The sequence below is a fragment of the Lygodium microphyllum genome, chromosome 27 (genome assembly GCF_053477565.2).
Source record: "Lygodium microphyllum isolate KBCC chromosome 27, Lygodium_microphyllum_v1.1.10, whole genome shotgun sequence".
Classification (NCBI taxonomy): domain Eukaryota; kingdom Viridiplantae; phylum Streptophyta; class Polypodiopsida; order Schizaeales; family Lygodiaceae; genus Lygodium; species Lygodium microphyllum.
In genome coordinates this window covers 26,319,491-26,391,579 of record NC_141161.1, presented here as the reverse complement: position 1 = coordinate 26,391,579, position 72,089 = coordinate 26,319,491, and the positions used below count along the sequence as shown (strand labels likewise).

At 40.2% G+C, this 72,089-nt stretch overlaps 1 protein-coding gene and 1 long non-coding RNA gene across 2 annotated transcripts; both read right to left on the bottom strand.

Moving 5' to 3' along the window:
• Positions 1-29,787: 29,787 nt before the first annotated feature.
• On the bottom strand, positions 29,788-39,082 carry LOC148012155 (uncharacterized). Its single transcript, XR_015689078.1, has 3 exons — positions 37,197-39,082; positions 31,325-31,515; positions 29,788-31,030 (listed from the first exon to the last, which is right to left on the bottom strand). It is a non-coding gene; the product is annotated as an uncharacterized LOC148012155 (long non-coding RNA).
• A 143-nt stretch (positions 39,083-39,225) lies between these two features.
• On the bottom strand, positions 39,226-41,605 carry LOC148012154 (cytochrome P450 71AU50-like). Its single transcript, XM_087669364.1, has 2 exons — positions 40,464-41,605; positions 39,226-40,129 (listed from the first exon to the last, which is right to left on the bottom strand). The coding sequence occupies exons 1-2, from the start codon at positions 41,445-41,447 to the stop codon at positions 39,494-39,496; spliced, it is 1,620 nt and encodes a 539-aa protein (XP_087525490.1). The 5' UTR covers positions 41,448-41,605; the 3' UTR covers positions 39,226-39,493.
• Between the last annotated feature and the right edge of the window lie 30,484 nt (positions 41,606-72,089).

Sequence of the window (72,089 nt, the reverse complement as noted above, 5' to 3'; positions counted from 1 at the left end):
CTTAGAGCCATGGGACTTACTTTGAGACTATCCATGTGTCCTAGAAAGAGACCTATTAGAGTCTCTACCATGGCCATTTCCATCTTGCCAACCTCTCACTCTCAATGCATGCAATGTACAAAAAGCATCCACATTATTTCTATTCACCTCTTTTATCAAGAGGGCACTCTCAACATCCTATAATTTTAGCCCATCCTTAGTACAGAGAGCCATACAGGAATTGTCCCATGACACCAAGCAGAAAAAAAGGATGCAAAGTATCCTTGAACTCAATCTCCTAAGAAACTAAATGCCCGATGATGGGGTAAAACTCATTCAAGTGTGTAGACAGAGAAGTACCTTCCTTCACGTGAAGGTCCATCAACTCTTTCATTGAATATATTTAAGATGTAGGACTACTTGTTATAAAGATTCTTAATCTGTGTCCAAAGCTCACATGCAATTTGATTTCTAGTAGCAAAATTGTAGTGAACTTGCTTAGAGAGTGACAAAATGATTGTGGACTTGCATAGGTCATCCAATTCTTCCCAATCCTTAGTTGCATTGTTTTTGGATTTGGAACCCCCATTTTTGAGTGGTCTAACCTACAATTTCTACACTAAAACTTGCCATATCTGGGTCTTCCAATAGTTGTAATTGGTCCCTTCCAAGTTCTCAATATTTAAGATAGCGGTATCGTGAGAACCAATAGCCACAATGAGACCAAGAAAGTACATAGAAGGGCAAGATGGGTAGCTATAATACCCTACAAATCAGCCCCAAAACCACTGCTAAATGAAGAAGGAGATAGAAGATATTGCCAAGGTAATGAGCTATCCACAACCTGTGAGTAAAATATTGTCAAGTCTAGTTGATTGTCCTCAAATAGAAAGCATAGAACTGAAATGATAGGTTGCTATAATAAATTGCAGCAATATTCCAATAAACAACTGTGAGAAACCAAGAAGGAAGAAGCCATGAACAATCGGTGCATTGAAGATTGTCACAACTACAATGTGTAAGAAACCATATATGCAATAGGCATAGACATAATGCATAGGGTAGGTCTCAAAGGTAAATGACAGACATAAGTACCAAGTCCAAGCCAAGAGATCAAATCAGCCCATGATAGGGTAATTTCATCCAATAAATATAAAGAGATCATGTACATATCATAGTGAGTGCCACTATCTCATTGTACTAAGCTCAAGCTCAACTACATAAACCAAATGCTATATAGTACATCCCAATGCCAATGTGACTCAGTACATAAAGATGAGTATCTCCCATTGAAGTAAAAGTCAAATTCCAAATGTGCAAGCAAAGCTCAAACCATCATGTGAATGACATCCAAGTATCCAAGATCCATAGATAATACATCTAGAAGCATTGAGTCCTAGTAGTCTACAAGACTCTAACTATCACATTCAAGTAGTATCCAAGGATAGGAATGATAGCCAATGTCAAAGCATCCAAGTTCCAATCTTAGCTTAGGAACATGCCATAAATATATCCATAGCAACCAAAGTATTGGTACATCCAATATGTGGTACCCTAGTAGCTTCAAAGCATAATGAGCATAAACTTTATTAGACAACTCCTTGTTTTCCACTATGAACATCAGGGATATGATAGTCAAAACTAAGTGAATTCAAGCTCAATAAAATCCCAAAACCATTCTAAGATCTCTGTCAAGTATCCCTGAGTGTGAAGTAAACATTCAAGCATCAATACCAAGCCTCGGAAGCATCAAGTGACAAGAGACATATGGTTTTTCCAGATAAATGACATTCAGCCCTATTATTGTAGCAAAGAAATATCGGAGAAAACTGAGCCAAATGTGTGCTTGAATCATCCCAAAAACATAACCACATCATCTTGGCACCAAAATAGCATCCTCAAAGTAAAACATGCATTATGGAATTTATTCTTTACTGTCCAAATTAAAAAAGTGTTGTTTTGTGTGAAATAGACAATAGGAATTGCACAGAATCAATTTTATCACTACTCAAATTTCTAGATCTCATCGCGCTCTTCATTTCTAGCTACACAATGCCTACCATATACAAAAGTTACAACCAAAATACAATAGTGTTGTCAAGCTTCAATAGTCATCCAGGACTTCTACAACATGCTTTGCATCCACTCAAAAATGGATAAAATGACTAATCCTCAGGTCAATAAGCACTCAAAAAGGCTCATTTAGCCTTGGGAAGCTCCTCAACAGGTGTCGAGCAAGCTAGAACAAGCTAGAAGAAGGAAATACTCAATGCATACCTCAAGAGAAAGAAACAATGGCTACCATGAGACCTTGAGTTGAAGCTTTCAATCCAAGCTAAAGCAAAGGATGAAGAAGCTCCTCAAATAGTTGGATCTAATATGAGTTGAAGGGAGTGAGTTAGAAGTGAAAGTACACGAGTGGAAACAAGAGCTATGGTGGAGGGAGCAAGAGAAAAAGAGAGACACACATAAGATATGAAAACTCCAATAACCACAATGTGTGAGTGGCCTTTATTCAAATTTCATTGAAATAATAAAGAATGAAGATAGTGATGGATGCCCACCACTTGTAGTGTACATGTGTGCGGGTACTATCAATATAGTAATACATGAGTCACTAGGCTAAGGTGCCTTTACCTCGAGCACTCTATATGGAGGACCTTAGGCTAGGAGGTGACAAGGGTGCCAAGGGAACTCTTGCCATAAATCCATTGGGTTGGTCTTGACCGACGATGGACTTCTTGGAAGGCATTGATGCTAGATAAGTGAAGATTGGTGGACCATGTGCTTGCGATTGGAAACGAGTTCTGAATTAGGGGATAGAATACCAGATTTCCATTGCTCCTTGGACAAGGTTCGAGACAAGTACATAGTTTTATAACTACTTTCAAAACATTGCTTTGATATTGTCTTTGTGTTAGTGATATGATTTATGTGAAGGAACCACTGTTTAATGGCTAATTAAGGAAGTAGTATTTGCATGTCAAATCTAAATGTGTTAGGATAATTAAATAACTAAAATAAATCCCTAAGAAAAGTGGGAGGGCAAGATCCTCGACAAATCCATCCTACAAATGGGTGGTCTCGATGAGCCAAGTGTTTTCCTTCAAGGCATTGTATTTGTGTGGTTGTCTAGTGTATTAAAAGTATTAGACCCTAATCAATGCCATTTTAGAGCATCAGAGATGAGACTATACCCTACAAGTAGAGGGACTGATGCCCATTGCTCCCCCTTGTTTCTCACTCACTATGAACCAACTATGGGATTAATCTACTTTGGTTTGAGCTGACCTGTAAATGCAGTGGCTCAAGGACTAGTTAGACTATTAGGTGACCTTAGTATAGAATTAGGGACTGGGATTCGAGTCAATCCTTATGGGTTACAACCAAAACCTTTCATTGTGGAGTGGACTCAAGAACACTTAGGTGACAAACCTCATGTTATTCTAAGGAGTATTAGGTGGCATTGCTTAGGAAAAGTCTCTCAATGGACCACTAAATCATGCGGATTGATAAGGACTCCTTAATCAAGCATGTTATGGAGAGAGCTTGAGAGATTCAAAGTAAGAGTGAGAGAGAAGTTAGAGAAGCTATTGACCTCTTTTATCTTCTTCTTCTCCATTCTTCTAAATGTATAGAGCATGCACTAGTTCCATCAAGTTATAGAAATAGAGTATCCTAGAGGAGCCGAATTTGAATTATGAGCTATTAGTGCATCTTTGAGCCTTGACTTCATTACACTCATTGTTTTTTGATATTCCATGCTTCTTGAGTTCGCTTACTAAGGAGTAGATTGGCAATGAAGACTGTGCAATAGTTAGGTGAGAGATAACCAATGAAGAGTGTGCAATGGTTAGGAATGATATCACCAACAAATAATTGAGCCACAAAATGTATGACCTTTAGGGAGTGGGAGATCTTTGATAACACCAGCTTCAATATTTTTATTAACCTTTTGTGGCAAGAGATTTGTAATTAGCACAAGAAGCAACAAGAGACGACACCCTTTCCTTATGGAACTTTTCAATTCAAGGTGGATGAAACTTGCCATTTATAAACAAAAAGGCACTCGTATTTTAAAAAACGTTCCAATCATCCCTCAAAAATTTGGTCCAATTCACATGGCTTCAAGAGTGGACAAGATGAATGACCAACTAATTTGATTGTATGTCTTGTATAATTCCACATTTAGCAAAACAAAATTAGCTCCTATTCTCAATGCAAAATCCCAGGATCAAATTAAGAATGGCATCCTAGAACCTCCTCCCAAAAACAAAATTGTATTCTCTTGAGAACATTACTTTAGATAGAAAAAAATTTATCCTTATGGCTAAGAGCTATGCAAGAATTTTACATGCAAACTATAACATAGTGAGTGGATGTTTTGGTAGGAATGAATGAATCATAGCTGTTTACCTTACAAGAAACCATTGAACCATAGAAATCAGTTGCTCATAAGTTGTGAAAAAAGTCAAAAGTCTACAAAAAATTTCATGAACATTCCCTTACAAAATCCATATACTTCTTTCAATAAATAACATATACAATGGAGTGTATGACCTTTGACATCTTTAGAGACTTGTATAGTAGTCTCTCCAAGCAACCATATCTATTTTTCTTTCAAGATTTCTATTGTTCACTTTGGTCATTTCGGAATGTTCTTGAGTTCCTAAAAAGATTTTCTAAAATTTTTTTTGAGCTTTCCAAACTCTCATTTTTCTCTCAATGACTCATCATGGATTCCAAGACTAGCAAGTTTGCTAGAACATCCTTCCATATTTGGCAAGCAAAGATGAAAGGCTATCTTATGAAGAAGAAGCTTTGGCATTCTATTTCCTCATCTCAAAGAAAACAATAAAATGCATCAAATTTTGATGAAGTTACCACAAGGTCTATAGCTTATGCTTAAGAAACTCAACAAAATCCAGAGTAAAAGGAAAAGGATGAGAAAATGTTGGAAATCATTGTATCTAGTCTTGTAGATAAGCTTGCCCATCATGTGGATGAAGCTTAAAACATATTTGAAGCTTGGCATACATTGGAGACTACAATTGGAACCAAAGGTAGACATTGAATTACAAGTCTTAAAATTGGTATTTATGGTTTAAAAAGTGAAGATGGAGAATCTATAGCAACAACAATTAACAAAATGAAGAGCTTCAAGTCCCAACTATCCAATGTTGGAGAACTAATCAAAGATTCATATGCAATCACTTTAATACTAAAAAGTATGCCATATAATTTTGATGAAAGGGTAATGAAAGGAATGAGTACTAAGCCTAGATGTGTGATAAAATCTCTCTTAAAATAGTAGAAAAGCATGGAACTTACATGCCATGGTGGAGAGATGGCCTATGCACTCAAATAAAGAAGATGTAACCATGCAAGCATTGCAAAAGAACATCTCACAAGTTAGAGTTTTGCTACCTAAATAATCCTTGCAAGAATTGTGGAAGAATAGGTTGTGGAACAATGTTATGCAAATTTTAAAAGGATTCTCCGACAAATAATTTGGTTGAGAACAAGGAAAAAGAAAAATTATAAGAAACAATACCATATGCTGCAACTTCTTATGACTATGCTTTTTTATATCTACTTTGTAATGTTAGAGTTAGTTTGTGGTCATCTTCTCAATCTATTTGTATTCATGGACTTGAAGAGGACCATTGATACTTCAAATTCCATGTGTCTCTCCTATTTATTTATATCTATTTAATATATCATGGACTTTGAAGAAAAGTTCTAGATGTTTTGAATCCTTCTACTCCTAGACATGAAGAGAACCATTGAAATTTCAAGGTTCCAAATGATGTGTTTGTCTTAGCTATCTTTGGCGTGAGTCCCACCTAGCCAACTTTGTCCATTTTGGCCTATGATTTGGGCTAGGGAGATTTGTAATTAGCACAAGAAGCAATAAGAGACAACATGATTTCCTTATAAAACTTTTCAATTCAAGGGCATATGGCACTTGCCCATTTATAAACAAGTAGACACTCATGCTAAAAAATAAAGTTCCAATCATCTCTCAAAACTTTGGTCCAAATCCCATTGTTGGGACAAAAAATGGGCCCACCAACAGTGGCTCTATGGCTCTAGCCAGCGGGCCTCCTAAACTCACCAAAATAACCCCATAGCGTTGTGGCGAGGAGCACATGGACACTATGAATTGATTTAACCAAAGAATGCATTTGTAGATACTATTTCTAAAGTGTAGTCCAATGTGTTGCCCTTCCTGACCCGAAGCAATTGGAGTACCCAAACATAATGGTGTCTAGAACCTCATATCACATATATAGGAAGCACCCCCTAGTTGATTGATGTGCTAATTACAAATCTCTTGTTGATCTTTGATAACACGAGCTTCAATCTTTTTATTAACCTTTTGTGGCAAGAGATTTAGAATTAGCACAAGAAGCAACAAGAGACGACACCCTTTCCTTATGGAACTTTTCAATTCAAGGGTGGATGAAACTTGCCATTTATAAACAAAAAGGCACTCGTATTTTTAAAAAAAATTCCAATCATCTCTCAAAAATTTGGTCCAATTCACATGGCTTCAAGAGTGGACAAGATGAATGACCAACTAATTTGATTGTATGTCTTGTATAATTCCACATTTAGCAAAACAAAATTAGCTCCTATTCTCAATGCAAAATCCCAGGATAAGATTAAGAATGGCATCCTAGACCTTCCTCCCAAAAATAAAATTGTATTCTCTTGAATACATGACTTTAGATAGAAAAAACTTTATCCTTATGGCTAAGCGCTATGCAAGAATTTTACATGCAAACTATATCATAGTGAGTGGATGTTTTGGTAGGAACGAATGAATCATAGCCGTTTACCTTACAAGAAACCATTGAACCATAGAAATTGTAACGTATCCACCTGTTGTCTTCAGGACACGTCTTAGCAGTCCATCGAAAAGGATGTCTAGAGAGCTCCACCCGACACTCACATGGAATGTCACGGGGTTTGCGATCTAGGACTTTCCATGTCTGCCACATAGCGGAAGTATTTCGGCCGTTCCCACTTAGGACCGACCTGAATTAGGGTTTTCTTATTTGGTCATCTCCTAACGAAAACTAGCATCGAACCCGAGCGAACTACTTTACGCAGAAACGCCAAGTCAGAAGCGGATTCACACTGCACTTGGTTCAAGGAGAATGGAAAACAAAAGGGATGCGAAGCTCAACCTCTCTGCCATAAAGCATAGTCCCATTCCGTTTCCCTAAAACAATGTAAATCGGGATCATTTATAACTCAAGGTCAACACTCTTGTTGTTCGTGTTCTTTGAACGATCTTCCTGATGTCCATTTTGATTGAGAAAGGTTCCTGGCCAACTGGGACCACCCATCCGTAGGACAGACCTATGGCCACATCCACCACACTTTACTCAGGTTGTTTTAGTTATTTAATTACCTAACACATTTAGTTGGACATGTATCAATCAACTTCCTTAATTAGCCCGTTAGGCACTGGTTCCTTTACGTAATCATAGCACTTGACATAAAAAAGCAATGTCAAACAAGTTCCTTTTTAACAGGTTATCATATTTATCTTTGAAATACATAAAGTCTAGCCCGTAGGCTTATCCACCAAACCGCCCGAAGGCTCTCCAGCAATCCATAGGGATCACTAATCCGAGATTCCACCCGTAGACTAGTATGCGGGCCTTGAGATCCAATCCCGAGTCACATTAGCCTCTTGTGTAGGGCCCGAAAGGCGAGGGATTTACGGCCAGAGCCCCCCTTGGCACCCAAGCATCCTCCTGCTCCAAGTAGCGCTCAAAGGAGAGACCTCTTGCGGCGGGTTCGATCCACCTTCCCGGCGCGGTTAACAACCCCCTTGGTTAGGGTCAGGCAGGCAGTTGGGGGTAACTGAAGCTGCCTCTCCCTTTAGGCCTTCAACCTGAAGCATTAGATATCCATTTATCCTTTAATTCTTTGATCAAACAAAGCAAAACAATGCTCTTAAATATGTAACAAGCACAATCATTTCCATTGGTTATTATTATTGGCGAACTGCTAAGGAGTAAATCCTTCTTTCTGAATGCATCCAGCACTCGATTCGGGATCAATTGCGGCTTGGCAAGATCCCCTATATCATGGGTTAGGGCCATACCCTTTTAACCCGACTTGGTCAATACCTTAAGTTCATACGTTATTCCAATTTATTGGTTGGTCTCTTGCTTTCAAGCAATTATCTTTACCCAAGGAAAATACTATATTAGGACGATTATTCATCCTCTTGCAAGATAACTTGCGTAAGAGTCTGCCAACCTTATTCTGAGGAATTTGGCCATTTCCTAGTGATCAATTCACAAGATTCGTGTGACCCTACTACTTGTCGCACAAGTGTTGCATCAAGTTATGGGACTATTTACCCTTCGAATGGAGTCACGAAACAATCTGTTCATGATTACATTAGGCTGACGTTGTCAGTCCTAGGGTTCCAAGTTCCATCTTTTTTTAGCGAGAGATTCCTAGGGACAAACCCTAGATCACTTCTCAAGTATGTTCCAATGTCCCTACATTCTGTGAATGTGGGCAAGTCTTTAGGGCATAAGAGTTCCAGCCTTGGCAATACAAGTGACTAGGTCATGTGTAAACTCCTAGTTAGTTCTTTGGAATTGAATTAACTCTTCCTAAACGAGTCCCTTCGCGATTTTTAGGTGTTTAGGTTTAATCCAACTTGTTTAATTCTTGAAGATGATTACGCTATCATTTCCATAAACACATGACTCATTGTCTATGCGTAAGTTGATTTTCAACCCTAACTTTTCGGTTTAAGATCAAGCATAGGTTAGGTTATAGCCCAATTCCAATTAATCACCCTATAACTTGGAAACAAGATTCATGGTAAAACATGCAGCCTTTTACTAATAAATATGCAGTTGAAAAATGATATTTATACCAATTTACTAGAGTTATGCAACCTAGGAATCATTTCATGCATTGCAATTTCCTATGGATTATTAGCACTTTCCGATATGTCCTAATAATGAGACATGCAATTTATACTTCCATGCCTAAACGGAGTGCACTATCTTAATTCCGTTTTGTAAATGTGGACATTAATCTAAGTTCAGTTCATTGCAATGCATAAAAGTACTTGCTAGAAATGCATATCAATTTTCTACTCACTTTAATTTGTTCGTTTATTGAAAATACTAATGACCGAACTTTTCTATCTCGTGAGCTAATTCTTTCAGAGTTAACCTAAGTATTTAAGATGAAAAATGCATCCTATCTCCAAAAATTATCCTCGCACGATTGAATTATAATAAGACCAAATTAAAATTAGGAAGGGAAACCTGGACTTGTGGTGAGATGTCCACGTGGATGCTAGGAGATGATCCTCCTGCGGTTGTGCCTTGGGCTTTCTTAGGAGCCATTGCGAATGCAGCCTTTCCGTCTTGGATACGGATTTGCAAACTCCCTTTTGAAATTCCACCGTCCTTTATGAGTTTTCTTTTCCTTCCTTTTGTAGAAGCTCTTTGAAGGGACATTTTTGTGGAGGAGGGGAGAAACCTCACGGAAAGGGTTTAAAACCCGGGAAGGGGGTGTTTAAAAAACCTCCGCGATGAGTAAGGCCCATTAAAGCCACGGGGAAGGGCTTAATGGCTTTCTAAGGACTCACAGGACAGGGGAAGATAAAAGTTGTAAAAGACCCTTACGAGGGTTTTTGTATGGGGGAAGAAGGTGTCAAAAACCCTTAACAGTGGATTTTGTGTGGGGCTTAAAGAGGGGTCTTTTCGTTTTGTGTGGGGGGAAAATAAAGATATAAAAGGGCCTAAGAAGGAAATTTTTTCATGGGGGGGAAAAGGGGCCTAAGGACCACATGAAGCCCCTTCAATGGCAAATCAAGGGGGGGGGTGGGGGGGGGGGGGGGGGGAAGCAAAGGGTATGAAAGGGGGCTTAGGAAGCCCCCTTGGAAGCTTCCAAAAGCTTCAAGAAAAGGGCACATGGGGGGAAAAGTTGACTCCCAGGCGACGTTAAGACGGCCAGGAGCGATTGTGGCGGCATGCCGACGGACAGGCAGACTACAGTGGGGGTGGCGCTGCTGTGGCAGCTGGGACTCTCGCTTCTTCCCTTCACGGCGGCGTTTGTGCAGGGTGGCTCCTCCTTCCTCACCTTCACGACCACACAATAGCCGAGCAGTAATTTCGCAATCCTCACGGCCCTCAGCTCATGACAGCAAATTGGCAGCACTACGGCAGTGTCTCCACTCAGTCTGCACACCCCCTTTCATATCCCATGGCATTGACTTAAATAGGGGAGAGGAGGGGGATCCTCCCTCCCCTGCGTGGCATCTCGCATGCCTCTTTCCCCCTGCAAGCTCCATGGAGGAGCTTGATCATACCTTCTATTCCCCTCCCCCTCCAGCACGACAGTCGGCTGGGGGGATAAGGGGAATTTAAAAAAAAAATTGACATTATACTATTATTTATCCAAATCAAATATTCTTATCCCATGACCTCGAGGGGATTCATGCGACATCTGCGGTTTCGGAGTCCCGATTTTTGTGAAAGGAGATAATGCCACATCGCCTCTAAGTTTGTACTGTCCGGGATCCAATGCCGAGAATTCACATGGCCTCAACAAATATTTTTGGTAGAAATATTACATTCTGTCCCCCTTGGAGGATTCAAGATGTCCTCATCTCGAGATAAACTGGGGATATTGATAGTTGAGAGTGCTTTCATCTATCCAAGTGGCATCTTGTTCGGGATAAACTTTCCACTGGACGAGGCATTCTCTCAAGGTTCTGGATCTTAGTTGTCTCTCCCTAACATCTAAGATCCTGTTAGGCCTTAGTTCAAGGACTCCTTGACTAGGCATTACAACTTGTTGATCATCAAGTACATGGTTAGGATTAGGTACATACTTCTTCAATAGGCTGATATGGAATACATTATGAGCCTTTAGGTTCTCCGGGAGTTGGAGTTTATAAGCATTAGGTCCTAGGCACTTGAGGATCTTGTATGGCTCACAATACCTTGGACTTAGCTTTTTGCAATCTCCTAGGGATAGAGAACTCTTTTTTGGATGTACGCGAATGAAGACTATATCTCCTTCCTCGAAAATTCTATCCTGACGCTTCAAGTCCGCGTATGCCTTTTGTCTATCCTTGGCAGCTTGGATGTCCTGTCTTATTGACTTTATTTGGTCATCCATCTCTTCCAACATCTACCTTGAAGCTTCAACCCTCAAGGTTGGATCTGAGAAGTTTAGGGGACTTCGACAGTCATGACCATACAATGCTTGGAAAAGGGTCATCTGAATGCTTTGTTGGTAAGAAGCATTGTAGGCAAATTCAACCAAAGGTAAGTATTGAATCCACCTTTTTGATTCACGACAGCAGTATGCCCTAAGCATATCCTCGATGACTTGATTGACTCGCTCTGTTTGGCCATCCGTTTAGGGATGGTAAGCTGTGCTAAAATAGAGTTGAGTCCCAATGGCTTCAAAGATGGCTCTCCAAAAGTGTGATGTGAAGAGAGAATCACGATCACTAATGATTCTTCTGGGTAGCCCATGTAGCTTGAATATCTCCTTGATAAACAATCTTGCAATGTCTGAGGCTTTATAGTTTGTCTTTACTGGAATAAGGTGTGCAAATTTAGTAAGCATGTCAACCACGACCATGATGGAGTTGTATCCTCCCTGAACTTGGGGTAGGCCAACAACAAAATCCATACTGATGAATTCCCATTTCATTTGGGGAATGTGAAGCGATTGCAACTTCCCTAGCATTTTGACATGTTCGTCTTTGATACGTTGACAAGACAAACACTTGGTGACATATTTGAGAACGTCACCTTTAAGCCTCTCCCAATGGTAGCTCTTCCTAACTGCATTGAGAGTCTTGGCATAGCCAGGATGTCCTGAGAAAGGGGAACCATGAGCTTCCCACAATATCTTCTGCTTAAGTAACTGACTTGCTGGTATACACAGCCTTGTTCTATAGTAGACAAAGAATTCATGATACTTAGCCTGCAGCTTTTGGTCCTGATCCTTGATAGAGATTTCCCTTAGCATCTTTTGATAGGCTAGATCATGGCATGCTTCCTCTCTAGCTAACTCAAGTATTGGATTGTTTAGCATAGATACCTTTGTAGCTAGAGATCTAGCTGTTGATGGATTTTGCAAGATTAGAGAATTAAGGAATGCCTTGCGGCTAAGTGCATCGAGAACTACATTCTCTTTTACTAGTCGGTACTTGATTTCAAAGTCATACTCCTCCAGCACTTCAATCCACCGACGTTGCCTCATGTTGAGCTCGTTCTGGGTAAAGATCCACTTGAGACTCTTATGGTCTAGTGTAAACTTGTTACCCAACAGGTAGTGTCTCCAAAGCTTTAGAGCATGGATGACAGCTAACAATTCTAGATCATGGGTAGCATAATTCTTCTCATGACTCTTTAGTTTTCTTGAAGAGAAGGCTACAAGATTACCTTCTTGCATGAGCACACATCCTAAGGCAAGTGCGCTAGCATCAGTTTACTACCTCAAACTCCTTACTGAGGTCTGGAAGTTTTAGAATAGGTGCTAATACCAAACTTTGCTTCAGTCTATCAAAGCTGGTTTGTTCGGGAGTTGACCATGCAATGGATGTTTGCTTCTTCAGTAAATCCGTCAGAGGTGCTGCAATCAAAGCATAGTTTTTGATGAAAACCCTATACCATCCTGTCAATCCAAGAAAGCTGCGTATTTCTTTGACAGATGTTGGTATTGGCCATTCTAGCACATCTCTGACCTTGGCTGGGTCCATTGAGATTCCTTCTGCTGATACGATGAATCCCAAATATTCAATCTGACGTTTGAAGAATGCACACTTCTTCATCTTAGCATACAGATTATGTGTCCTCATTGTCTTAAGGACAATCCGAAGCTGGGTCTCATGATCTTCCTTCTGTTTGGAATAGAATAAAGTGTCGTCGAAGAAGACGAGCACGAAGTCATCAAGATATGGCCTAAAGATATCATGCATTAACCTGTTGAAAGTGACGGGCGCATTTGTAAGCCCGAATGACATAATTAGGAACTCAAAGTGCCCATATCTTGTATTGAAGGCCACCTTTGGGATATCTTCTTCCTTGATTCTTATCTGATAGTAACCTGATCTGAGATCAATCTTGGAGAAGATCTTTACACCCTGAAGACGATCAAGAAGCTCATCTATTCTAGGAATAGGGTACTTGTTTTTGGCAGTCGATTGATTCAACCCTCTGTAATCAATACATAGTCGAAGTGTTCCATCTTTCTTTTTCTGGAATAGTACTGGAGCTCCCCATGGTGAACTGCTAGGACGGATGTAGCCATGATCTAGCAGTTGCTTGAGTTGTTCCTTCAGCTCAATTGCTTCCTGTATAGACATCCTATAAGGTCTCTTTGCAATTGGCGCAGCTCCTGGTACTAGTTTAATCTCATGATCCACTTCTCTTTGAGGCGGGAGTTTTGTTAATTCTTCAGGAAATACATCCGCGTATTCCTTTAGCCAAGAAGGTACTTTACTAGATTCCTTCTTCTGATCTAACTTATTGAGCTTAATCAAGTAGACATGTAGTCCTTTTCCGACTCCTTTTATGATTCGAAATGCTTTGGCCAATTGAATTTTTGGATTTCCAACCTCACCTTGAGTTGTAACCAATTCCCTTTCAGAGTTTCGAAAGGAAACTTGGCCCTTTCACTCATGGATACCTAGGCTCATGACTTTGAATTTGACCAAAGTCGTCTTTCCTCCCAGAAAGAATTCCACCTTAGCAATTTGCCTGGTACAAGTAACCTCACGACCATTTGCCAATTCCACAAGCAAGGTAGGTGCTTCTACTGTGGCTATTCCTAATCTTTTTGCACAAGCTGGTGAGATAAAGGAATGTGTATTGCCACAATTAATCAAGGTCTTAAAACTTTTACCTTGATAGTCCGACGGTGTCTGAATCACCGAGAACTAGCAATTCAGCCCTTTCTTGTGAAGAGTGGCATGGATTGTTGCCCTTTCAAACTCTGCTTCCATGGTCGAGTCTTCTTCTTCTTCGCACATTTGTCTATTGGCAACACAAGCGGTTCTTCCTCTGCCTCGGGTAGCAGATCCTTGACCACGGCCTGTTCCTTGAAAAGGTGCTTGGTGATGTCCTTCTCCAAGCTTGGGACATTGCCTCTTGAAATGACCGGGCTCATTGCAGTGGAAACAACGGAGGTTTAGGCCATTGCTTTGAGTAGGGACAAAGTTGTTGACGTTATTAGTCATTGCTTTCTTTCTTTGTCCCTGATTCTGACCTTGAACTCTCTTCATTTGAGGCATGAATGCTCCTCTGTTCGGGTCATTATAAGTTTTGTTACCTCTTGGTCTAGCCTACATCTCCTGAATTATAGGGGCAGCTTGAATGAGTGCATCCTGAAGATCTGATGGGCACATCGATTTGAGACCGGTATTTACTGGTGGATTTAAACCAGCACAAAATTTTGACACCTGCTGTGTCATGTCCATCTATGGCGCATACTTAAGAAGTGAGACAAATTTGGAGTAGTATGCGTCAAGAGTGAGTCCCAGCTGTTTTAGCTCGTAGAACTCATTCATTTTCTACGTTCGATACGCAGATGGTAAGTATCTTCCCTACACGGCCTTCTTCAGCTTCTCCCAGGTAACAGATCCTTCCGCGATCCCTTGATCTCTGCACCATTGCTTCCACCAAAGCCTGGCTGCAGCGGTGAGTTTCAACTTGGCGAGCATAGCCTAATTGGCGGGTGCAGTACCGACTGCTTCGAAGTAATCCTCCATGGATTCAATCCAAATTTCAGCATCTGCTTGGATAGACCTGCCTCTCCCATCAAATTCGGGCGGCTTAATCTGCTTGAGAAGAAACTTCTTCTCCTAGATTACCGCAGTACTTGATGTAGGAGGCGAACTGGGATTCTGTACCTAGGGTTGTGCCTGGATAAAGGTTTCTTAATGTTATTACATGATAATCGTTATGATTTATATTTCATCTCCATTTCTGCTATCAATCAAGCAATCTAACCACTTAACTTTTTATCAATTCTCATGCACAATCAGACATTGATAAGAGGAAGTCTTAATTGTATTTATATGGGCATAGCCCTTTCGGAATACAACATGTCTTGAGATGATAAGCCAATTGTTTACATTTAGTTCGGGGAGAATAATGTTGTATTACATTTATCTATAGGAACTGTATAATAGTATGGTTTCGGGTCATGGATCTTCAGGAATCGGTAAATCATTGAAAGTTCAGGGTATCCTTTTCTTTGGAACCCATTCTTCTCATGGCACCCCAACACTTTAATCCTGTCGGCGGGGATTTCAGGGGTTACTTCCTCATATACATATGAGTTCAATTCAACCCACCAACCTCGAATATGTAAAGTTGAGTTTACGTGAGCTTCCACAAAAATGAACAGCTTCAAGACTTTAGGGTCTTCCAACCACTTAACCCTCTTTAGGTTGGTTTGGAGGTATGCGAACCGGTGGGCAGCTATATAGTAGATTCCTGAGGCACCCATCCATCTTTGTTCCATGTACAAAGGCGATGGATTATAGATTTGCTCTAGGATGTTCATCATCTCAACCCTTTGTCGATAATGCGGGGAATGCATCGCAGTCATAAACATGACTCGAAATACCAAGAACCTGTTCCATGCTTCATAGTTCTGCAACACAGCATTAAAAGTAAGGAAATGTTTGAAACAACAACATTTACTTTACTTCGTCTTATTAAGATTTCATAAAAACAATTCCGTTGTTGGTTGGCTATGATACCAACTGTAATGTGTCCACCTGTTATCTTCAGGACACGTCTTAGTAGTCCATCGAAAAGGATGTCTAGAAAGCTCTGCCCATCACTCCCATGGAATGTCACAGGGTTTGCGATCTAGGACTTTCCATGTCTGCCACGTAGCGGAAGTATTCCGGCCATTCCCACTTAGGACCGACCTGAATTAGGGTTTTCTTATTTGAGCATCTCCTAACGGCAAAAGCGTCGAACCCGAGCGAACTACTTTACGCAAAAACGCCAGGTCAGAAGCGGATTCACGCTGCACTTGGTTAAAGGAGAATGGGAAACGAGAGGGATGCGAAGCTCAACCTCTCTGCCATAAAGCATAGTCCCATTCCGTTCCCCTAAAACAACGTAAATTGGGATCATTATAACTCTAGGTCAATGCTCTTGTTGTTTGTGTTCTTTGAACGATCTTCCTGTTGTCCATCTTGATTGAGAAAAGTTACCGGCCAACCGGGACCACCCATCTGTAGGACGGACCTATGGCCACATCCATCGCACTTTCCTCAGGTTGTTTTAGTTATTTAATTACCTAACACATTTAGTTGGACATGTATCAATCAGCTTCCTTAATTAGCCCATTAGGCACTGGTTCCTTTACGTAATCATAGCACTTGACATAAAAAAGCAATGTCAAACAAGTTCCTTTTTAACAGGTTATCATATTTATCTTTGAAATACATAAAGTCCAGCACGTAGGCTTATCCACAAACCGCCCGAAGGCTATCCAGCAATCCACAGGGATCACTAATCCAAGATTCTGCCCGTAGACTAGTATGGGGGCCTTGAGATCCAATCCCGAGTCACGTTAGCCTCTTGTGCAGGGCTCGGAAGGCGAGGGATTTACGGCCAGAGTCCCCCTGGCACCCAAGCGTCCTCTTGCTCCTAGTAGCGCTCAACGGAGAGACCTCCCGCGGCGAATTCGGTCCACCTTTCCGATGCGGTTAATAACCCCCTTGGTTAGGGTCAGGTAGGCAGTCGGGGGAAACTGAAGCTGCCTCTCCCTTTAGGCCTTCAACCTGAAGCATTAGATATCCATTTATCCTTTAATTCTTTGATCAAACAAAGAAAAACAGTGCTCTTAAATCTGTAACACGCACAATCATTTCCATTGGTCGTTATTGTTGGCCAACTGCTAAGGAGTGAATCCTTCTTTCTGAATGCATCCAGCACTCGATCCGGGATCAATTGCGGCTTGGCAAGATCCCCTATATCTTGGGTTAGTGACATACCCTTTTAACCCAACTTGGTCAATATCTTAAGTTCATATGTTATTCCAATTTATTGGTTGGTCTCTTGCTTTCAAGCAATTATCTTTACCCAAGGAAAATACTATATTAGGACGATTATTCATCCTCTTGCAAGATAACTTGCGTAAGAGTCTGCCAACCTTATTCCGAGGAATTTGGCCATTTTCTGGTGATCAATTCACAAGATTCGTGCGACCCTACTACTTGTCGCACAAGTGCTGCATCAAGCTCTGGGACTATTTACCCTTTGAATGGAGTCATGAAACAATCTATTCATGATTACATTAGGCTGACGTTGTCAGTCCTAGGGTTCCAAGTTCCATATTTTTTTAGCGAGAGAATCCTAGGGACAAACCCTAGATCACTTCTCAAGTATGTTCCAATGTCCCTACATTCTGTGAATGTGGGCAAGTCTTTAGGGCATAGGAGTTCCAGCCTTGGCAATACAAGTGACTAGGTCATGTGTTAACTCCTAGTTAGTTCTTTGGAATTGAATTAACTCTTCCTAAACGAGTCCCTTCGCGGTTTTTAGGTGTTTAGGTTTAAGCCAACTTGTTTAATTCTTGAATATGATTACGCTATCATTTCCATAAACACATGACTCATTGTCTATGCGTAAGTTGATTTTCAACCCTAACTTTTCGGTTTAAGATCAAACATAGGTTAGGTTATAGCCCAATTCCAATTAATCACCCTATAACTTGCGAATAAGATTCATGGTAAAACATGCAGTCTTTTACTAATAAATATGCAGTTGAAAAACAATATTTATACCAATTTACTAGAGTTATGCAACCTAGGAATCATTTCATGCCTTGCAATTTTCTATGGATTATTAGCACTTTCCGATATGTCCTAATAATGAGACATGCAATTTATACTTCCATGCCTCTGTTTTGTAAATGTGGACATTAATCTAAGTTCAGTTCATTGCATTGCGTAAAACTACTTGCTAGAAATGCATATCAATTTTCTGCTCACTTTAATTTTTTCGTTTTATTGAAAATTCTAATGACCGAACTTTTCTGTCTCGTGAGCTAATTCTTTCAGAGTTAACCTAAGTATTTAAGACGAAAAATGCATCCTATCTCCAACGATTATCCTCGCACGATTGAATTATAACAATACCAAATAAAAATTAGGAAGGGAAATCTGGACTTGTGGTGAGATGTCCACGTGGATGCTAGAAGACGATCCTCCTACGGTTGCGCCTTGGGCTTTCTTAAGACCCATCGCGAATGCATCCTTTCTGTCTTGGATGTGGCTTTGCAAACTTCCTTTTGAAATTCCACTGTCCTTTATGAGTTTTCTTTTCCTTCCTTTCGTAGAAGCTCTTTGAAGGGATATTTCTGTGGAGGAGGGGAGAAACCTCACGGAAAGGGTTTAAAACCCGGGAAGGGGGTGTTTTAAAAACCTCCGCGAGTAAGGCCCATTAAAGCCACGAGGAAGGGCTTAATGGTTTTCTAAGGACTCACAAGAAAGGGGCAAATAAAAGTTGTAAAAGACCCTTACGAGGGTTTTTGTATGGGGGAAGAAGGTGTCAAAAACCCTTAACAGTGGATTTTGTGTGGGGCTTAAAGAGGGGTATTTTCGTTTTGTGTGGGGGGAAAATAAAGATATAAAAGGGCCTAAGAAGGAATTTTTTTCATGGGGGGGGGGGGGGGAAGGGGCCTAAGGACCACATGAAGCCCCTTCAATGGAAAATCACGGGGGGGGGGGGGGGGGGGGGGAAGCAAAGGGTATGAAAGGGGGGCTAGGAAGCCCCCTTGGAAGCTTCCAAAAGCTTCAAAAAAAGGGCACGTGGGGGGGAAAGATGACTCCCAGGCGGCATTACAACAGCCAAGAGGGACTGTGGCGGCGTGCCGATGGACAGGTGGACTGTAGTGGGGGTGGCGCTGCTGCGGCAGCTGGGACTCTCACTTCTTTTCTTCATGGCGGCATTTGTGCAGGGTGGCTCCTCCTTCCTCACCTTCACGACCACACAGCGGCCGAGCAATAATTCGGCAATCCTCACGGCCCTCAGCTCATGATAGCGAATTGGCAGCACTACGGCAGTGTCTCCACTCAGTCTGCGCACCCCCTTTCACATCCCATGGCATAGACTTAAATAGGGGAGAGGAGGGGGATCCTCCCTCCCCTGTGTGGCATCTCGCATGCCTCTTTCCCCCTGCAAGCTCCATAGAGGAGCTTGATCATACCTTCTATTCCCCTCCCCCTCCAGCACGACAGTCGGCTGGGGGGATAAGGGGAATAACAAAAAAAAAAATGTCATTATACTATTATTTATCCAAATCAAATATTCTTATCCCCATGACCTCTTCCCAAGAGGGGATTCATGAGACATCTGTGGTTTCGGAGTCCCGGTTTTTGTGAAAGGAGATAATGCCACATTGCCTCTAAGTTCGTACCGTCCGGGATCCAATGCAGAGAATTCACATGGCCTCAACAAATATTTTCGGTAGAAATATTACAGAAATCAGTTGCTCATAAGTTGTGAAAAAAGTCAAAAGTCTACAAAAAAGTTCATGAGCATTCCCTTACAAAATCCATATACTTCTTTCAATAAATAACATATACAATGGAGTGTATGACCTTTGACATCTTTAGAGACTTGTATAGTAGTCTCTCCAAGCAACCATATCTAGTTTTCTTTCAAGATTTCTATTGTTCACTTTGGTCATTTCGGAATGTTCTTAAGCTCCTAAAAAGATTTTCTAAAACTTTGTTTGAGCTTTCCAAACTCTCATTTTTCTCTCAATGACTCATCATGGATTCCAAGACTAGCAAGTTTGCTAGAACATCCTTCCATATTTGGCAAGCAAAGATGAAAGGCTATCTTATGAAGAAGAAGCTTTGGCATTCTATTTCCTCATCTCAAAGAAAACAATAAAATGCATCAAATTTTGATGAAGTTACCACAAGGTCTATAGCTTATGCTTAAGAAACTCAACAAAATCCAGAGTAAAAGGAAAAGGATGAGAAAATGTTGGAAATCATTGTATCTAGTCTTGTAGATAAGCTTGCCCATCATGTGGATGAAGCTTAAAACATATTTGAAGCTTGGCATACATTGGAGACTACAATTGGAACCAAAGGTAGACATTGAATTACAAGTCTTAAAATTGGTATTTATTGTTTAAAAAGTGAAGATGGAGAATCTATAGCAACAACAATTAACAAAATGAAGAGCTTCAAGTCCCAACTATCCAATGTTGGAGAACTAATCAAAGATTCATATGCAATCACTTTAATACTAAAAAGTATGCCATATAATTTTGATGAAAGGGTAATGAAAGGAATGAGTACTAAGCCTAGATGTGTGATAAAATCTCTCTTAAAATAGTTGAAAAGCATGGGACTTACATGCTATGGTGGAGAGATGGCCTATGCACTCAAATAAAGAAGACGTAACCATGCAAGCATTGCAAAAGAACATCTCACAAGTTAGAGTTTTGCTACCTAAATAATCATTGCAAGAATTGTGGAAGAGTAGGTTGTGGAACAATGTTATGCAAATTTTCAAAGGATTCTCCTACAAATAATTTGGTTGAGAACAAGGAAAAAGAAAAATTATAAGAAACAATACCATATGCTGCAACTTCTTATGACTATGCTTTTTTATATCTACTTTGTAATGCTAGAATTAGTTTGTGGTAATCTTCTCAATCTATTTGTATTCATGGACTTGAAGAGGACCATTGATACTTCAACTTCCATGTGTCTCTCCTATTTATTTATATCTATTTAGTATATCATGGACTTTGAAGAAAAGTTCTAGATGTTTTGAATCCTTCTACTCCTAGACATGAAGAGAACCATTGAAATTTCAAGGTTGCAAATGATTTGTTTGTCTTAGCTATCTTTGGCGTGAGTCCCACCTAGCCAACTTTGTCCATTTTGGCCTATGATTTGGGCTAGGGAGATTTGTAATTAGCACAAGAAGCAATAAGAGACAACATGATTTCCTTATAAAACTTTTCAATTCAAGGGCATATGGCACTTGCCCATTTATAAACAAGTAGACACTCATGTTAAAAAATAAAGTTCCAATCATCTCTCAAAACTTTGGTCCAAATCCCATTATTGGGACAAAAAATGGGCCCACCAACAGTGGCTCTATGGCTCTAGCCAGCGGGCCTCCTAAACTCACCAAAATAACCCCACAGCCTTGTGGCGAGGAGCGCATGGACACTATGAATTGATTTAACCAAAGAATGCATTTGTAGATACTATTTCTAAAGTGTAGTCCAATGTGTTGCCCTTCCTGACCCGAAGCAATTAGAGTACCCAAACATAATGGTGTCTAGAACCTCATATCACATATATAGGGAGCACCCCTAGTTGATTGATGTGCTAATTACAAATCTCTTGTTGGTCTTTGATAACATGAGCTTCGATCTTTTTATTAACCTTTTGTGGCAAGAGATTTGTAATGAGCACAAGAAGCAACAATAGATGACACCCTTTCCTTATGGAACTTTTCAATTCAAGGGTGGATGAAACTTGCCATTTATAAACAAAAAGGCACTTGTATTTTAAAAAACGTTCCAATCATCTCTCAAAAATTTGGTCCAATTAACATGGCTTCAAGATTGGATAAGATGAATGACCAACTAATTTGATTGTTCTTGTATAATTCCACATTTAGCAAAACAAAATTAGCTCCTATTCTCAATGCAAAATCCCAGGATCAGATTAAGAATGGCATCCGAGACCTTCCTCCCAAAAATAAAATTGTATTCCCTTGAATACATGACTTTAGATAGAAAAAAGTTTATCCTTATAGCTAAGAGCTATGCAAGAATTTTACATGCAAACTATATCATAGTGAGTGGATGTTTTGGTAGGAATAAATGAATCATAGTCGTTTACCTTACAAGAAACCATTGAACCATAGAAATCACTTGCTCATAAGTTGTGAAAAAATTCAAAAGTCTACAAAAAAGTTCATGAACATTCCCTTACAAAATCCATATACTTCTTTCAATAAATAACATATACAATGGAGTGTATGACCTTTGACATCTTTAGAGACTTGTATAGTAGTCTCTCCAAGCAACCATATCTAGTTTTCTTTCAAGATTTCTATTGTTCACTTTGGTCATTTCGAAATGTTCTTGAGCTCCTAAAAAGATATTCTAAAACTTTGTTTGAGCTTTCCAAACTCTCATTTTTCTCTCAATGTCTCATCATCGATTCCAAGACTAGCAAGTTTGCTAGAACATCCTTCCATATTTGGCAACCAAAGATGAAAGGCTATCTTATGAAGAAGAAGCTTTGGCATTCTATTTCCTCATCTCAAAGCAAACAATAAAATGCGTCAAATTTTGATGAAGTTACCACAAGGTCTATAGCTTATGCTTAAGAAACTCAACAAAATCTAGAGTAAAAGGAAAAGGATGAGAAAATGTTGGAAGTCATTGTATCTAGTCTTGTAGATAAACTTGCCCATCATGTGGATGAAGCTTAAAACATAATTGAAGCTTGGCATACATTGGAGACTACAATTGGAACCAAAGGTAGACATTGAATTACAAGTCTTAAAATTGGTATTTATGGTTTAAAAAGTGAAGATGGAGAATCTATAGCAACAACAATTAACAAAATGAAGAGCTTCAAGTCCCAACTATCCAATGTTGGAGAACTAATCAAAGATTCATATGCAATCACTTTAATACTAAAAAGTATGCCATATAATTTTGATGAAAGGGTAATGAACGGAATGAGTACTAAGCCTAGATGTGTGATAAAATCTCTCTTAAAATAGTAGAAAATCATGGGACTTACATGCTATGGTGGAGAGATGGCCTATGCATTCAAATAAAGAAGATGTAACCATGCAAGCATTGCAAAAGAACATCTCACAAGTTAGAGTTTTGCTATCTAAATAATCCTTGCAAGAATTGTGGAAGAATAGGTTGTGGAACAATGTTATGCAAATTTTCAAAGGATTCTCCTACAAATAATTTGGTTGAGAACAAGGAAAAAGAAAAATTATAAGAAACAATACCATATGCTACAACTTCTTATGACTATGCTTTTTTATATCTACTTTGTAATGTTAGAATTAGTTTGTGGTCATCTTCTCAATCTATTTGTATTCATGGACTTGAAGAGGACCATTGATACTTCAAGTTCCATGTGTCTCTCCTATTTATTTATATCTATTTAGTATATCATGGACTTTGAAGAAAAGTTCTAGATGTTTTGAATCCTTCTACTCCTACACATGAAGAGAACCATTGAAATTTCAAGGTTCCAAATGATTTTTTTGTCTTAGCTATCTTTGGCGTGAGTCGCACCTAGCGAACTTGGTCCATTTTGGCCTATGATTTGGGCTAGGGAGATTTGTAATTAGCATAGGAAGCAACAAGAGACAACATCATTTCCTTATAAAACTTTTCAATTCAAGGGCATATGGAACTTGCCCATTTATAAACAAGTAGACACTCATGTTAAAAAATAAAGTTCCAATCATCTCTCAAAACTTTGGTCCAAATCCCATTATTGGGGCAAAAAATGGGCCCACCAACAATGGCTCTATGGCTCTAGCCAACGGGCCTCCTAAACTCACCAAAATAACCCCACAGCCTTGTGGCGAGGAGCGCATGGACACTATGAATTGATTTAACCAAAGAATGCATTTGTAGATACTATTTCTAAAGTGTAGTCCAATGTGTTGCCCTTCCTGACCCGAAGCAATTGGAGTACCCAAACATAATGGTGTCTAGAACCTCATATCACATATATAGGGAGCACCCCCCAGTTGATTGATGTGGCTCGACTATGGCTCTCCTACACCCTAGGCAGGATTAGTCCTAGGATGTGTTGTTCTAACATAAAGCATATGCAAAACATAGTTCTCTCTTTTGATATTCATTCTAGGAGGTAATTTCAATCCTCACCAAATCAGAACCCAAAGGAAATGAGCATCTAAACCTATGGCTTAGGAAACCTCACACTTAAGGTGGGTCAAATATTCGCAAACAAGTGCTATGCATCTAGGAGAGAATTCTCATAACACCATGTATAAAATGTAGATGCAAAGTGCATGCCTTTAAGTGTTAAAAAAAGTAAACTTATAGATCAAATAAGCGTGGATCGTGTGCAAACAATTCTTTTTATGGCTTTACTCTAACACAATGCATTGTTGCTAATGCAAAATCGAAGTAATTCGTGCTACTATCATTCTTTAAAAACTTAAAATGAATAAATCCTATATATTAAGATATGCATAAAATCAACATTATAATGATATTATTAACTCCCCACAATCCTTTCCCCTTACCGTTTATGGTTTTGCATTCGTTGGTAGGTGTGAAGAGTATTTTTAACGTGTTTCTTGTATATAAAAAGTGATAAATATGCACTTTAACATAAAAAGGGCGGATAAATTGAGGCTAAACCTTATGCCCTAGCTCCACCATACATTCACAAACATATCCATAATTTTTTGTAAATTTTTCATGTGTAAAATCTATTTTTTCTTATTTCTTAATTTTTATTGATTTATCTTATTATTTATTATTTTATTTTCTAAATTTCAAACATGTAGAGCTTTCATGAACAAAGAACTAGCATTACAACTCATATGACCCCATATGAACATCAAAAGAACCATGAAAAATCATAAAACCCTCAATTTCTCCAAAATCTCATAATGTCCGCATTGTGAGTTTTCTTGGTTTTCATTTTAATTTGGTAAAAAGCAAGAACCAATTGAGAATTTTAGTTTTTCATACACTAGAAATCATATTCAATCATTTGAAACCATTTCACAAATTATGTGCAAAAGATTCATCATAAAATAACAAAATCAAACACTTAGGTGGTTAATTAATACGAAACCACACGTGTTTCAAAGTTGGAAAGCCACTGATGCTCTTCCATAGCCACTGACATATCCCAAACCTTTGATTTATGCTCCATAAAGCTTCAACATCATCACACATCCAAAATCTATTACTTCAACATATCCCTCTCTCTTATAGATTAAGCCATGGGAACAAGGTGCAAAGAGGAGAGAGAAATACAGATTTATCAAGTTTTTATTCAATGTATCATTTTTCTTGATTCCTAAAGTGATTGATGGCAAATAAATTATCTTAGTTTTTATTCAATCCCATTTTGCCAAGAATTGAGGGGGTGCAAAGAAAGGCCCCTACCCCTTCCCCCTAGCTCCCACGTTTCATTTTGGGGGCTTTAAACCCTCTTAAATTTCATTATCTTCGCGTTGATGTTTAATATAAGCCAAAAGAACAATAAAAAGCACATTCTTTTCATCATCCAATGAACCTTGGGGTGTTAACAACAAATAAAATGGAAAATTGGAACTTTGTAATAATCCTTATTAGTTGATTGTTGACTAAGTTGTATTATTCAAAATTGGAGAGCCATTTAATTTAGTTAAAATGTGCCTTTTACATGGAGATGCAATAAATGTGACCAAACTATTCAATGACTAGAATGTAGACTTGCTCAAACAAATTCATTTTGATACAAGTTATACGTATATTATCCATAAAACTAAATAATAGACATTTTTTAATGAACTAGAGACTTCATGAGCTTTTCCATTGTGTTCCAAAAGCTTTTCTACTTTGTAACAGAGAAGGATAAGCAAAATAAAATAGCATTTCCTTTAAGAAAAATTTGGAAGTTTTTTCCCTTACATTGTGTAGAGTGGGGACATGTATAAGTGCATGTAACAACATGGGCACTCTATAGAAATGTAGACAACTACTCGGTTATATGTACTACTAAATGCAGACTATGTAGAAATGATCTCACCTACAAGCTTTGTGGTTCTTTATATAATCTAATTAAACTTTAACTATATACATATATATATAAGTTGAAAAGAGATTTTAAGTTCTAATTTTTGTTTCTCAAACTTTAATTGATCTCACATTATATAAGTTGAAAAGAGATTTTAAGTTCTAATTTTTGTTTCTCAAACTTTAATTGATCTCACATTGTTTGTCACTTGTATATGCAAACACACAAAAGAGCAATGAAGTGAGAGGAAAGAAAAATGAGAATAAGCATGAGCGAGACTTCTTCTCATGTAGGAAGTTTGTCCAAAGCTCTTTGTTTGCATGTTATGTAGAGCACTCTATGTAGAGATTCCTAGGCAAAACATTATGTGTAGTAGATATAGTAGCACATAGAGGTGTGTGTTAAAACTATAGGATTTATGCGCTCCTCTTAAGAGGGGGGGGGGGGGGGGGGTTTCACTCATGAATATATGTGTGTATCATGTGGCTTCAAAATAAAAGATTTTCAAATTACTATTTTTAAATACTTTTTACATACAAAAGGGTATCATATAAAAGGGTTATTTATATATTGAATTGAAAAGAATTCTATTTTATTCAAGGAAAATTCATAGATAAGGATATTTACAAATAGAATGCATGTGATATAGAGGATATATAAATATAGTGAGCCCCTTGAGATGCCCTTTTTCAAGCAATGTTAAACACGCATGCCTTTTTATTTGTTTACAATTATTTTGCATTAATATTTTCTAATGTGTATTCTTTCACAATATTTTTAGTTTTAATTTCAAGTATATAGCAACTTTGTTTTTGTGTGTGGATAGGAAAACCCAAGAAATTGAGTTTTTATTTTGTAAAATTTAATGTTTAATTTCACTACATTTAGTGTTTTAAATAAATGGAGATGCATATGCTAGACTACCTCGTGGTGGATACCATACTAATTTCTGGTGTGATTGATTGCACATTTAGTGTTCATTACAAGTGAATGTGGAGGTGTGCAATGAGGAGCAAACCGTTGTGCTCACTCCATCTATGATGTATATATTATCACAAGCCATAACATGTACTTCCAAGGGATCGAGCCTTATATACACCAATGAGGCATGTGTATTGAAATGGGCCAATATGTAGCCAAAACTACAATTAGATCATGCTACAATGATTAAACTCTTTCGTAAGATCCTAATGGTATATTAATGGAATTACATACTTCCCTTTTATAACAACAATTTGATGGTGCTATAATAATCAAAATCCTTCACAAGCTTCTAATGTTATAATAATAAAACTACACACTTCCCATCAATGGGTTGAATCAGCCTACATTTTTCCAAAATTTGAGAATCATAGCATCATGAATGGGTTGAATCACCCTATGATGAATGGCTTGTGTCACTTTTAGAATTGTGAGCCACAATTTGGCCTACAAGACTACACTTCAAAAGATGGGCTATATATGTAGCCACATCTACAATTACATTGCATTACAATTATCAAACTACACACTTTTTGAGCTCCTAATGGTAATTAAACTACACCTCATAAGCTTCTACACCATACATTTAATAGAGAGAGAGAGAGAGAGAGAGAGAGAGAGAGAGAGAGAGAGAGAGAGAGAGAGAGAGAGAGAGAGAGAGAGAGAGAGAGAGAGAGAGAGAGAGAGAGAGAGAGAGAGAGAGAGAGATTCTTCCTCTCACTTTGATCTCAAGATGAGAGAGAGTGAGTGTGTGTGTGACGCACATTCGATAAGGAGTTGATACAAAAATTGAAATCTCTCTCTCTCTCTCTCTCTCTCTCTCTCTCTCTCTCTCTCTCTCTCTCTCTCTCTCTCTCTCTCTCTCTCTCTCTATGGGGTTTCTTGTAGAAGTCAAACTATAGGAGCATTAAGGGGAAAATAAATTGTTGAATACTTTTCGTAATTATACAGTTAGAAACTATCTACAAAATGCCATGTTCAATATTCTAAAGATACCTCAATTTCCAAACACCACCTCATAACTTTTATTCACAAATTGTAAACTTAGAACTTGAACACTATGGTCCTTCTTTGAAGAGCAAGACCAACAACACCTAAACAATTAAAATCTACTTTAGATTTACGTTTATCCCTTTGACCAAACAAGGAGCATGCGGTGCTTGTGTTCGGGTATGGCACAAGTCGAAGTCGGAGTCCCAGTGGTCATTTTTGAAAGTCCTCTAGGTTTTTTCCATTGAAGGGCTAGTGAACAAGTGCCTCTCTTGTGGAAGGGATTTTTCAAAATTTTGACCTTCGATAGACATGTATTCTAAAATTTGCATTTCTAGCTAATAGAATAGTATTTGAGAAAAAAAAACTATGACATTTATATAAATCATCTTGTTGGTTTTTCATGCCCATTAATTTACCAACATCTAATATTGACATGATATGATGATAGAATATTCAAAACTTAGTTTAACATATGAGTACTTATTTAAGCATTAAATTTTTAATAATGCAAACACCAAAAATAAAATTGCAATGCCATGTTGAGGCTAAAGCTCAATCAATTGAGATAGTGTAGAAAGGCAACAAGATAGCTCTACAATCATCCATAGTCTCGAATGAAATAGCAATACAATCAAAGCACACCATTACTTATACTTTCTTATATCAACTTTGTTGCTACCACATTAACATTGCGATGAGCTTTTAATCCATCCCATGTAGCATATATGGCATCCCAATCAACATCTGTCGGATACTTAGCACCATTGTATGAAAGGAACATGAGTTGATTCAAGCTCTCGAGTGACAATCTATTGCGATCATTGGACTTGATATGATTCATTTTGGAAAAACCTCTCTGACAATCAACCATGCTTGCAACAATGACCAAGCATGCATGCCATAACTTTTTCATCTCTGCAAAGACTTGATCAAACTCAATATTATGCCCACATAATTGCCAAGCAGCATGCATACTTTTCCCTGGACATGTTCTTTTTAACTTCACCATGAAGTCTCCATACTCAAGCTTGCATGCATCAACATCAACAAGTGTCCCAAACTTTTCTAATAAGGCATCTATCTATATTGCACCCATTGTAAAGCATCCACGAACATCATATGGATAATCCTTTGGACTAAATATATTTGCAGCCTTAAACAACTTTATATTAGCAAACTGTGCATATAGTGCAAATATAACCTTTTGTACAAATTGCTTGCCAATTTGAATGCAGTTATCCACCAACTACACACAATTATCCTTAGGTCCCAATTGGTTATTATGAAGATGGTTCATTTCCATAGCTCCTACATTGTTGATTGAAAAGTACACATATCCATCTTTGACCTGCTGATAAAACTTTGTGAGATATTGTGTCCCATGACCAAAGTCCCCGAATAAGAAGCATGCCTCAAGGATATCTATAGTTGCCATAAGCTCAGTTTCTATAGAAGTAATGTCTACTTGCTCAACTTGGGATTTTTTATTCAAAAGATTTAAATAGTGTACCACATCTGCTAACAAATGAAGGAAATTTTGAATCTTAAATGAGGTGAAAAGTGTAAATAACTCTACACTTTCCCTCATCCATATGCGCAATAGAATTGGCATAAGTGTTACAAGCCTTTTCACCACTTGTCCTCTAGAGAGCTAGCGAATCTCATGCACCTTCAAAAGCTCATGAACTGGTAGCTCAAATTCAACAGCTAAATCTTTCAATTCTGCATTCCTCTTATAAGAACTATTGAACCATTTGCAAGACTTTCGAGCTGCTGCTTCTACTACCTCAAAGATAAGTAATGTAGATAATGCATCCTTAGAAGCCAAAGCATCTCTATGTGCTATACAATGGACCCCAACTAAGTGTGGCACCTCTCGAGAAAATCGGTTAACTAGACCATTTTCTTTCCCAACCATTGCACTACATCCATCAGTCGAAAATCCTACAAGCTTTAACTTTGGTAAACCAAAACTTTGTAAGAACTCTGAAAGGCCATCATACAATCCTTGTACTGTTCCATTTTGTGTCTTTAACAATGCAACAAATCTATTGCATACATGTAAATCGCCCTTATCACATAAATATGTGATACATATATTCATGTGGTGATCATTAGACACATCTATGCTTTCATCCACCATTAGTGAATAAAAAGGGCTTTCAATAATCTTTGCCTTTACATTTTCATGCAAGTATTTGCAGCATGCCTCCAAAAACATATGAGTTGAACTTGAAGAAAGATATGATTCATAGCTTGCTTGACTAGGAAGATATGGTGCCCCAAAAAACACTAATTCTTCAACATTCTTCTGAAAGTCAGAAAGTGGTTTATTCCTAATAGCAATGAAGTACATGACTTGGAGTAGCACCTTGATCCATGCAACCCTTTTATCCACCTCTGCTTGATCCATGATCTGCATATGTGTATCAAGGGTTAAAATTTTTCCTTGCTCTTTCTTTGCCCATAAGAACTTTGCTTTCAAATGTTCTTTAGAATTTTCATGCACCTCCAATGATGGTCATTGAAGAACTGTGCTACCAACATTACCAAAAACAACTCTCTCATGCGAGCCATCACCCTCCTCCCCTCATCATTCATGTATGATGGCTCCTGACCTATCATCTACAAGGTAGGCATACCCCCCTGGGGTATGCCTAAGATGGGTCCTCTCCCACCTGCGACCACGCTCCTAGGCATATCCAAAAGACCCTTATACATCTGGTGTACCGACCAGGGTAGTATCTATCAGAGTAGCACCCATAGGGATGCCACCTATACGGACGACTAAGAAAAATCTAGAGTGACTAGAGTAGACGTCCCCACAGGTGTGGCAAATCCTGGAGGTGACGCAACTCCAGCAGAACAACGAGACGGAGACACCGCGTTCGTGCCTCCACAGCAACCACTTGAGCCACGCTCTCTAGAATCACCACGAGAGCGAGAAGTAGCACCTGTATCCTGAGCCAACCATGGGCTCACTGTATCCATATCTATGCAGCACCCTCCTGACCCTGAAGCACTCCCTCCGTCTGGCCCAATTTTGGAGCGTCTCGAAACTAAAGCATTTGATTGCGCCGAAGTAGATCTAATAGAGCGGCTCGATGATGTCGAGACAACTCCTCCTGGTCCGCCATGTCTTTGAATCTCTCCATTTGATTTGGAGTGCGTGAAGATATCCTGCAACCCTTCATCGCTCATCCCTCGACTCATCCTGATGATCTAAGTATCCATAAAGGTCATCTGCACAAACAAAAAATGATGTTAGCATAATCAATTTAAATCATACAAAGCATGGTAATATAAATCTTAAAAAAATGATCTTACTTAAAGTGCATATCTTATGTACCCTTATAAGCAATTAGTCAATGAATTGAGTAAGTGGATGCTCCAAGTATGAAGTATCCTATGGTCCCATGTCAATCTCCTGACACAACTCAGCATAAACTGGAAGGTCGATAGACATGTCACCACAAAAGGATGAGTCCACCTTGTTCTCAAAGAATTCTTGGACTCCTGTATTTCCATCATTGTTACCTGATGCTGGCTCCTCTACATTCTCCAAGCTTCCAGTGGCCTCCACCCCTTGCAATATTGACCCCTCTATTTGCATATTGTCCTCATCTATGCTCGAAACATCGCTTTTGATCATATATTCTCATACTTCGAGGAGCTAAAGGTATAACATACCACCATCGAGGTTGTCGGGGGTTTGGATAGAAGATTACCTATTCACAAACACGTATAAGAGAGATTTAACTATTGTGACATATACCATATCGTAATACAATTAGCAAACAAATGAGTTCATGCACCTATTCACAATGGGCCGGCAGCACAAATGTGTCACACAAATCTGTCCTTTTTTTTTTTGAATCTATTTCGAGAAATCTAGATGGACCTCGTTGAACTTTTGCTCAAGCTCCTTCAAGTGCCACTTTGAACCATTGCATATCAAATAGTATCATGGAGAAGCTACGGTAATCCACCGTAACAATACTTTGCAAGTTTCCAAAATACTCCATCTCATCTATAATCGTGTTTGGATCCGTTACTCGTCGTCGGCTCTCTTGCTTGAACCTTGCCATGATGCCACTGTCTGTTGTGGAGCGAATTTTATCAATACGCTCCGCGCGGAAATGCCATCCGCGCGACCACACTGCACTATATATTTTGTAATGTACATTGAAACACTCAATTAGTTGTCGCATATAAAATATAGATACGACAAACCCTAAACACATCATCACCTTTGGACTACATCCCCTTGAGAATTTCCACTCCTCGGTTGAGACCTCCGCCCCTTCGCGAGACACTACCGTCAAAGCTCCATGCAACCATCGTGTTGACATAAACCACAGCATCTCCTCCATGCCCTTGGGATATCGAATCGGTTGATGGCGCATACTACGTCGTAATTCAGATCGCGCTTTCTCTCGATCTTGCCTAGCTTGCTGGTACCTGGTGAGCCACGTCTCCATAGAGGTATGGTGCAACATACAAAAGTGATTCACTTCTCCTCTATTGCATCATCCATTCTTTTTTCTATCCCATTTTCAACCACCACATCTCCAGTCAGTCTATCATCATCCTTCAGCGACCATAGCATACTGTTGTCTAGATCCACCGTTGGTAGCCATTGTGAAATATGCACTAGCATCTCAGACACCAACCACCCTTCAGCCATGCTACCTTCTGGCCAATCTCATTGTCGCACAAAGCCTTTCAAGGTTTTCATGAAGTGCTCCAAGAAGAACATCCATCGCGTATGGATAGGTCCAGCAATCTCCACTTTATCTACAAGATGCACAAGAAGGTGGATTTGTATTGTGAGCATGCTGGTAGGCAGGTATTTCTCAAAGAGACAGACGGTCTCCATTGCTCCCTGCCTTGCGGATTCAATAGAGGACGTCTTAATCTCCTTCTATGAGATTCATTGCACTAAAGTCGACAACCTGTAAATGGCTCTGCATATTTCTGGAGTAAGATATCCTGCAATCACAATTGGTAGTACAAACTGCCAAAAATGAGAAAGCATTATGAACAATGACTACACTCCAAATAGCAAAATGCGCAGACCACTTATAATCCATTCGTAGTACAAACCTGACATATCTTATGCCAATCATGGGATTTTAGCCATGATACTTGGTCGTCTTTAGAAAACGCAGACCTGAGAGAACGCATCATACCTGTCGGAGTGCAAATAGACTTGACTATTTGCTTCACAATGCGCTCTTCTTTAGTGGACAAAACCCAAGGAGCGTGAGATAGCTGCACGCGACCATCAGCACTCGATTGCAGCCAAAGCGCCTCCATCTTGCTTACCTCCTTCAAATCCATTCGTGTCCCTATAGTGTCTCTCTTTCCTGTGATGTGGTCCCATAGCAAGCTGCCCACATTCTTGAAAATATGCATGGGATCCAACAAGTGGTTGATCTGTAAGTGGGTCCAATATGGCAACTCGTAGAAAATTGAGAACCGTCACATTCCATTTGGATGTGATTCCGCGTGGACCATTTTCAGTTCGTACTAGCTTTGGACATTCATACGTGTTGGAGGCTGTCCAAGAAAGCCTTCCTTGAGTTCATGACCCTTTGGCAAGAAAGCGGCGTGTCGTTGATATACCATCTTCTTCATGGTTCGTGACCTTCGAGGGTCTAATTGTGGCCCGCACAATGGATATACATGATAACATGAGGTAACCAGACCTGTCCCAACACCTCTATCTAATGACTACAAACTTGAACGAGCTATGATAGATATTACCAACAAGAACGGGAGTCTATTTACGTGAGCACTCTTCGAATCCCGGAAAGTCATGCATGGTCTACATGAGAATGGCTCGAATATTGGCGGACCATCGATCATCACGCTTGCTCATATCTTACACGGTGAACCTCTCCTCCCATAAAATCTTAAGCTCATCGACTAATGGATGAAAATACACATCCATATTTTTGACTTTGTAGCGGCCGGGGACGAGTAAGCTAAGGATGAGATGTTCTTTCTTCGTAGAAAGCCATGGAGGGATATTGTAGTTAACAAGGACTATAGGCCACACCTTGTAAGAAGATGATCTCGCAGAGACCGAATGGATTCATGCCATCCATTGCAAGACCGAGTCGAAGATTCCTTGGCTCTTGGGCAAAGCTTGGGAAGGTAGAGTCAATGTGGCTCCATGCACGTGAATCTGCTGATATTCGTTAAACTCCATCTGTGGACCTATTTTGCGCATGCCACATTGTCAAGCTCGCCATGTTGGACGCACGAAACATGTGGTTTATGCGAGGGATAAGTGAAAAGTGTCTAAGAACTTTTTGAGGAATGGTTTACCCTTGCAAGTCCTATCGATACCTATGAGAACCAGACTTTGGACATGTCTCCATAGTCTCATATTCTCCTCGAAACAGTATGCAATCGTTGATACATGCATGGATGTTGTTGTAGTCCATGCTAAGCTTTCGTAAAACATGTCGTGTATCGTCATGAGACTCAGGTATGGTATTTGTAAGTGGTAATATATGATACTTCAATAATTTGAAAAAAAATCATAAAACATCTTTAAAAAGCACAAATGTTTTTAATGATAGTGCCGAAAAGAAATCAACGAAGCGTATGTACAAGGTACCTGATTAACTCAATCACACTCGCATCGCTCCACCCGTATTTTGCTTGCACACTTAAGAGTGCAAGCAGTGTCTTTAGGCGAGATACTCGGCACCCATCATATAATGATATGGATGCTTCCTCTCTAAGCGGATCAGAAGTCTCGACATCCATGGGAATCAATGCATCTATCATTGCCTCCATCTCAGGCTCCAAGATTGTAGGTAAGTCTTGAAGGCTATCTGTCTCCTCTGGTATTGACGGTATAGATTGGGTAGTACCTTCCAAGTGGTGGATTGGCTCATGCACTCTATCCATCGCACGCCCATGAACTCTTCTAATTGGCCACAAAGTGTGCACTCCTCCTTGGGACGAGATGTCACCTCCTTGGATAGAAAATTTGCAACCACACCCAAAATTTTCATATATGGCATTCAATTAGCTTGCATCATCAATGAATGATTGATATTAACTTTTCTTACCATTTGCTAAAAATCCAAGATCGCCTGATCAATGATCTCAGATTGAAACTCACCGAAGCGTCGTACTATTCTAAAGACAATCGACTTTTTCGTCTAATTGCCAGTTTACATTGAGAGCAAGGGCACGGGACACGCTGATTAAGATACATCTCGCCATCTTGAACATCAAGACTTTCATCATTTTCCATTTTGTCTATGTTACGACAAACAATTTGTTTTTGTTATCATTCTTTTTTTCTTTCTTAAATTGTTTGAGAAAGGATTTCTCATGATGGACTAGCAAAAATTAACATATGTAAAGTCTTCACCCACCCACCCATAAATTAACATATGGCGGAGTGTTTTCCGTCTCGTGGTGCTGCAATGGGACCTCACCGGATCTCGCCATCACTCTCTCTTTATTTTTTATCCATTCATTATCTCATCTCCTTCCATCTCTCTCTTTTTCTCTTTCTTTACTATGTTGTATGTTTATTCCCTCTCTCTCATTCCTTTTTCCTTTTTCTCGTCCTGTTCCTCTCTCATTTTCTTTAATAAAACATATCTCTATCACTACTACTACTACTACTACTACTACAAACAAGAAAAGAAAAGAAAAACTACTATTACTACCACTACAACAACAACAACAACAAACAAGAAAACTAGACAACAATAAACAAGAAAACAAAAAAAAACTATTACTACTACTACAACAATAATAACAACAAACAAGAAAACCACCACTACTACTACAACCACGATTACAACTACGACCACAACTATAACCACAACTATGACTACGACTACAACTATGATCACGACCATGACTACGACTATGACGACGACGACGACCATGACCACGACCAGGACCACGACTATGACTATGACTATGACGATGACGATGACGACGATGAGGACCACTACCACTACCACTACCACTATAATAAACAAGAAAAGAAGAAAAAACTACTACGACAACAACACCAAATAAGAAAACTAGACAACAATAAACAAGAAAATAAAAAAAACTATTACTGCTACAACAACGACAACAACAATAACAACAAACAAGAAAACCACCACTATTACTACACCCACGACTACGACTACAACCACGACTATGACTACGACCATGACCACGACTATGTCTACGACCACGACTACCACTACCACTACGGCTACCACTACCACTACCATTACCACTATCACTACCACTACCACTATAATAAATAAGAAAAGAAGAAAAAACAACAACAACAACAACAATAACAACAACTACTGCTACTACTACTACAATAATAATAAATAAGAAAAGAAGAAAAAACTACTACTACTACTACTACTACTACAAAAAACAAGAAAATTAAACAACAATAAACAAGAAAAGAAAAAAAACTACTACTACTATTACAACAACAACAAACAAGAAAAGAACAGCCTCTTCCTCCTCTCATTTCCTCTCTCTTCCTCACTCTCTCCCTCTCTTTCTCTCTTTCCCTATTATGTTTAATGTTTTTCCTCTCTTCCTCTCCCTCTCTCTTTCCCTATTATGTTTAATGTTTCCCTCTCTTTCCTCTCCCTCTTCCTCTCCCTCTCTCATTTCCTCTCCCTCTCTTTCTCTCTTTCCCTATTATGTTTAATGTTTTTTCTCTTATCTCCTCTCCCTCTCTCATTTCCTTTTCTCTCTTCCTCTCCCTCTCCCTCCCTCTCCCTTTCCCTCTCTTTCTCTTTTTCCCTATTATGTTTAATGTTTTTTCACACTCTCTCTCTTTCCTCTCCCTCCCTCTCCTTCTTCCTCTCCCTCTCTCACCCTCTCGCTCTCTTTCTCTCTTTTTCTATTATGTTTAATGTTTTTTCTCTCTTTCCCTATTATGTTTAATGTTTCCCTCTCTTTCCTCTCCCTCCCTCTCCCTCTTCCTCTCTCATTTCCTCTCCCTCTCTTTCTCTCTTTTCCTATTATGTTTAATGTTTTTTCTCTCTTCCTCTCCCTCTCTCATTTCCTTTTCTCTCTTCCTCTCCCTTCCTCATTTCCTATTCCTCCCTCTCCCTCTCCCTCTCCCTCTCTTTCTCCCTTTCCCTATTATGTTTAAAGTTTTTTCTATTTTCCTCTCCCTCTCTCATTTCTTTTTCTCTCTTCCTCTCCCTCCCTCTCCCTCTCCCTCTCTTTCTCTCTTTCCCTATTATGTTTAATGTTTCCCTCTCTTATTCTCCCTCTCATTTCCTCTCCCTCCCTCTCCCTCTCTTTCTCTCTCATTTCCTCTCCCTTTCTCAATACACATGAATTTTAACAAAAACAAGTAAAAAAGAAAGAGAAAACACAAAAACAATGCACTCACCGCAAAGGCTCGAAGAAGGGTTCGGTAGCTCCTCTTCGCCCTCGGTACACTTTCTCCTCTTCTTTGTGAACGGCGGCGGCGGTGGTGAGAAGCTTTTCTTCTCCCTCTTTCTCTCTTTCTCTCCCTCTCCTTCTCAAATCAAGATGTTCGCTCTCCCTTTCGCTCTCTCTTTTGTGTATGCGCACAAAATAACGCGTTCGGATTTCGGCCGGCGTTTTTTTCGTCTGAGTACCGTCGCTATTTGCATCGCTATATGTGCCGCTATTAGTGTCGCATTTAATAGCGACACCGCTATTTTGCGTCGCAAAGCCCCGTCGCTATACCTCCATATCCTTGTAATGCTTGAAATACATGCCTTATTTTTCAACTAGCTTTAATCAAATCTACCTTAACCTTGTTTAAATATTTAGCCTTGAATGAATTTGTTGAAGTTTGATGACTCACCATTGAATTCTAAATGACCTAGAATATAGACAACTTTCACCTTGGATCTACAATGGACTAAGTTTGCACTCTTCAACTTCTCCAGCAAACTTCAAGGATGCTCCACTAAACCTTTTCAAACCACATCAAATCCATAGGGATTAGTTAAGAACCATTAACAATGTTAGATTTCTCCATGAATTCATATAAGCATTGCACATACAACCAGAACTTGGGGTTCATCAGAATCCCCTTACACTTGTCTTACTCTTTACTGTGAAACGAAAAACTCATACTGCTAAAGCTGATGATTGATGATTGATAGTTACCAATGAATTGTGACGTTGATGCCGTCCAACTTGTTGGACACCCTCATTATAACGTGGTCTCATGTCCGGACGTACATATTGGGCCCGAAAAACTGCCCATTCATGCTCACCAACTGCTTTGTATGGCATAGTCGAGTTACATTGTCATACTTTATGTGCAATCATATTTTCCATTAGTCAAGAACAAAAGCATGTTTCAGTTGGTTAACTTATGGAAGATAGTGGATTGACGTGCCACTTCATTAACTGGTCAATTAATGATATTATTCCTTGAGGGCTTGATGGTGCAGCTACTCTCTCTGTGTGTATCTTCACGTACTCTTACAGCTAGACATAGAGAAAGGCCATAATCGATCCATTCTCACCTTCAAGTGCAAATAATGTGTCATGGTTCCATGATCCATCCTTGGTTGTTGACAACGGACTTCGTACAAGCATTCAAACCAACTAGTTGATTCTATCATTCAGAACTAATTCATGAAGCTACTATAGTTTATATTCTTTCACTCTTTTTGGACATCTACTAAATCACTAATGCCAATAGATCAAGTGAATACATTTTAAAAGGCAAGCTATTGAGGAGTTGATTACATTCAGGGTAGATAGTCTATCAATTTACAAGGCTAGTGAAAGAAGATCTAGAGGGTGCTATGATCTATCTCAAAACATTGAGTGACTAGGAGAATCGGCATACTGAAGAAGATATCATTAACAATTCAACTTGCTTCTACTTCTTTTGCATTATCATCTTCTTATGAGCAAAATATTAAAGCCCATGTAATGATGGTGTGACCCCTGCAACTCTGGAAGTAGACCAGATCGGTGGATCCGAGCTAGACAAAGGGGAAGATAGGGTAGGTGGCCTATTCTAGACAAGGGAGGAACTTCCGAGGTGTTGTTGTGAGCGTGGTTTATTCCAGATCAACAGTGGCCTATTGCCTCATTGTCTATGTACCCTTACAGGCTTAGGCTCAATATATTAAAAATACATGTTAACCAACACTGCTCCATACCTAGCAAATTGCAATGGATTATAATGGCCCTTGAAGACTCGATAGACCGATCACAACTCATAGCAATAGGAGCTTGGAAGGTGGAGGCACGAGTCACAATGCAATCTGCAAGTCCGAGTCGCCTCAACTTTGAAGCCAGTCTCACTGTCACTGTGAATGTTTTAGAACCCTTTAGGTTTAAAGTTTAGGGCTTTGAAAATTTAGCCTTAGAAGTTAGCGGCCCGCAAGGAAGTATACCCTAGGGCCTAGGGCCTAAGGCCTAAATACATATAAATATATTAATATATTAAATTTTAAGACAAAAAACTACCCTTCTATAGCAAGGCTTGTAAAATCATGCCCTTTTCTAAGAAGGGCAATTTTTTTTCCTTGCCCTTTGATAACAAGGTCTTAAAAATAATTGCCTTCTCTTGAAGGTCAAAATGCCTCTAGAAGGGCTCTGCAACCCTTAAAAAAAACCCTGGGCACGACTAATAAAAGATCGCACCATAACCTTAGAGATATTGATGATTGATTCATGTTCAAGGTATTGCTATATGGAGTGCATTAGAGAGATACGTAGAGTTGGGGTTGCTAGGAGTGAGTGTTTTCGACAAGTGACTATGGATGTTTGTGCGGACATGTCGACATGGCTCTCACCCTGGGGCAGTTGCCAATCAAAACAGTGGACAAGATTTGCGATAGTGAGCTCAAGGGTCGGCAGGGCAAGAGGGACGCCTGGACAGCTCCTCCTTCCCGAACCAAAAGGGATCCATGAGAACTCATCGACATGTTGACTACGCAACTCTTGATGCCCGGCTTGTTTGAGAAACCTCTCTGGCCAAAATCTCTCAGGGTCCTCCCACGTGGCAGGGTCCCTCCCAATCACCCATGCATTCACCAACAGCCTTGTCCCCTTCGGAAGATTGTATCCCATCACTGCGCAAGGCTCCCTGGACATGTGTGGAAGCAGAAGACTCACAGGCGCATGTAGGCGCAAGGTTTCCTTCACAATGGCAGCTACATAAGGTAGCTTCGTCATGTCGGAGTCTTGGACCATCCTCTCCAGTCCCACGAGATTCTCTAGCTCAACTTGTAGCTTCTTTAGGATTAATGGGTGGTTGAAGAGCTCCGCCATGGTCCAGTCCAGTGTTACAGCGGTAGTGTCGATTCCGGCTCCGATTAGGTCCTACAAAAACCAAAAAAAGTTCTCAACTCTCTCCCCCTTCTCCAATGATCACGAAAAACATTTTTCTCAGAAATACAAAAATCTCTAAGTGAAAATTTTGCTTGCAAGGGGTTTTTAATCAAATTATATATTTATTACCATCTTTATAACTAAAAGTTTTCAAAAGTTTGAGGCTTTTAACCTTCTTCTTTCAATTTTGAAAGTTTTTCTTTAAATTTTGCAATTCACTTTACACTAAACCTCGACTTTTGGTAAACACTGCCTCCTCTCTCTCTCTCTCTCTCTCTCTCTCTCTCTCTCTCTCTCTCCATCAATATCATGTGACATTTCGTACCATTATCTGCGCCTTAATGCCCACCCGGCTAAAGGAGGGGTTCAAGAGAAGTTCATCAAGAATATCGTTTGGGAGGTTCTTCTTCCCATGCAGTATATTGAGCTGATGCTGCTTCTCGCGTTCCGTTATCAAGGTTTCCCAAAGGGTGTCGAACCCCGCGTGCAGCTCGTCTATGGTCCTCCTGACACCGCGGTCGAGGAACCCCAGCCACGGTATGAAGTCGCCCAGCACAGGCACCTGGAACAGCGCCCCGGCCCTATGCACCATCTCCCTCAAGGAGCAGCCAGCGCTCGCCTCGTCGGGCGCGCGGCGGCCGAAGACAATGCGGAACATGAGATCCTGCACCATGTTGTACATGGCGCGTGTGAGATCGACGTCGGCCACGATCGCAGCGGGGTCGGCAGCCAAGGAGTGGACGAGGCGGGCCACCTCCTCCCCCATCAGAGGCTTCGTCTTCTGGACTCTCCGCGCGCTGAAGAGCTGGAGGGTGGCGACCTTCCGGACGTGGTGCCAGTGGGGCCCGTACTGTGCTAGCACGAGGGAGTGGGACTGTCCGTACAGGAGGCGGTCCGCAAACATGGAGGGCGGCCGGCTGGCGAAGACCTTGTCGTGCGTCTGCAGAAACTCCCTGGCGACCCGGGCGCTGGAGGCCACCACGGTGGGCGTGGACCCCAGGCGCAGGCCCATGAGAGGTTCGTACCTCTCCGCCAACCTTGCGAGCCGCAAGTGTGGCAGATCGCCGCTGAGCTGCAGCAGGTTTCCCAGCACGAGCAAGGGCCAGGGCCCCGGAGGAAGCTTATACCGATGGTGCCGCCGTCTCGTGCAGTTACTGTATATCATGTTGATGCTTAAGTAGCTGGCCCATACTATTGTAATCAGTAGCGCACAAAGGGCGCTAGGTGTAAGGCGCTGCCAGCCGATGCTCAGAGCTTCCAAAATCTGCATTTTGATCCCTTTGCTCCTGCCTGTTACGAGTGAGACCATCTCACCTGACCACGGAACCAGATTATCACATATGAGCAGCGCTACGAAAGACGTATAGCTCTGGACCTCTTTGATTTGTTACCGTCCTCGTTTCTCCACCATACATATCGCTTTCGGAAACAGATATTATCTGTTTCCCATTTTTCAAACCCAGAATTTTTAAAAGAAGTTTGAGATATATGTAACATGTATCGGATATCTTCCCCATATTTCAATTGCAGGTACAGTGAAATATATTATTAATAATGTGGTACATTCAAAAGTAAAGAGCGTAAAGACAACATGAGAGTGGATGCAGCATGGATAGGCCATAGTCCATGGTTTCTTCAAAAAAAGCTTATAGATCCAATGATTGGATTTGGGGCAAGACCAGTTTGGCTACAAGGTCATATTTCATAGCATTACGAAGCCGAGAACTAGTGAGGGATGGACTTCTCTTGAAAGCTACATCATATTAACTTGAGTGCAAATGGGTTGGCTGCACTAATCAACTTCCAGCTCGCTTAGTTGAGAGTCCCCTTGTCACCAGAGAAAGCCACTGTGAAGCCAAATGAGGACTTGAGGTTTGCTCTATCTGGTCATTTCTTGAGCATTCTCCAAAGAGGGGAGATGTGCATGTAGTCCTAGAACAAGTGCTTGTTAGTTTCTTCATTTCTGCCATAGAATGGGTGGCTCGGGCTATATTTCAAGCCCCATCGCCTATGTGGTGATGGGGCCACATATGTGATGGGACCCTCCAACTACCGTTTGCTCACGAGATGTTGGGGATGTCGTCGGAGAGCTTAGCCACCATCGTGGTGTGGGGCAGCATTCAATGCAAGACCAGTGATAATCGAATCTCCATCTCTTGCCAACCTCATCCCTCCCCCGTCTCTCTCTCTCTCTCTCTCTCTGTGCCGAACCCCCCAAGCAGCTGTAGCAAGCCAACTGCTATTTGTTTTCAGAAAAGGAGAAGCAGTAGATTTGTGAGTTGGAATGGACCTGGCATGAGGATGCAATGCTATATTTCAAGCAAGCCCCCTCCCCCCCTTTCTCTCTCCCCCGTGATCTTCATCCTAGAGTTTTTGCAGGTAGGAGAGTTCAAAGGAGATACTATTGTAGAGAAGAGGGAGACTGCAACTTGAAAGTGTTTCGCAGGTGGGCAGAGTTTTTGTACTGTGATTGACCCATCAGTCCACCAGAGCTCACAAATGTTTGGCACGTTGAATATAGTCAAAGACTCTTGTACTAGAGCTAGTCTTCTCTCTGATGATCCACTCCTGATCTTACTCGGGGAAGTTACTATATGTATATCCTCTTGTACTAGAGCTAGTCTTCTCTCTGATACTGCACTCCTGATCTTACTCGAGGAAGTTACTATATGTATATCCTCTATATCACGTGAATTCAATGTCTATTTCTAAATATCCTTATCTATGAATTTTTCCTAAATAAAATATAACCCTTTTCTATTCAATCTCTAAATAATCCCCTTATATAACACCCTTTTGTATGTAAAAAATGTATAAAAATGGTATTTTAAAAATACATTATTTTGAACCCACATGATGCACACATATATTTATGAGTAACATACTCGAGTGATCTTATCCTTCATAAACTTAGTCGAAGGAGGGCTCAAAATACAAAGCTCCTCCTGATCTCAGTGGGTTCCGCCTATGATTCCTCTACTCCTAGAATGCATTGCTACATGATGAGACCCTTGGTGCCCTTTTTAAATATTCTACTACACCTTGGGTCTACGTGGCAGGCTTCTCCTTGAATTTTTTTTCCCATGATTGTGTAATCAAAGAGATGAATGAATTGAAAGGTTAACTAGAGGAGGTGGCCATCGATTACAACATCAAAAAATGGCATGGAGCAACACTACCCATTCATAGGCCATAGATCAAGAGTCTTAGTGTCTGCAAAATATCAAAGATGGTAGCATAGGTTGCATTGATTTATATGGAAGCATGAAGGTACCTCTCTCTCTCTCAACTGAACCCTGAGGGCTATATTTCAAGTTTGCTTATAGTTATTATTGGCAATACCTTTGGTCTTCCATAAGACACAAATAATATTCTTATATGCCAAGTTGATGTTGTTAAAACTATTTCTACATTGTGGTTTGATGCTGTTGATAGTATTCTATTGAGTGATAGGTATGTCAACACTAGCTTGACGCTTTGTATTGATCTTTTACTACACCATCCTAATTGTGCTCTTGTGTTTTTGCAGTGTGCACTCACTCAACATATTTGATGTTGCCATATTTTTTGTAAAGTTCTTTAGGATTGTGCTCATTTGGCTTAACACAGACATCCCTCTCTTTTTGTATCTCTTGTTGAATTGGCCTTGGTGATGTGTTACATGTAAAGAAAAATACATTTGAAGATTTATTATCAAGGAAGTCATTGGTCCATAGCGAAAATATCATTGGGCATGGCTCTTATACTATCTCATCTATGAAAATGTAAAACTTTTTGTGGAAATATATTCAAATGTTCATTATGTCTATACTTTGAGTACCAAGGCGAGCTACACATCATTACTCATTTTGAATTTGTCATTATTTTAATAATTATTCTAACGCAATCTATACAATGTGTACTTAAGTGTAACTTTGCACAAAAAAGGTTAATTTTAGCAATTCAATCTATAAATACTGAAATTATTCAACAAGAGTTAGGTTTTTTCATCCTTTGGTTGAAAAACTACTATGAAATTATATTTCAAAATGCCAAAAGTTCAGTAATGCCACAAGTACCCATTCGTGCTTCATTCTTGCAATGGGAGAAGTTAGTGGATACCTCTTCAAAAAATGAGATCATGAGAATAGCTTATATTCCCATGGATTGCATTGCTGATTTTATCAAGGGCAAAAATAAGAGATTTGATGCCCCCACAAACTTTTGTGCAGTGGATAGAAAAACACAATAAAGGATCGTTGAAAAAACCAAAGCATGATAGCTTTAGGGAGCTAAAACCATAAGAAAATTTACTTTCATATGACATCACGTTAAAAAAGCGTTATTGTAGGTATTGAGAGCGGAATTTAGGTCCCGAAAAGTGCTTAAAAATAGCTAAAAATTATGAATATCAAGGGAAAAATATTCACCGTCAAAGGCGGCGGCTCGATCTAGGACGATTTTAAGCGCCAAAGTGCTTTAAAGGTGCCCGAGCGACACTTGTTGATTTTTCATAATTTTTTAGACAGTCATGCGGGTTGACACGAGCTACTGGCCAATGCGGGATGCTAAATTGGACGCCCAGGATTTTTCAGAGCTCGATTCCGAGTCCGGACAGGAAAATGGCCAAGAAACCGGTCAAGATACGAAGAGGTGGACTTATTTTTTGCCAAAGTGGGCATGACCCTTGGGAGCCCAAGAATTTTATGCCACATGAAAAGTTAGCAACAAATCGTGGAGAGAGAGAGAGGAGAGAAGGCGCCATCAGATCACGCCCGATTTTTGCACCATGATGATGGGGAAGCCATCTCCTGCATGTGAGCAACCCCCCCAACCGACATTGGGCATTGATTCCCCTCTGAACCCTGACTCTATCGCCGCCCTTTGCTCGCGCAATGATGCCCTCTTTGAAGATCTCTGATTTCAGTCTTTCTCTCTCCTCCCTCTCTCTCTTCTAAGGGGGAATTCATGTGGGAAGAAGAAGGAAGAAGAAAGAATGATGGAGGCTTGTCCGGCATGGATCGGATTGCTCCACGGGCTGGAAATGGTGATTGGTGATTGTGTTGGACATGAAGTGCTGCTGATTTTCAGATTTGCAGCCATGGACATGAAACCCGAAACACACAAATAAGCTGTAATTCAAAATTTTCAAAGGAAATTTGAGATTTCATGGCTTTTGATTGATAAAATGTTGTTCATGTGGGCTAAAAATTATTTGTGTTGCTGTTTTCCATGAGTTCTTGTTGGTCATAATCAGATAATCAGAAAAATATGCATCTTGTGGTTCAAAATAATACATTAAAACACGTAAAATATGGAAAATCAAGGGAAAATGATGGTTTTGGGCATAAAAATAGGAAAATGAATAGGAACACCAACTAAACTTTCAATTTTGCTGCAAGAAGGAACTAAGGGCCACAGCCCATAACCTATTTTGAATTTTCAGTAATAAAATAATGCAGAAAATAAGGAAAAATACAAGGAAAATAGAGAAAAATCACTAAAAATAGGAGAAAATTGCATTTTGGGTGCGAAAAATTAATGATAAATAAGAGCAATGTTTGTGAATGTTTGTGGGGACTGAAGCATGAGGATTTGCCTCAGTTCAACCCCACCTTCTTGTTCTAGTGTGTCTTTTTCCGCTTTCTACACATAAGATGATGTCACAATACCCTATAAACCTATCCAATGGTGCAATATTTAAACGGGGAAGGGTAGAGAAGGTGAAATATATCTAAATGCCATGTGAGATGATGGAAAAGTTACTGATTTCTATGCATAGCATTTAGGACGGATAATAATTATAAAATAAGAGCCTAGTAGCACGAGGGTTTCCTTGGTGCTAGGTTTGTGCAACGCCACATAAGAACGGTAGTTGAAAATCATTGAAAAAATATTTTCCACATGTGCACAATGTTAATTTCATAATTTTTTGAGCACTTGGCATCCACACTATGCATAAATCATGGAAATATTTAAAGGTATCAGAAATCCTGGATGCACAGCAATTATTTTCATTAGGGCATTGACCTACGTTGAGTGAGAGACAGGATACCCTAAGCCATAGGCTAGTCGTGGGGTCTAGGGGAAAGAGAAGTAAGGACAATGGTACATTCCTGTATACGATTAAATGGTACATTGAGTGGATTTTTGTGCGAAACGTTTATATGTTGAGCGACGCATCGAGGGGCCAATCCCCAAGGTGTAGGAGAGTTGCAGAGGGTTGACGGCATTCAGCCATAGGAGGAACCCCATGTGTATATGATTCGAGCCTTTTGGCTATGTGAAAGGGACTCCCTCTGAGGAGTAATATTGGGTTAGGATCAGTTGGACTACAACGTATTACAAACGCAATGTTTAGGAAGGCAGATATTTTGATAGACGCTCCTGGCCGCGAGGCCGAGGGGTTGTCTTGCGCGTAGTGACGAGGCCCGGCTAGTGCATGAGCCAGTGCCGGCCCGTTTTTAGGTCTGTCAGTGGTGCGTCTGCCGGGAGCTGCTTAAAAGTGGCGGTCCTCGAATCCTGGTTTTCTAGGGACCAACTAGCAGTTTATGTCAAAGGATACTGAGATTGATCCGTTATTTATTGATAAGCATCGTCTAGCAGAAATCCAAAAGCAAGAAAGAGACGAAAGAGCTAGGTGACGTGCTGAAATTTTTAGGAGATATTCCCCTAAGCATAGCGGTGCTGAACCCTTACGAGGGAGTGGATCTAGTGGTCTTGGGGCCACAAGCAGCAAGTTAGGAGAAGGTGGAAGCTCTAGTGCTCCCCTTCCTGCCATAAGCCAGTCCACGTCAATTGCGGGAGGTGTAACCCCACCGTCCCCTATTCCTAGTGCAAATCCAATCTGCATCATGGCGCAGCCTATTGCAATTCCAGCAGGAACGACGGATTTACCGGCTCTAGCTAACCCGCTACCCCTTTTTAATGGGCTAGTTGAGGAAGATGCGGAACTCCACATTAGGGAGTTTCAAAAGCTGATGTTCAACTGCCGCATTCAAGAAGAAGGACATTTAATGATGTTCTTCAATATGACTCTCAAAGGAAGAGCCGCTATATGGTATCATGGTTTAGAAGCCGGAACCATATTGAATATTGATGCATTTTATGGAGCTTTTCGAAGGGAGTTTGCCCTCGAAAGGGGTGGGCAATATTGGTTGCGTGTACTCAACGTGACCCACCAAGAACCACACGAGGATATTCGTGCTTATGCGAAGAAAATAAAAGAGGTTTTTCGTAAGTTGGACACCTCTATTCCTATCCCCGTAGCTGCCCAATTGCAATATTTCCTACATGGTTTGGACTTTAATATCCAATTGCAGTTGAGTAGTGTCCCCTTGGGGGATATAGATACTGCCATTACACAAGCACAAGAGGTGGAATCCCGACTACAAGCAGCCTATGCTTCTCGAGGCAATTCGAATATGGGTTTAGTATTGGAAAACAATATGGTAATGGCCAATGGCAGTAGTGGCCAAGGGATAGCAATGGCTAACCCTAATGGGAGAGGGAACATGATGCAGAATGTCCCTTTATTACCAGCTCCCCCTAGCATGTCAATGCCTACGGGCAGTCAAGTGATTTCAAGTGGTGGAGGCCAGGCGGTCAATTCTAACACCATGCCTGTGGTTCAACAACCTGTGCCTAATCGAATTGTTAGGCCGATGGAACGACATGGTAATGACCAAGGCTATGAGTCGAGTTCTTCCAATGTTCTTGGCGAGGTTAAGGACATGATGAAGCATTATACTGACATGATTACAGAGCAGTATCGACAAATAGCCGTTGATGTCAACTTCCTTAAAAAACAACAAAATTTGATAGGAAGTAGATACCCAGAGGAGGGTGCATCTTCGAGGTTTAGTTGCAAATGGTGTGGAGGGCAGCACTATCCAAGAAATTGCCCAAATGTTAAGTGCGACATTTGTGGGAAATCTGGCCATTTAGCAGCTACTTGCTGGAGTAAGATCAGTTCCCTCCAGCGAGGAAGTCGGCAACCAGGGCCTGTTAATCATCGTGCCCAAGGAAATTATTCCCAGCGAGAGGACGGGCCTAAACAAATACTTCAACGACCAAAGACTATAGTGGAGGAGCTACCAAGTGGTAGTGGGGTTAGTTTGATTGAGGCTGTACGCGTTAACGATGCTGAAACCTCTAATCTACGTGCTGTTCTTACAAGAGGTCAAAAGGGTAGAGAAGCCGACAAGGATAAGCCTGTCGACGAAAACCCTAAACAAGGCGACAAAGGAACGCAAGTTTTGGATCCTTCCATGGAAGGGGGACCTTTGAAGCCCGTGGAGAGTAAAGCCGATGTTAAGAAGGATAAACCACAAAAGAAGAAGATGAAAGTTAAAAAAGAGGCAATAAAGCCGGTTCAGCGACCTAAAGAGCATATGGCTTGGCGTGAAAAGCGAGCTCTATCAAACTATCATGAATTCGATTTGGCGAGCTCTCTTTGCGAAGTCAAGCCGGATGTGAATCTTTTACAGCTTATTAAGCTTTCCCCAGGAGTACGCAAGGAATTTAGAAAGATCCTACGTACCGGTTATATCGTAGAACCTTTGGGTATTGCGCGAGTTGGTGATGATTGGTTCGAGCATGCTGAGAAGCATTGCCCAAGGGTTGCAGCCTATGTCGATGGGATATTAGTAGATTATGCCATTGTCGACATGAGATCATCTGTTAACATTATGAGTTCTGAACTGATGGAACGGTTGGGTCTTGCGATCCAGAAAGATACCTCCACAATTCTCAGAATGGCAGATGATAGTTTGAGACAGTCGGAAGGCTGCATTACTAAGGTCCATGTCACTGTTGCCAATGTAGAATGCTTGTTGGACTTTAGGGTGATTCGTTTTGCAGGCCGGCCAAGTTACCAAGTATTACTCGGACGACCTTGGATCTTGCAAGCAGATTGCCAAGTGGATATACCCGCCGGTCGGCTAATATTCGGCAGAGGTGCCCAGCGTGTGGTAGTTGATGCTTATCCTGAGTCCCCGCAGAGTGAGAGAGCTCCTCTATCTTCTACAGAATTGGAGACACTAGAAGATTTATCTGCCAGTGAGACATCATCAAGTGATGAGTCCAAGGAGGGATCAACCACGGAAGACATCTATCAGATCACTTTGAATGAGCCGATAGAGGGCCAAGATCGTATAAGAGATGCAGATGTTATCGAGCTAGACCTTGGTACGCCTGATGATTCGCGGCCAATCAAATTAGGTTCTATGCTCAGCACAGCAGAAAGGGAGGACTATGTGGCCTTGATCCAGGAATTCCGTGATATCTTTTCCTAGAGTTATGATGAGTTGAGAGGCATCCCTCCTAGTCTTGCTGTTCATACAATTCTGTTGAAAGAGGGCAGTCGTCCTGTACGGCAGAAAGTAAGGCGTATGCCTTTCGAACTGAGGGACGGCCTGTTTGAAGAGTTACAGAAGCTGCGAAAAGCGGGTTTGATTTTTCCTGTGCAACACACGGAATGGTGTTCGCCAGTTGTAATTAGAAAGAAGAATAATAATCAAATTCGATTATGTGTAGACTTTAGGGAGCTGAATAAGCAGACAGTTAAGGACTACTACCCGTTGCCATTTATTGACCAGATTTTGGATCAATTAGCGGGTAGGGAGATATATTCGTTTATGGATTGCTTTGCAGGATACAACCAAATGGCAATTGCAGAAGAGGATAAGTTGAAAACAACTTTTATCACTGTATTTGGTACTTTTGCGTACCATGTGATGGCCTTTGGTTTATGCAATGCGCCTGGTTCGTGGCAACGAACAGCAGATAAGACATTCGGTGACATATCCCCTGAAGAGTTGAAGGTGTTTATCGATGACTTAGGGGCTGCCACCGTGAGAGAAAGGCAGTTGATCATTCTAAGAAAATGCTTTGAGCGCTGTAGACAATTTTGCATCGCCCTAAACCCACGGAAGTGTGTTTTTGGAGTACCTTATGGGCTATTGCTGGGTCATGTGGTCAGTTTGGTAGGAATTGCGATAGACCCCGAGAAGGTCAAAGTTATAGTTGCCATGGGTCCACCACGCACTCCGAAAGAAGTTCATAGCTTTCTGTCTTCGGTTGGTTATTACCGTAGATTCATCAACGCCTTAGCAGAAATAACGTTGCCGCTTACGAATTTATTGTCCTTTAGCTGTTCATTTGTATGGGGTGACCCTTGTAAGGTAGCATTCGAGGATGTGAAACAAGAGCTAGCAAGAGCGCCCATTTTAAAAGCACCTAAAAGAGGTGAGGTGTTCTATATATTTTCAGCAGCCACCATGTATAGTATCAGCTGTTGTTTAGCCCAAATTTGGGAAGAGAAGTGGTACCACCCGATTGCTTTTGCTAGTCAAAAGCTGGGGGTATCCAAAATCAATTATACCTACATGGAGAACTTGTGTCTAGCGATGGTCTTTAGGACCAAGAAATTCAGTCATTATATTCTCTATGAGAAAGTCGTGCTTTATACGAAGGCGGAGGGACTTCGATTATTAATGAATAAGCTATAGCCGCCTGATCGTCTAGCGAAGTGGTTGATCACTTTGCAGGAATTTGATTATGAAATCAGGAGTAAGCCACCAAGGTTGCAAGGCATCGTGGAATGTCTTGTGGACTTTGGGGAGCCGAAAGAATCTGTGGCTGAAGGTAGTGACATGGAGATGTTATTTAAAATAGATACGGCATCTATTCCCTCCTGGTATGCTGCAATAACGCATTATTTATCAACAAGAGAGGTGGGATCCGAATTATCTGGAGCTGAGAGAAGGAAAATTAAGCAGCAAGCGTTAAAGTTTGCTTTGATCGCAGGTACATTATATCGGCAAGGGGTTGATGATATCTATCGCCGGTGTGTGATGCCTGACGAGGTGCCATTCATTTTGGAAGAGTGCCATGATTCTGCTTGCGGTGGCCATTTTGCTGGACGGCTTACAGCACAAAAGGCTTTAAGAGCAGGTTATTGGTGGCCTGCCATCTTCCAGGATGCGTTTGCGTATGTTAAGAGATGCGATATTTGCCAACGACATGATAGTCGAGAGAATAGGAAACGACCACTCACCCCTATTATGGCGATACTTCCATTTGAGAAGTGGGGAATAGATTTTGTGGATCCTATTACTCCGTCGTCAACTACACAAAAAAGGTACATCATTGTAGCAACTGAGTACTTCACAAAGTGGTCAGAGGCACGTGCAACCAAGAAAGATGATGCTAAAGAAACTGCTAGTTTCCTTTTAGAGCAGATAATATGCCGGTTTGGTCCGCCAAAAGAATTAGTGTCGGACCGCGGAACTCATTTCCTGAATAAGGTGATTAAAGGTTTGACAGAGATGTGGCAAATCAAGCATAACAAGACAACTCCATATAATCCGCAAGCCAATGGGCAAGTTGAAAGCACCAACAAGCAGCTTGTGGGCATCCTGTCCAAAATTGTGTCGGAAAGGAAACGAGATTGGGATAAAAAGTTATACGTGGCAGTGTGGGCTTATAATACGACCTTCAAACGAGCCACTGGCCATACCCCGTTCAAGTTAGTATATGGGGAGGAGTGTGACTTGCCTTTAGAAATTGAGCTGCCGACTATTCGGTTTGCCATCAATCATTCTTTGAGTGATGAAGACGCACTTTTTGAGTGCTTGATGACACTGGCACATTTAGATGAGCTTAAGTTGCAGAGCTTATTGCACCAAGAAGTGGCAAAGCGCCGAATGAAGCAGCTACACGACCTCAAAGCCAAGAAATACACCTTCAAGAAAGGACAGCTTGTTCTGTATTATGATGCACGATGTGAATTATTTCTAGGCAAGCTAGAGCCTAAATGGGATGGGCCCTATCGGATCGTTAGAATAGGAAAGAATAAATCCACAGTCTTGTTAGCTGACCTGGAGGGGATAGAATTTAAAAATAAGGTTAATCTTAATAAGATTAAACCTTATTATTTTTTATTGCACTAATGCTATGACTGCCTTGCAGGTCTAGGCGAGATCGATCAAACATCTGTAAGGAAATCGTGATAGAGGTTGATGGGTCGTCTGATCCCTTATTTAGAACACCCATATTTGGAACAGAGGTATCATCAGGGAAAGCTCATTTGGTGGAGCAAAGGATACAAGGTGATTGAGCAAGAAGGCGGGACATTTATTTGGGAGATTAAGGTCTTCTGCCATCACTGCCTACAAATTTTGACGAGCATCCCTGTTGAATTCAATGATGATGGAGGGATGGAGCCTACAGTCCACCCGTTGAATATGCTGAATTTCGATTACCATAATTACGAGTAGAGTTCAAGATGGCAGGATATGTAAACCCTTTATGGACGTACACCTTGTACTTTGATGGGGCGTCCAGGGGTCCATGCAAAAAAGGAAGTGTAGGAGTTGTCATCCAAGACCCCGACAACGCATTGTTATGAAGTTAGATGCTTATCTCAGGGCGAATTTTACCAATAATATGGCAGAATACAAAGCCCTGATTATGGGTTTGAATATTGCCAAGAAGGGTGGTATCTGCCAGTTGTTGGTGAAAGGGGACTCTCAATTGGTTTTAAATCAACTCAATGGGACGTACATGGTGCGAAACCCCATCTTTTGCATATACCATCATACTGCCATAGCCCTGCTAGACGAATTTGATAGAGTGTCTTTTCAGCTGATTCCACGGAATTGGAATCAGTTTGCCAATTCTTTGGCTAATTTTGCGTATGAAGAAGACCTCTTCTTTAATTGTGGGCCTTGTCCCGATATATCTATTGATGGTGAGACAGGACCTGGTCGTTTGTGGGGTATGCTTTCTGAACATGCCCTCTTTGGCAGACGATGGTTGATTTGGGTGATGCAGAGGGTAAGTGAGACTCATCTGCCTTTATTATCTGGGACCCATAGACTGATTAGACGACATGTGATGCGAACACCTCTTGCGATATACGCAGGAGGGATGGGTCATAATTTAATGCACCTAGTTTAGGGCTACGAGCCCTGTTCCCCTGGGAATGGTATGCTTTGATGTCTATCATAGTTGTTTCCAGGAGGATGTTATACGTAGTATTGTTTGTGTTCATTAGGCCAAGAGGGCCGATTCAGTTTTGTAGTGAAGTGTTTGATTTCATTAGGCCAAGAGGGCCATTTCCCTGTCTAGTGCAGGTGCGTTTAATCGGGTTTTTTTTAAGTATTGTGCTGGACAGGTTTCGTGGTTCGTGGAATTTGGTGGAGCCTGGAGGAGCCTTGCTGCGATGGAAGCTTCTTGTGGCCAATCCAGGTGATACCTCTCCTTTATGAGTACCTTTCTTTCCTGTTATATGTGTATTTGTACTCGTCGAGGGGACACATTTTTGTTGGGGACCGGCAACCAAGGCATGAAGTCCCAGGTTTAGGTTGAGTATGTTTGAGGGAGGTCGGAGTAGTCATTGCCTCCTGTAAAGACATTGTCAGACATCGAAAGACCTGTTTTAGAAGGAAGACCTAGTGGCCCTGTTCTGCTAGCCTGCTAGGCAGCCATTCTAGGAGTTCTTGTTAGTAGTGAGGCAGTTAGAGAAGCCTGCCGGAAGATAATAATGATGATGCCCAGAAACCTTGAACATCCTAAAATATGAATATAAATACGACGGTGTGTAAAAAGGGGTTCTAACCCCTATCAAAGAAAAGAAAAGGAATAGAAATGTATAAGCAGTTGATCATTGCCTTGCGAAGGCCTGGTAGGTTCCTGGGGACGAATCAGACCTGGGGCCGATACCTTATCTTCCTAGGGGTGGCTTCTTGCTGAAAAAAAATGATGATGACAAAACAAGGAAGGTTGGAGCGAAAATAAAAGTGAGCGTTAGAAAAGGATTCAGTGTCGCCTTGCGAGGACTTGGTAGGTTCTTGGGTGCCGAGACAGGTCCTGAGGCCGATGCCCTGTTCTCCTTGGGTCACTACGCTCAGCTCCCTCCTTTTTACATGCCCAAGTATGATGGATAAAATAAAAACCCTAAAAGAAGCAATGTACTGACAGCAAATACTCTTTGATCAAGCTATAGGAGACCTCGCATTGTAGGAGCTCCTAGTTGTGTTTTCTTTAGTTGGTAAGTAGTGCAGACTACCACTTAGGGCAACCTCTTCGGTAGGTTTTTTTTAGTTTGGCTGTGTTGGAGCAGTTGGTTAGTGACTCACTTTGCCTCTTTTATTAGATGATGCTAGGCCTACTCCTTGTGGACGTCATGCCTTGGTTCCGTCCAGGGGTAGGGGGAGCATTGTGCTGAGGTTTATTATACATTCGTTTTGTATCAGTTTGATGCTTCTTTAGTTGTTTATGTGCAGATATGTTCATGGATTCGACGGGCCGAGTCGCCCTATCCTGTGGTCGCCAATGAGAGTGGAATTTAGGTCCCGGAAAGTGCTTTAAAATAGCTAAAATTTATGAATATCAAGGGAAAAATATTCATCGTCAAAGGCGGCGGCTCAATCTAGGACGATTTTAAGCGCCAAAGTGCTTTAAAGGTGCCCGAGCGACACTTGTTGATTTTTCATAATTTTTCAGACAGTCGTGCGGGTTGACACGAGCTACTGCCCAATGCGGGATGCTAAACCGAACGCCCAGGATTTTTCAGAGCTCGATTCCGAGTCCGGACGGGGAAATGGCCAAGAAACCGATCAAGATACGAAGAGGTGGACTTATTTTTTGCCAAAGTGGGCATGACCCTTGGGAGCCCAAGAATTTTATGCCACATGAAAAGTTAGCAACAAATTGTGGAGAGAGAGAGAGAGAGGAGAGAAGGCGCCATCAGATCACGCCCGATTTTTGCGCCATGATGATGGGAAAGCCATCTCCTGCCTGTGAGCAACCCCCCCAACCGACATTGGGCATTGATTCCCCTCTGAACCCTGACTCTATCGCCGCCCTTTGCTCGCGCAATGATGCCCTCTTTGAAGATCTCTGATTTCAGTCTTTCTCTCTCCTCCCTCTCTCTCTTCTAAGGGGGAATTCATGTGGGAAGAAGAAGGAAGAAGAAAGAATGATGGAGGCTTGTCCGGCATGGATCGGATTGCTCCACGGGCTGGAAATGGTGATTGGTGATTGTGTTGGACATGAAGTGCTGCTGATTTTCAGATTTGCAGCCATGGACATGAAACCCGAAACACACAAATAAGCGGTAATTCAAAATTTTCAAAGGAAATTTGAGATTTCATGGCTTTTGATTGATAAAATGTTGTTCATGTGGGCTAAAAATTGTTTGTGTTGCTGTTTTCCATGAGTTCTTGCTGGTCATAATCAGATAATCAGAAAAATATGTATCTTGTGGTTCAAAATAATACATTAAAACACGTAAAATATGGAAAATCAAGGGAAAATGATGGTTTTGGGCATAAAAATGGGAAATTGAATAGGAACACCAACTAAACTTTCAATTTTGCTGCAAGAAGGAACTAAGGGCCACAACCCATAACCTATTTTGAATTTTCAATAATAAAATAATGCAAAAAATAAGGGAAAATACAATGAAAATAGAGAAAAATCACTAAAAATAGGAGAAAATTGCATTTTGGGTGCGGGAAATTAATGATAAATAAGAGCAATGTTTGTGAATGTTTGTGGGGACTGAAGCATGAGGATTTGCCTCAGTTCAACCCCACCTTCTTGTTCTAGTGTGTCTTTTTCCGCTTTCTACACATAAGATGATGTCACAATACCCTATAAACCTATCCAACGGTGCAATATTTAAACGGGGAAGGGTAGAGAAGGTGAAATATGTCTAAATGCCGTGTGAGATGATGGAAAAGTTGCTGATTTCTATGCATAGCATTTAGAACGGATAATAATTATAAAATAAGAGCCTAGTAGCACGAGGGTTTCCTTGGTGCTAGGTTTGTGCAACGCCGCATAAGAACGGTAGTTGAAAATCATTGAAAGGATGTTTTCCACATGTACACAATGTTAATTTCATAATTGTTTGAGCACTTGGCATCCACACTATGCATAAATCATGGAAATATTTAAAGGTATCAGAAATCTTGGATGCACAGCAATTGTTTTCATTAGGACATTGACCTACGTTGAGTGAGAGACAGGACACCCTAAGCCATAGGCTAGTCGTGGGGTCTAGGGGAAAGAGAAGTAAGGACAATGGTACATTCCTGTATACGATTAAATGGTACCTTGAGTGGATTTTTGTGCGAAACGTTTATATGTTGAGCGACGCATCGAGGGGCCAATCCCCAAGGTGTAGGAGAGTCGTAGAGGGTTGACGGCATTCAGTCGCAGGAGGAACCCCATGTGTATGTGATTCGAGCCTTTTGGCTATGTGAAAGGGACTCCCTCTGAGGAGTAATATTGGGTTAGGATCAGTTGGACTACAACGTATTACAAACGCAATGTTTAGGAAGGCAGAGATTTTGATAGACGCTCCTGGCCGCGAGGCCGACTGGTTGTCTTGCGCGTAGTGACGAGGCCCGGCTAGTGCATGAGCCAGTGCCGGCCCGTTTTTAGGTCCATCAGGTATGTTCCAAGCTACAAGAGACACCTTCTTGACACTTCGTGACATATTAAATATTGCCAAGAAGCTAGATGCATTATCTATAACAACTACTTTTAGATGATGCTATAAGTGTCCATAATTGGGCTTTAGCGAATCCTAGTAGTACCATCTTCTATTAACTTTATTGTGATGGAGATAACCCTTTGATATTGGATATCCCTTGTGCAAACCATGAAACTAAGAAACAAATGGTACCATTGAGTCTTACCACTAGGTTTTGAAGAGTTGCTTTCTTAGTGAGTGACGTAACTTACATGGTCAATGCATTGATTGGTTAATTGAGAAGTTGGCGTGCTCCCTTCATGTGTACTATTGGTATCAAGATCTGCTAAAAGATGTTGGTTTTAAGAAGAATTTTAATTTTCTTAAGGTTGTGGAAAACTCTATTCAAATAGCAAAACAAATTCCTAATTCTCATGTGAAGTTTGTTTTGATGATAGGAGTCAGGCTTGAGTATAAAGTTGCATAATAGATGGCTATTGATACCATGTTTCAAATGCCGATTATAGTTGGGCATATTGTACTTGTGATTGGTCACAAATAGGGAATATATGTAAACATCATACTGAGGTTCTTATGTTCAATAATGTGATAAGAATGGAGACCATTGTAGGAAGGTCCATTGAGCTATATGGTGCACAATTTCATGAGCACCAAAGCACGCATTCAATATGTCAGTGCCATGCCTTATTTAGAAATTGTCTAGTGCTTTTCTAATATATATGTTCTAAGTTCTTAATTTTTATGAATGTAGGACAAGTTCCACCCTCAAAGGAGATTGGGTCACATGTAGAATCACTAAATCTACATATTGTAGAGGATAATGGTGTGATTGATATTGACCAAGCAACTACCACAAATGAAGCACATACTCCCTTTGTGCAAGATTTGGATACATTATAAATGCAAATACATGCTAAGATAGGTATGTAAAACTCACACTTATGAATATATTTCTTTATTCAATTAAATGCTAACATAGTCTTTAATTGAATGGGATGATACAAGAGTCCAAACATATACCCATAATACTCCTTTTGCAAGGTAATGATATTTTTTTTTAAATAATGAATTGCTATTGATCTTTTTAGTCTCTCTCCGAAGGAAATGTTTAGTCTTATACATTGAGAACAGTAAGGAATCATGTATAAGTCTAAAAGGCTACAATATGCAAATGAAGTAAAGTCTAAAAGCCTCTTCTAAGTATGAAAGCATGAGCATAGCTCATATCTCTATGGACCACATTACTAATTTTATTATGGTCTAGGCATGTAAAGGATAGTATTGTGGTATGTAAGGTATATATTGTGGTGTAGGCATGTGTACGAGATGGTGTAAAATTATGTAATTCTATAAGGGTGTTTGATATGGTCTAGAGAGGTGTAAGGTATACATTGTGGTGTATGCACATGTAAGGAATGGTGTAGAGGCTTTTCAAGTATCAAGGTGTAAGGCTAGGTGTATACAATGTTGTTAGCAAGTGCTATAGGGTGTAAAGTGTAATGGTATATGTGACGGCTGCAACTATATCCCAAGCTCCATCACCTACTTGGGGGGATGGGGCCCTCAACCCATAGATTTAATTGGACTACATTCGGTGTGGTGCATACCAAAGAAAGGCCTTACTATATGATTATTTTCTAAAGTAACTATATGAGTGGAAGGTCTAAAGAATTGTGCAACATTATCATTTGGAAATTGTACTGTAAAGGTTTAGAGACATAAGGGAGTGGTAAAAGTATGATTTTCAAAGGTGTGGTCTAAAGCTATGAGGGTGCAACATATGATGTAAGGGTAATGCAATGCTATTAGCAAATCCTATAGGTTGTAAAGTGTAATGGTATATGTGATGGCTACAACAATATGGGGCCCTCAATCCATAGGCTTGACTGGGACTACATCCTCACCAGAATGAATCGTGATGCCATCAACAGAGTGCTAGGGCCCAACCTGACTATGGTGCAAGGTGTAAGGGATATACATGGTGTGAGGTGTGTGGTATAAGGTGTGGTGCATACCAAAGAAAAGCCTTCTAATATTATTATTTTCTAAAGTAATTGTATAAGTGGAAGGTCTAAAGATTTGTGTAACATTATTTTTTGGAAATGGTAGTGTAAAGCTTTAGGGATATAAGGGAGTGGTAAATGTATGCTTTTTGAAGGTGTGGTTTAAATCTATGAGGGTGCAAGCTATGGTCTAAGGGTAATGATGTTAGCAAATGCTATGGGGTGTAAAGTGTAATGGTATATGTGATATGTAGGGATATATAGAATGTAATGAATGGTGTACAATTGCAGTTTATATGTCTATATGGGTATATCTGAGGTAAAAGGAATCATGTATAAGTGTAAAAGGCTATATGTGCAAAAGAAGCTATAAATATGTGTAAGATATACATTATGGTGCATGTGTGTGTAAGGGATGTTGTAGTGTTATGTAAGACTATTAGGGTCTAATCTATGGTGTAGAGACATGTAAGATGTACATTGTGGTGTAAGTGCAAGGTCTAATGTAGAGGCAATAAAGGCTTTAAGGATCTAAAATATGTAAATGTGTAAGGTCTTCATGTGTGAGTCTGTAAGAAATAGTTTAATGAGGGATAAGGAATGGTGTATAAGTGTAATACTATAGGATGTATATTGTGATGTTATTAATATGAGACTCCTCATAATTGCAAATAGTTGAAGGAATGGTGTATGGTGGGTTGTAAAGGTTTATGCCCACGAAAGGTTGTGTAAAAGCACAAGATACGATATAAGGGATGGTGCATGGCAAAGAGTGTTGGGGGTAAAGGCGGCTCCGCCTAGCTGCCCGTGTATTACTACACTGACAGTACCTACCATTGCACACTATAGGTGGTGGGCACCCATCACAGTCACTTATTCTTTATTCTTTTAGTGATAGTTTGAATAAAGGAAGGCCCAGCCACACATTGTGGTTGTTGGAGTTCCCATTTCTTGTCTCTCTCTTTCTTGCTCTTGCTCTTCCACCATAGCTCTCACGTGCAAGCTTCGATCCTTCTCACCTTTCAACTGGTATCAGAGCTTGGCTTCCTGACTCCCTGAGCTTGGTTCGTGGCGTCTTCAGCTCGCATTTGAATACTTACACTCCATGGGTCTCCTTCCTGGTAGCCATAGTTGACTCCCTTGAGCTCTCATCACTCCCCGGCTTCCCAAGCTTCTTCATGGTCTATTGAGGCACCCTCAGGGCATTCAAGTAAGGTATTGCTTCATTATTTATAGGTTTTACTTTAGTTTATAGGACTTGTCAAGCAGGGCAACCATAGCCACTCTTCCATTTGAGAGATTGGCTGCTTCCATCAATGACAAGGCCTATCTACAATTTTTCTTGAGTGCCCCTTGACATATACTAGCCTCTCATTGACCCTTTTGATGTTTTGTGGAGCCCTCATAAACCCCAGATCAAGTTGTGCTAGTTTTTTTAGCATGTTTCTAGTAGCTACAATTTGATCTTCCTCATCTCCAGCTTCATAGGCTTTGGGCACTTGCAAAGGCTCCATTTCGGGCTATGAACATGCTTTAATACTTGGCATTGAAGGTTTGAGCACCGACATTGATTCGGGACTGATTTGGTACTATTTTGGGACTTTTATAATAGTCCATAGGCAGTTTATAATAGTGCTACAGTGACATTTGATGTTTATGCTTCCCTGGCATTGCTATTTGATGCCCGGTTGGTCATGGTTCATGCCTATTGATTCGAGGATGCATGCCTATTGATTTTCCACCATTTGGGAGCTGATTTGATGTTGAAATATTCAATTTTGCACAGTGAATCACTGCTGTAATATAGTGGGCTGAAGCTATTTAATTCATACTTGGTTATGCCTATGCTTTTCGGGCTATGTCTCTGGGATATGCAATGATGTATTGACATTCGGGGTACGACTTTGAGCTTGACTTACACTTTGGATCATTGTTTGAGATTGAGCTTAGCTTTGGAAAGCATTTGGATGCTCCGTCTTTGATGCACTTATGGCATGCTTTGGTCTATGCTTGACCGCCTTGACCGCCATTACAAGTTATGTCACCTATGCATGCTAGTTACATTGTTTGGAGCCGCTTGCTACTGGATACTTGGATGCTTGGACATTTACTTCAACTATTATATGCAGTCTTGAAATGCTTGGTTCATGCTACTCTTTGTCAGTTACATTGTATTCATGCTTCTCTTGGATGTCGCATATATTTTGCTTAGCTACCGAATGCTAGGTGATATGCATCTGATACTTGCATTGGATTTTGCTTCAAGTGGGAGCCTCCGATCGATCTTGGATGTATACAGAGCTTTGGCACTTACAATTACGCTTGAGCTTGTGGGATTTCTTACATGTGTATGCTCGTCATATTGCCCATCTGCACAGCTATGGTTATGAGCTGATCTGACGTTGCCATTGAGCAAGCACCTATTCATGCCACTTCGTTATCAGTGGTTGCATTTTGGTTGGCTACTCACTGAGTGTTGATACTCATACTTAGTCTGTTTGCCTATGGTTGTTGGTCTCCTCTGCTATCATGAGAACCTCTTTATGCATACAGGGACTTTGCCTACTATGAGATGTATGTCCGACTAACACTTTGCATTGCTTGACAGTTCTCGGTGCTCGATTCATGCTTACTCACTGTTGGATGTATCTTGTTACCTAGCAGCTGCAATGACATATGTATCAATGATTGCTTCATTTTGGGACAATTTTACATACTACTGTCATTTATTATAGCAAGCTGAAATCTGCAAATTTTGAGCACTTCTATGAGAGTAATGCTTTCTATTTGATGTTATATTAATCATATTTGGTGGACAGGTGCTTCTTTTGGTGAAATCCACTCTTTTAGCCAGTTTTAGCAGTGATTTTAGTGCATTTTTTGCTAATTAAAACAACCTGTAATTTTATTGTTTTGCATTGATTTGGGACAGTATGGCTGGTCATTTGAAAGATACAACTCTCTTTAACATTGCCAAGTTGGATGGTACCAACTATGGGTATTGGAAGTTCCAAATATGGCAGGTTTTGATGCAAAAATTGTAGATTAAACCCTTGCATTTCAAGGGCGTCAAACCTAAGGATATGGATAATGATGTTTGGATGGAAGTTGATAAGCTATGCAAGTCTACCATTATTTTTTCACCCTCAGAAGAGATCCATCATAATGTTGTTGAAGATGAGAGTCAAAGTACATGGGACTTATGGGAGAAAGTTCAGGAGCTTTATGTGCAGTAGAGTCCTGCGTCACAAATGTATTGGCTGAAGTAGTTAATGGACCTTCACATGAAGGAGGGGTCATCCCTATCATCTCATTTCAGTCAATTTCATAATATCATGGAGAATCTGTTGTCACAAGGTATTGAGTTCAACGATAACTTGCACCTGTTATTTCTGCTTGGCACCCTTCCTAAATCATGGGATGTATTCCATACTGCCATATACACGAACAAGCTTGATGGGTTGAAAATCAAAGATGTTGAGAGTGCTTTATTGATTGAGAAAATCAACAAGAGAAACAATTATGCTTCCCGCTCTTCACATGCATTGACCGTTAGAGGTGGCAGAAATGGCAGGCATGACAATGATCCTAAGGGCAGGGACTCTCAGAAGTCCAGGTCCAAGTCACGTGGTCGCAGTGAGTCCTGTGGATGAAAGTCTAATCTTACCTGTCATTATTGTGGGAAAGAAGGACATATTAGGCCGCAGTGCCATAAAATGTGCGATGATAAGTGCAAGGAAAAGGGAAAAGATAAAGTGCAAGACGAGTCTTCTGAGCACAACATAGTACCTGCAAAGTCTAGTGTGAAGATAGAAGAGGTTAATGTCACACAGGCCACTGATTCAAATGATGATTACATACTTACAGCTTCTTCATGTGATGCCTTACAGACTTCTAAGATACATTCTATATATGCACAGTGCTGGCTCTTAGATTCGGGTGTGTCCTTTCATGTGACACCCTGTAGAGATTGGTTTCATACCTATTGTACCATGTCTGGTTCTGTCCGTCTTGATGATGATAGGTCTCTTGACATTGTGGGCATTGGAGATGTTAGGCCGCAGTTTCCTTATGGCAGCTCTTTTGTTTTGCATGATGTACCCCATGTACCTACGTTGACTCGCAGCCTTATGTCAACTGGACAGCTTGATGATGCAGGGTATTTTGTGTCTTTTGGAGACTCTGTATGGAAGATTACTCGTGGTAGGCTTGTACTTGCAAGAGGTGCCAAGTCTGGTAACCTCTATCCATTACTTGTATCTGGAGCTACATTGGAACATGTTTTTTCTGTGGATTCTATTCCCCATGTATCCCTTTGTCATGCTCGTTTGGGGCATATGTCTCTGAGAGAAATTAAAATGCTTCATGCTTTGCAGTATCTTCCTTTTGACTCTTCACATTTTGATTCTTGTGATCATTGTTTGTATGACAGACAGACTAGAAATATGCATAAAAAGTTTGGTAAGAAACACATGGGTGAGCCCCTGGCTTTTTTGCACTTAGATGTATGTGGGCCCATGCCTTGTCAGTCACTTGGTGGGGCAAAGTACTTTGTTACTTTTATAGATGATTACTCGGATAAGGTTTGGGCTTATCCCATAAAGAGCAAATCCAATGTCTTAGACACATTTTAGCGTTGGCTTGCATTGGTAGAGAACCAGTCTGGAAAAAGGCTCAAATGACTAAGGTCGGATAATGGGGGTGAGTATGTATCATGTGCTTTTGAGCACTTTTGTGATGAGTAGGGTATTAAGCGTCAATTGACTGCCCCTTACACCCCACCCTAGAATGGTATGGCTGAATGCATAAACAAGACCATTCAAGAAAGGGTCCGTAGCATGCTTAGCCAGGCTGGCTTACCGCAGCACTTTTGGGCTGAGGAGGTAGTTACTACGGCAGTGCATCTCATTAACAAGTCGCCTAGCAGTGGCATAGACTTTTAGGTTGTAGAGGAGGTATGGGAAGGCAAGCCCCCCTCTTATGATCATTTTCGTGTCTCTGGATTTGAGGCATTCTGCCATGTGCCCAAGGACAAACGCAATAAGTTGGATCCTAAAAGTGTCAAATGCATTTTTATTGGCTATGGAGATGCAGGAGAGATGGATTACCATCTATGGGATCTGTAGGCATGGAAAGTAATCCGTAGCCATGATGTCATCTTTCATGAGAATAAAATGCATATGCAGCCTGAGAAAGTGGTTGAGGTACGTAGAGTTATCTTTCAAGAGAGAGGAGCCACCTGCTTCCATTCAACCCACTCCATGGCCAACTAGACACTGCGCAACATCACCTGATGCTCATGGCCCACATGTTAGACATGCTGATGTTAGACAGGATGTCAGTCAGGCAGCAGAGCCTGGATTGAGGCGTTCTACTAGAGATAGATGACCTCCTGACTATTTTGCGCCCTCTATGGATTATGTATTGGTTACAGATGCAGGAGAGTCTCTTACTTATGATGAGTCTATGCACAAGGGTAATTGTCACTCTTGGGAGAGGGCTATGCAGTCTGAGCTTGACTTATTGCATAAGAATCACACTTGGGATTTGGTTTCCTTGCCTTAGGGTAAGTAGGCTTTGCCATGCAAGTGGGTGTACAAGCTGAAAAGTACTCTTGAACACCCCAAGCTGGCATACAAGGCTCGATTGGTTGCTAAGGGTTTTAAGCAGGAGCATGGTGTTGACTTTCATGAAGTCTTTTCTCCTGTGGTCAAGATGACCACCCTATGCTTAGTCTTGGCCTTGGTTGCACAGCTTGACCTGGACTTGTACCAAATGGATGTCAAGACGACTTTTCTACATGGGGACTTGCATGATGAGATTTACATGGAGCAGCCTAAGGGCTTTGCAGACCCTGGCAGGGAGCACCTAGTGTGCAAACTAAACAAGAGTCTATATGGCTTGAAGCAGGCACCTAGGGAATGGTACCATAAGTTTGATGCATTCATCTAGTCCACAGGGCTACAGTCACAGTGCTATGGATCTGTGCTTGTACACGAAGAAAGCTCGTGACGGTTCTTTACTGATTTTGGTACTCTATGTGGATGACATGCTTCTAGCAGGGATAGCTCATGAGGAGCTAGATGCTCTTAAGGCTCAGCTCAAGAAGAGCTTTGAGATGAAAGATTTGGGACAAGCCTCTCATATACTTGGTATGCGCATTACGCGCGATAGATCTCAGGGACTACTCTATTTGTCACAGAGGGAGTACATTCATAAAGTCCTTGAGCACTTTCGCATATAGGATGTTAAGTCTATTGACTGTCCATTACCTTCTCATGTGAAGGTTTCACAAGCCGATTGCTCGCAGACAGATGACCAGAGGGCCAAAATAGCCAAGCACACTATAGGTGGCGAGTGCCCCCGTCAGAGTCACTTATTCTTTATTCTTTTAGTGATAATTTGAATAAAGGAAGGCCTAGCCACACATTGTGGTTGTTGGATTTCCCATTTCTTGTCTCTCTCTTTCTTATTCTTTCTCTCCCACCATAGCTCTCGCGTGCAAGCTTCGATCCTTCTCACCTTTCAAAGAGAAAAGCTAGACCAATGGGATAGGTGTAGTGAGCTTACTAACTTACTTCCACATTGTAATCAAGACTCGAGAGCTTACCAACAACTCCATATCCAAGTGTGGCTCCTTCAAATGTGCCTTCACCACATAGCCACCTTGCTAATTAGCACGAGCTCCATGCACAAAGGAATGGAGAAAATAATGATGAACCTTGGACTATTAACAAGAAATAAAATGGAGAATTGGAACTTCCAATACAAATAAAACTAGTATTACACTATTACACAAGTCAAGTTTACTACTTTTTGTGATAATCCTTATTAGTTGATTGTCGACTAAGTTGTATTATTCAACATTGGAGATCCATTTAATTTAGTTAAAATGTGCCTTTTACATGGAGATGCAACAAATGTAACTAAGTTATTGAATGATTAGCATGCAAAATCGGTTAAATAAGATACAAGTTATTTGGATACCATCCATAAAAATAAATAATAGATATTTGTATGGTTAGCTCTTTTTTAATTAAACTAGAGACTTCATGAGCTTTCCATTGTGTTCCAAAAGCTTTTCTACTTTGTAAGAGAGAAGGACAAACAAAACAAAACAACATTCCCTATAGGAAAAAGTTGGAAGTTTTTTCAAGTTCTTTTTCTTAAATAAACGTGAGATCCTTTATTTTTATTTATTTATTTATTTATTTATTTATTTGAAATATATTTTTTATCAATAATTTAAAAATCATAATCATATATTTTTAAAGCTAAAAACACTTTGATTATACAAAGTGTTAGTGCTCAAGTGAAAGGAAACAAAAAATTGATCAGAGTGTGTTTGGTGAAAAACTTGTTGACTATACCAAATGCTAGTGTTTGAGTAGAAGTATACATAAACATTGTCCCTTGGTTTAGTGAAAAAAATTAAATGTGATTCCTTGATGAATCACTAAACAAAGTCTAGTCTTTTTTGTGAAAGGAAACTTTGTTGATAACAAAGGGTTGTTGTTTGAGAAATTGCTTTAGTTCTAGCAAGCATATAGTTATAGCATGCGACATAGATTATGGAGCGATTTGGAATAGTGGAAAAATCATTAACTAATAAATTCTTAACCAAAACACGATCATACTTTGTTTAGTGGAAAATATTTAGTTTATAACGAGGGTTAATGCTCAAGTAAAAGTAAACAAAGGTATCATGCCTTTGTTTAGGTTTAGAAGAATTAGTTATGATTCCTTTAGCAATTATTAAATAAATTTGAATGTTTCTTTTGTGAAAGAAATAATTTTATATACAAAGTATTATGGTTTGAAAAATCACTCTACTTATAGCAAGCATTGTTTTCTCTCTATGTTAATGCTATGTCTTCTTTAAATCTATTTAGAGTTAAGATAACTTTGAAAGGGCTCTATATATAGCATTGTGTAGAGTGGGAGCATGAATAAGCACATGTAATAGCATGGGTACTCTATATAAATGCAAACAATTTCCCTATTATATGTACTGCTAAATGTAGACTATGTAGAAATTATCTCAACTATAAGTTTTGTGGCTCTTTATATAATCAAATTAAACTTTAAAAACATATATAGTTTTATTTTTTTTTTCAAACTTGAATTTATCATTTTTTATTGCTTTAATTAGAGAGACTATATAGCTTTATTTTGTCTCATATAGGCATTTTGTCCAAAGCTCTTTGTTTTGCAGTTATGCAGAGTACTCTATGTAGAGATTTCTTTGCAAAATAGTATGGGTAGTGAATATATAGCACATAGAGGTGCATGTTAAACCTAAATGATCTATATGCCCTTCTCAAAGGGGGTTGGGGTTGGCGGGGGGGGGGGGGGGGGGGGGGGGGTGGGGGGGTTGGTAAGGGAGAGAGATGTCACTCATGAATATTTGTGTGTATCACATGGGTTCAAAATAAAATATTTTTAAAATACTATTCTTTTACATTTTTTACATACATAAGGATATCATATAAATGGATTATATATAAATTGAATTGAAAAGTGTTGTGCTTTATTCAAGGAAAAATCACAAATAAGGGTATTTACAAATAGACATTGAATGCACGCGATATGGAGGATATATAGATACTAAACCCCTTGAGATGCCCTTTTTTTTGCAGTGCTAAACATGCATGTCTTTTTATTTTTTTTCATTGAGGTATTCCAATTTGTATTTTCTCATAGTATTTTATTTTTAATCTCAATTATATAGCAACTTTATTTTTCTATGTGCATAGGAAAGCACAAGAAATTTATCTTTTTATTTTATAAGTTTTAATTTTTAATTTCATTGCATTTAGTTTTTTAAATAAATGGAGGTTCATGTGCTCGACTACCTTGTGGTAGATACCATACTAACTTGTGGTGTGCTAGATTGCATATTTAGTACTCATTACAAGTGAAGGTGGAGACATGCAATGAGAAGCAAACCATTTTGCTCACTCCATGTATGATGTATATTTTATCACAATGATATATGAATATTCCTTCATAACATGTACTTCCTAGGGAGCAAGCCTTATATACACCAATGAGGCATGTGTATTGAGAATGCCTCCTATCTAGTTGTAGGGTAGTTTATCATGTACTTTTGATGTTTACAAGTGTAATATACCTTACCATGTCTCCTATCTACTTTTAAGGTTTTGAGATCATGTATCTTGTACAAACATTTCCCAAAGCAAAGTACAAACTTGCTTTATATAGTTTATAATATTATCAATATATGTTTTAAGATCTTCATTTTATACTATTTCATTCTCTTTGGGTTTTGTTTTTACAATTAGTTTTATGTGGATGATAATGTCTAAAGGAAAAAGACTAGCAAGCTATTAGTGCAAAATTGAAACCCCACATAGAGTTATAATTCTACAATTAGTTCTATCCTAGATTCTTATTTTGTGCCAATCTTTACTGTGTTCATAAGCCCATGTAAATGGGCATGAAGATTGCATCCAAAATGCATTTAAAAGTGCTACTAAATTACTATTAAAATTCCAAAGTGTAATGGCAATTAAAAGCATGGTTAAAGTCATGCTTGTGCTTGATTAAATACACACATATTTAGACAATAGACTTTTGACATGAACTTAAGAACAATATTAGATGCACTCATAAGTTTTTTTCTTAGTTGCAAAAATGCATCTTAGAGGTCATCTGTAGGCCTAATCCTTTATAGTGATATATAGGAGTGTTGTGATATGATAGAGAAAGGAAAATACTTACCTACACATTTTGGCTGAGTGTTGGCTCAAGGATCCTCATCCTTTCCTTTATTCTCCATCTTCTCCTTTGTCATTTCCTTCTCCTTCTTTTCAATGGAGTTTCTTGTGTGTGCATGTGTATGCATGCACATGTAAGGAGCATGTATGAATATATGTGTGTATAAATACAAAATGATAGATGGGATAATAAAATTAAATTAAAGTTTCATGACTCACACTATTGGGTCTCAAGGGGAAAGGCTGTTTCACAACAACATATAAACTATCAAGGTAGAAACTTTCTTATGTCATCTTCAAAGTAACATAATGGGAGCACAATTCCAAATGTATTAAGCTACCCATTTCAAATATATTATTTTGATTGATAGATTGTATAACAAGACTAATTTGTAAGAAGTTCACCTAGTATTAATACATTTTTAAAAAATATTATTTTCTTTAACAAAATTTGGATTAATCTATAAGATACACTAGGGGACATTTTTATTGCATTTTAAAACAAGTGCAAGTCCCTCAAGAAAAAAGGATTATAATACTTGAGTTTTATATGTTTGTTAGTTGGAGCAAGTAGAGGAGTCACCAAAACTATAAAACACCTCACAGATGTTCACAAAATCTAAACTATGTAGAGACATGCTAATGGAAGAGGAAATGCAGTGTCGTGTCGCTATGCGGGCATGGTTTGAAAAACCCTAGAGTGCATCATCATCCAGCTTTCTTATTAATCTAGAGAATCAATTTCATCTTAGTCATCAATGCTAGTGTCCATAGTATGGTTAGTTCCAAAATATGGGATTTTTGAACAAGTTTAGCCGATTTTTGATATTTTGGATATTATTTCTTGTAAATATCTAAAAAAAGTGTAAAAAACTTCTAGAATAGGGTGACATGTAAAAAGCACATTCATTTTTAAACCAGTTTTAGATATTTCATGCAAAAAGAAGGGCTTTCAAAATTGCATAGCACATGATCTAGTTCACAGGCAACAAACAAACTCTGAAACATGGATAAGAAGAAGGATCGATTTGGGAGAATTCTGACCAAGTGTCCTAGAGTTTTAACCCCTTTTCAGAGCCAATTGAACCATCAAAATTTGCCATTTGAATAGTAGAAAAGAAGCTAATGTTTGGTGCACGTTTTTGGTCTATCATCAAGCTCCATGAGATCTAATGCATGGAGATTGCTTCTGAGTAGTCCCAGACAAGGAATTTGTTCATCTTCTTAGGTTCTATCAACACATAGTGCTTTGATTCATTATGCTTTGTCTTTATCTTGTGTACCTCTTTTTTATTCTTTTTCTTCTCTTCTATCTCCTATTCTCTACTTGCTTCTCTCTTTGATCGCCAGTGGATACAACCTTTCAACTAAACCCCCTCTGACAAAGGTTGATTCTTGGAGTAACATTTCACTATACCAAACTTCATAGAATTCAAGAGGACCATAATACTTTGAAAAGAGAGATGTCATCACTAAATGTGGATCTGGCTCCACATTCATTTCCACCTAAGGCACTCGTGCCATACTACCACACATGCAGTGTAAAGGGCACTCACGCTCAACCACCAAGACCCACAGACCACTTATTTCTTCAAGTGTTTCAAGCGAGCACCTATGGCTATCTCTCACCTAGCCGACATGCATTTGATTCTACCAGGGTGTAGTGAGCTTACCTTGACGCCCAAATGAGTTGCCTTCTCCCTCAAGCACTCTGGTAGCTCCATGACTCATGATGCAGGCTCAAGGATCCTCAAGCCTCCACCTCCAAGCTCCATCCTCCATAGCCACATGTGAAACGAGAGAAGAGAAGAGAAGAGAAGAGAAGAGAGGAGAAGAAGAAGAGAGGAGATGATGGAGAGCTTCACCTACAAGATCTCTCATCCTCACACACTCACTCCCTCGCACTCCCTCTCTCAACACACAAGAAAGCAAAGAGAAGAGAAGAAGATATTTAACTTTTTCCACACACCAAAGAATGAGCTTCTCTATTCACTTTTTGGCTTTTATACATAACCCTAAATCCCTTTTGGGTAGTCATCCCTTTTTTGCATGACCTACCATTGTGGCAAGGTCCTCTTTTCCATTTTTTTATATTTTCCTTTTCTCTTTACATGTGCCTATCTACTTTTTACAATTTGCACATGAGGGAGCCTAATAGTTTTAGGAGCGCCTTGCATTAAAAATGTGATTTTGCCTTTAACTTGATTTTTGAGGCCGCACTTGCGCTTTTAGTCATTCTCCATCCTACCTCTTCCATTGCATTCACACTCTTGACTTCTTTTTCTTCCATCTCAAATTGGGGTTAACATTACCCCTCTCCTAGACAAGTGTCGGTCCCATGGCACTTGCAGGGCTTGACTAACAAGGGCTTGGTGCTTGGAAAGGTGGTTGCCGAGGTGATGATGGGCATTGTGTGGGTGGGTATTGTTGAGAAGCTTGGCAAATGATTGTGTTGTTGGAGGTCGAGGATATGCTACGTGGATGGCAGGGCCTCTGATGGTGGTGGTTTGTAGTATCCATCATTACATGAAAGAGAAGTAGTGCACTACCTAGGGGGTTTGTCTACCTTACCATGTGGTGACTTGTGCTCATGCGAATGGAACTAGAAGCTGGGTCCTACTGCAAGAAAGCCTGAGTGGTGTCCCACACTTAGGGACCCAATTCATGCATAAGGGAGGTGTGGTGGATGTGGCTTAGGGAACAAGTCCAACCATAGAGGTGAGTGTGACCTCCCTAGGTATGTCCTACCCTTGATGTGCCCTCAGTATATGTAGTGGGGAATGGAAAGGGCTAGGGGGTTAGGGACTGCGGAGCTGACTGATTTGAAGCCACCGAATGCACCTATCTTGAGAACTCCTAGATATAGTGCTTGTGGCCTATGTGAAGTGGATTGGTTTAGTTGCTTGCTTGTGAGGTGCTTTTCTTTCCTTTTTGTTCTGCTTCTTCTTTTTTTTCTCTTCCTTCCTTTCTTTTTTTTTTTGAATTACAAGGTCACAACGAGAGGTAGTACAAAATATAGGATCTATTCCTCTGGCTCTTGAGTGTGAGATGGGGAGGTAGGGGACTTCAATGATTTATAGAGGAAGTTTCTACTTAGCATGTACCCTTTTTGGCCTATCCTAACATGGATAGGAGTGGTGGAAAAAAATGGATGGCTATAGTTGGTAAAATGGTTGTTGTTCATGTCCTCAAGGAGGGCCATGTAAAATGACAGGAGTAGAGCAGCACGCTACATCAGCCAAGTCATGGCACAATAATCTATTCTCGCATTAATGTAAGAAAAGAGTGGTGGAAGATGGTACTCTACTGGTGCGGGGGGTTGCTTGAGGAGTGTCCTAAGTAATCTAATATAGTTACATGTTGTTACAAAGGTGGGGTCTGGGCAAGAGGAGAATTCCATCAAGAAGTGGGCCATGGAGTCCCATAGATCCCCTTCTGAGAAAGCAAGTGCTTCATCGGGCTTTGTGGCATTGATGTTGTAGATCTTCAAGAAGTCGTATCGACCATGGATGTCAAGGTCAAAATATATTCCTACCCTTTGAGGATACGGTACATAGGTCGGATCATTTCATTTGAAGGGTAGGGAGGCACAAAATTACATCCATGCATCTACATTGCCATTCCAGACTCTTCTCCTCTAGTTAGGTTAGGATTCATATCCTTTCACCGTGTGGGGTACCTCCTCAACCTTATTTTCTTAGTAATCTAGAGATTCCGTC

Bases quoted from the DNA above. Each gene is read 5' to 3' on its own strand.
- LOC148012154 (XM_087669364.1), bottom strand. From the start codon at position 41,447: ATGGTCTCACTCGTAACAGGCAGGAGCAAAGGGATCAAAATGCAGATT. The intron at 40,130-40,463 runs GTACGAAATGTC...TGGTTTTTGTAG, and splicing joins GCATTAAGGCGCAGATAATG to GACCTAATCGGAGCCGGAAT.